This window comes from Dromiciops gliroides, chromosome 3 (genome assembly GCF_019393635.1).
Source record: "Dromiciops gliroides isolate mDroGli1 chromosome 3, mDroGli1.pri, whole genome shotgun sequence".
NCBI lineage: Eukaryota > Metazoa > Chordata > Mammalia > Microbiotheria > Microbiotheriidae > Dromiciops > Dromiciops gliroides.
The window spans coordinates 478,431,948-478,504,036 of NC_057863.1; positions in this window are offsets into that span (position 1 = coordinate 478,431,948).

A 72,089-nucleotide genomic window follows, 5' to 3' on the forward strand; every position below is an offset into this window, starting at 1 on the left:
GACAGATTTAGCTTCATTGTAAGAGAAATACAGCTCCAATGATTAGAGCTAACTCTCTCTCTCAGTGGTTGATTTGGAGAAGTGGTGGGTTTCCTTTCCCTGAAGGTCTTCAAGCAAAGAGTGAAATCTTAGTTACTGAGGACTGTGGAGAAGAAAATCAGGCTTCAGATAGGGGATAGATTAGGTAGTATCTAAACTCCTTCCAAATCAAGGACTCTAAGATTGGATGCCTAGAATTTTTCTAAGATAGTGGTTTCTGGATCTAGTTTGGTTGTATAATCTAGAGCAAATCTCATTACCTCTCTGAACCCCTTTCCTCATTTGCAAAATGAGAGAGTTGAATTTGATCATCTCTAAACTTTCTTCTAGTGCTGACATTCCAAGAATCAGAACATAATTTTACTATTTCATATTGTTATATTTTTGCTTTTTACTGCATATTATTTATTGCTTATGCCTAAGATTTATATCATCCTTGGTTGGGAATATTGCCACAATGACAAATGTTCCTTTTGGAGAATACAGTCAACTTTCCCGCTCTCTCCATTCACAAGGTCACCTCCCCTCCCCCCTCAATAAACTCCAGGGCATCCAGTCCCCTCCCTCATCTTACAGATAAGGAAACTGAAATCTAAACTGATGATGGTTTGGTCCAGTGCTATGGAGTAGTAAGTGCCAGATGCCAGGCTGAAGTCCTGACACTCTGACAACATATTCACTCTTTTTGACACTATCCCATACTTCTGGGATGGTCCTTACTCTGAAAAACTGCTTTCTCTACCCTAGTATATGCTACCATATGATATTTCCAAAGATCTTGTTGAAAAGAACCAAAGCTTTGGACTTCAACACTTACTTGCATTAAAATAAAAACCAAACTAAAAACTCACCTAATATAAAATACTGGTCCTATTTCGAATCCATAGCTCTTTTCAAGACAGAGACAGAGAGACAGAGAGATGGAGAGATGGAGACAGACAGAGACAGAGAAAGAGAGAGAGAGAGAGAGAGAGAGAGAAAGAGAAAGAGAATATGTTGAGGGAAGAAAAGGTGTTTACATGGTGCCAAATTAAAATAACAAGTTACCCCTGAAAAAAGGCATCCTAAAAAAATTCTTAACCTCTAGTAACAAACCCTGCTTTTTTCTTTCTTGGCTATCAACAGAATCTGGGAAGTGGACTTTCAGCAAAGATTCCAATGAGGTTTACCATAGGGTAGACATGAAACATCAGTGATTTCCGATGGAAGCTTTATATATATCACTAATTGTGTTGAGTTCAAATCTGGCCTCACTCACTAGCTGTGTTACTCTGGGCAAGTCACTTAACCCAAATTGCCTTAAACATCTGGGGCTATCTCCAGTTGTCCTGATGTATATATTGCCACTAGACCCAGATGACTCTGGAGGAGAGAATGAGGCTTGTGACCTTAAATCCAATTCACTGCAAGTCATGACATTACCCATTGTCATGATCCTCTTCGAGAATGAATGACAAACAACAACAATGTCCGAAAATAAGGGTTGCTTACCAAAGTCTCTTCTCACCCCAAACCAAAATATCATTGCTGTAACACCAGAGCTAATCAGTAGGCTCCGATTGTATCCTGTGTCCCCAAGAGCTCAAGCAGAAGTTGATCCAAGGCAACAGAATACTCAAACGGGGACTTTGAATGGTTTCCAATCTGGAACCTTTTTGTGAGCAGAGAGAGGGACACTGGTCTGGTAGGAGCTTGGAAATGGCACATAGAAAAGGCCTCTCCCAACAATCGTTCTTATTTTGAAAGCTGAAGCTGCAAGGTGACCTAGAACAACCCAGAAAAGTAAGCAGTAAAGGCTCCCTGTAATAAGATAAGATAACTGGCAAATACCAGTTCTCTGAAACAAGGTTAGGCAAATAGCCTCATTGGATATATAATATGGTAAATATTGATAAATCGGCCTTTAAAAGAATTTGAGTGTGAAGGGAACAGTACATTGTTGCGATTACGCAGGGGCGGTGTTTTCTGTACCTTTAAGCCCAGAAGCCAGAGAATTCTGAAAAGGGATGTGGTAAGCAGAAGCAGTTCATTGTTGCTGAATCAAGGCTTCTGGCTTCCATATTCCCATGAACCCTTTTGATTTTAATAGGGATAGGAATACGGAAGTTACTCATGCCTTAAAGAAATTTTAACAAGGAACTGGGGTCTCTTGAAGTGGAATGTCAGACCTTCTGGTTTAATGAGGACACTCACAATACCTAGTCCTTTCTGTAGTCTTCTCCCTAATCACCAACAAGGTCAGGAGAGCTGTAGCTAAGTATGTATAGGGTCCTGGCTAGCAAGGAAACTTGGGAAGGGAAGACAGCTGAGTCACTGGGAAGGGACAGTCTAAATCCTGCCTGTAAAGTAGCATGAGGGGATAGCCAGGGCTTCTTAACCTGGGGTTCATGAACTTGTTTTTTTTTTTTAATTGATAACTTTTTCAACAAAATTTATTTTCTTTGTAATCCTATATTCTTTATTTTGTGCATTTAAAAATATCATTTTGAGGGGCAGCTAGGTTGTGCAGTGGATAGAGCACTGGCCCTGGAGTCAGGAGGACCTGAGTTCAAATCTGGCCTCAGACACTTTACACACTTACTAGCTGTGTGACCCTGGGCAAGTCACTTAACCCCAATTGCCTAACATCAATTTTTTTTTAAATAAGGCTAATGGACATTTTTATTGATAATCAGGGATTTGACATGAGTGAAAAGGGATTTTCTAATCCTAAATCAGAGTGTTGGCTGAGGCCAAAAATTTCAAATAGCTATAAGGAGAAAAGAAGTCAAATGAATAGAACTAGGTTCCAATTAATACAAATTATGAATCCCATGAAGTGGTCATATGTATTTGGACTCACACTACTTGAAGTTATAGTTATGTAAAACATAGTATTTGACTCCAGCCCAGTGGAAATGCACAGAGTTAATTCGAATAATGCAACTACTCACAAATTCATTTTTTTGCATTAATTAGGACTTGGCTGCAAACTTAATCTTAGCCCGTGATTTCTCCTTTGTCAGGGAGAAAGAAGTTTACCAGTTATTATACACAGAAGCAGAGAATAAATCAACAATCATGAGATAAGAAGAGAGATGCCCAGCAGAGATGACAAGATGGAGAGTGGAGAAGTGATGACCTGTAGAGAACAGCAAGATATTATCACCTGTGTCATCAATAGAGGCCCATGGCAGCTCTGCAGGGATGAAGGCTTGAGTTACCCCGAGCCACACATATGTTCTTACCACACATGTGGTCATGAGCCTTCTATGTATATGCCCTTCATGCCTATGCCCTATGTGCTGTGTCCCTTCCCATCAGTGGTATGATAACTTGTAGGAGATTGTATCCATGGCTGTGCTGGAACCAGCTTGCTCCAGCTTGCAAAAGCCAGTTAAGTTTTCAGTGTGAGCATTTACACCTTGGAAATGAAATCATCAAATGCTACAAGTCAGGGCTTGATTTATTACTTTGTTGATTGTCTTTTAGTCTTATTTATTGATAAGAAAGCGATGGAAAAAGTTAATAATCCAGATTAAACTGAAAAATGTGTCCTGTGTATCCACCCCCCCCACCCCCCAGAGAGCTGATGGTTAAACATTTACCAGTACAAACCCTGAGTGTATCTCATACATTCATGAAGGGGACATATATTCATATCACTTAATTTGCTATGCTGTCTAATTAAATATCTTTTGCTTTGAACTGATGAGTTCTCTGTCCCTGTAAAGGTAAGCACATTGATGTGGGAGCTGATGAGTAATGGTGATTATATGAGAAATATTATAAGAGTAGATGCTGACCTATGAAATACCTTAAACCTGCAGTAGCTTTCAAAGGGTCCATGTTAAAGGAGAGCTTCAGCAGTGGCACATGCCTTCTTCTGAGGAATCGATTCTTTTCTTTTTTTTCTTCCTTCCTTCTCTTTCTTTCATCCTTTCTTTTTTTCCTTTCCACCTTTTCTTCTTTCTGTCCATCTTTCTGTTTTTCTCTCTCTCCCTTCCTTCCCTTCTTCCTTTTTTCCTTCTTTCCTTCCTTTGTCTTTCTTTCGGTGCATCTGTATCTTTCTGCCTGTCTCATTCTTCTCCTTCCTTCCTTCCTTCCTTCCTTCCTTCCTTCCTTCCTTCCTTCCTTCCTTCCTTCCTTCCTTCCTTCCTTCCTTCCTTCCTTCCTTCCTTCCTTCCTTCCTTCCTTCCTTCCTTCCTTCCTTCCCTTGGGAGCTAACCAGTCTTATGCATATATAAACCAGAATAAGGGTAAACACTATGTTTAAATAAATTCTATAGGTTACCTAGGCTTTTAACCTAAGACTCCTGCAACACCCTCCTTACCCTTAGCACCACCCAGCTTAAAAAACACACACACACACACACACACACACACACACAAACAAACAAATATAATTTCTTCTTTAAAGAAAGGAAGGAAGAGGAAGAAAAGCAGCCTAGGACCATTCCTGTTTGAAATGTAGTCCCTTTAACACTTGCACTTTTTACTCACTTGTGCATTGTCCAGTTTCTAATGAAAGACCTGGGGGCAACTAGGTAGCATAGTGGAGAGACCAGCACACCTGGAATCAGGAAGACTTGAATTCAAATCTGACCTTAGACACTTGCTAGCTGTGTAGTCCTGGGCAAGTCATTTAACCTTTGTTTGCCTCAGTTTCCTCATATGTACAATGGAGCTAATAATAGCACCTACCTCCCAGGGTTGTTGTGAAGATCAAATTGCAAACCTTAACATACTATAGAATTACCATCATCATCACCACCCATCATCATCATCAATCTGACTTGGGTTAAGCTTCTAGAGCAAAACTATTTGTTGGTGCTCTCTGAAGCAGCAAGCTCCTGATCAGCATACCTCAAATATTAATAATTTTCACTATTAAAAGTAGTCATAACAATAAGTTTTGAAACTCCAGGATGTGCAGTGCTTTATGTGCAGGGTGTTCTATAGAATACTTTATCTAGGCATAAATGAAATGAGATCTATGCATTAGTCTCCCAAGAAACACACACCTAGTTCCATCCTCTGCTCTCTTTTCTTTCTTTCTTTCTTTCTTTTTTTTTGGCTGGGCAATGAGGGTTAAGTGACTTTCCCAGGGTCACACAGCTAGTCAGTGTCAAGTGTCTGAGGCCAGATTTGAACTCAGGTCCTCCTGAATCCAGGACCAGTGCTTTATCCACTGTGCTACCTGGCTGCCCCCTCTCTGCTCTCTTTTTAAGGGAGAATAGTTTCCATCTGCTCTTGAGAGGAGTTCCTTGAGGTTAACCCAAGGATATGCAGGGAGACCAGATTACATACATTCCTTCCTATGACCCCAAACTCAGTGTACCCCCTGCATTGTTCAGCACTAACTCTCAACAAGTGAACAATTAAGCGTCCAAACTTACCTCGTTCTGATTTGGAAAATAATCATTTGGGATGCTTGGCATACTTTATTGAGCAGCTGACTCCAAAAGAGCCAATGAGCAGTTAATAACAACTATTACTTGGCTGTGGTTTGCTCAGGTCGGCTATGAGAGTAACCCTCACTTGTGTTTGATAATAAAATGAAAAAATGCATGTAAAGTGCTCTAGAAGCCTCTCTAAATTATATAAATGTAGGCTAATATTAATAATAATTCATATTAAAATGACAAGCCAAAAGCTTACAAAACAAATCAGTCTGGAAATAAGCTTATCTGTGGACCACTTTCAGGAGATCCAGAGATATAACTACTGGAGTGAAGTCTTTTGGAAATTTCAACCAGCCCTTTTGGCTTTGCAGAGCCCCCTACCTCTAGTGAAGAACCGCTAAGGTAACACGAAGATAAATGTCATTTAGTTCTCCTTTCCTTTTTGTCAATTTCTGATATCACAACTTATAAAAATAAAGAATGATCAACAGACAGAAAGAATGTCAGAGGGTACCTAGGCTCAGACAGGCCTCCACAGCAATCCCTACCATATCTCTTGAAGAGTTCAACTTCTGCTTGGTGGCAGTCAGAGGGACTTCCCTCCCCCCACCCCCCCTGCCCCTGCCACCACATGGCCCATTCTGGTTTTTGAAAGCTCTGTTAGGAACGCTTCTCTGTAACTAGCCTAAATCTGCCTCTATAGCTTCTGCCTTTGTCTCTGGAACCGGGAAATTTAATCTTCTACATGACAGCACTTCAGATAAATAAAGACAACTATCTGGTTCTCTTCTTCTTCCTCCAATCTTCTTTTCTCTAGAATAAATACTCCCCTTCCCTTGAAAACTGACCAGTTTACTAATCAATCAATAAGTATTTAATCATCACTTTTAGGCTATTTTTTTTTCTTTTTTGAGCCCTGTGATTTCAAAAATGTAGGGGAATATCTGGGTCAAAGGGTGCACACTGTTGGGTAACTTATGCATAATCTCAAATTGCTTTCCACAATGGTTGGACCCATTCACAGCTCCACCAACAGTGCATCATTGTGTCTGTTTTCCCTGCAGTCTCTCTAGCATTTGTCATTTTTCTGTTTTGTTTTTCATCACTGTAAATCTGTTGGGCATGAGATAGAACCTCAAGGTTGCTTTAATTTATATTTCTCTAATTATTAATGATTTAGAACATTTTTCATGTGGCTATAGACAGGCTGGCAGCTGGGTAGAGCAGTGAAGAAATCACTGGGCTTGGAATCAGGAAGACTCACCTTCATGGGTTTGAATCTGGCCTCAAATGCTTCCTAGTTGTGGGACCCCTTAATCCTGTTTGCCACAGTTTCCTCATCTGTAAAACAGGAAAGAAAATGGCAAACTACTCCAGTATCTTTGCCAAGACAATCCCCAAAGGGGTCATGAAGAGTTGGACACAACTGAAATGACTCAACAATGATAGCCTGGGTTTCTTCTCTGCCTGTTTATATCCTTTGACCATTTATCAGTTGGAGAATGGCTCTTACTCAGAAATTTGAATCAGTTCCTTATTTATCTTGGAAATGTAATTTTCTCTTAGCAGTGTTGTTTGGCCCCTCTTCTGCATCTACCATGAATTAGAGAGTTACTTAGAGGACTACCCAGGGCACTGAGAGGTTATGGGACTAAGGATAACACCCAGTATGTGTCAGGGATGGGACTTGAACCTAGATCTACTATCAGGCTAATTTTCTATATATTATAGAGCACTGCCTCTTCGAGACAAATTCATTCAATTGGCTAATTGCTTTGCATGTATGGCCTAGGTTCACATCCATGTTACATGTATAAAAGATCAGGAAGACCTGAATTCAAATCTTGCCTCAGATACTTACTAGCTGGGTGACCCTGGGCAAGCCACTTAACCCTTATCAGCCACTTAACCCTTATCTGCTTTAGTTCCTCATCTGTAGAATGGAGATAAGAATAGCACCTACTTCACAGGGTTGATATGAATATCAAATAAGATGATATTTGTACAGCACTTAGCACGGTGCCTGGCACATAGTAGGTGCTTAATAAATGCTTCTTCCCTTCCCTCCTTCCTACCTGTGTAATCTTCATTTCTCTGGGCCTCCGTTTCATCTTCTGTAAAATGATGCAGTAAAACCAGATGACCTCTAACATCCCTTCCAAATGACCAGTTGGGACTTTTTCATGGACTTGACTGACTGGTTCATATCAAATGGTCACAGCCTCGGTGGTAAACATTTCTATACTTGCTATCATTTCCTGTCCACCTAAATCGTTTCTCTCATTTACCTTTTGGAGTAACAAATGCTTTGGACATTCGATTTGTGTCAGACTGGTGGGGAATGTCTCTTCAAAATGAAAACAATCCTAGACTTTGGAGTTGGAAGGGGCATTATAAGCTATCTACTTAAAAAGATCACTTTAAAAGATGAGGAAACTAAACCCCAGAGAAGGGAAAGGGCTGGACAAAATTCACACAGAACATGGCTTTTTTGTTGTTTGGGGTTTTTTGTTTGTTTTGGGGGTTTGTTTTTTGCAGGGCAATGAGGGTTAAGTGACTTACCCAGGGCCACACAGCTAGTGAGTGTCAAGTGACTGAGGCCGGATTTGAACTCAGGTCCTCCTGAATCTAGGGCCAGTGCTTTATCCACTGTGCCATCTAGCAGCCCCCAGGACATGGCTTTTAACCTAGGCCTTCTGGTTGCATATCCAGTGACCTGAACCACACTGAGTCTGTGCTGTTGTGGAGATGAAGAAAGACTAGGAATATCAAAAGGATGAATGTATGAACAGACATTGGAAGGGAGTAGTGAGATCTTATAGGGTCAGAAATGTTTCTACACTGAGGAAAATACTTTTTTAAACAATTGAATGGATGATAAAATGCCTCATGAGTTTTATGCTATATGCCGGGAGTCCCTAATACTAGCATAGGGTCTATTGATCTGTCTTGACGCCTTATTGGGTTGAGTATCCATCACTGTGACTCATCTATATGTACGGCTTTAAGGTTTACAGACCATAAACATATTTCTCACCACCTGATTGGAGAACTGATAATCCAAATAGTATTATCTCAATTTTACAGATAAGAAAACTGAAGTTCCAGTATGTGAAATGTTTTGTCCCCAGTCAAATGGCAGAATTGGGGACAAAACCCAGGTTGTTTGATTTCTCATCCATTCCCAGGACACTATTATTCGTGTTACTCAGATAATTCTAGCAGCCACACCTTTCTCCAAAGCCCAGTTTGAGGAGCAAGAAGGGGACAGAGAAGTCTCCAATTCACCCCTCTAGCTAGGCTTCTGCCTACTAGAGGTAGAGGAAAGGAATTTCAAGCAGTTAGTGGCAGGCATTGGCAACCCTCAAAATAACTTTCTTATTCTCTTCCAGAGCAACCTAAGAAAAGTGGGCTGCCACCAGGGTCTGATCATCTCGACAAAACCAGGCTAGGCAAGTCCTACAAGGCCAGGGGATGCAGATCTGTGCTGCTCCTCTTTCCCTCTCCATGAAGATGAGGAGGAAGGGATCACCTCAGAGGCACAAGGATGAGCCCTCCAGTGTCATGGTCCAGGCCAGGGGTTCCTAACCTTTGTTGTATTGTAGACCCCTCTGTCATTTTGGTGACACCTATGGACTTCTCAAAATGATATTTTTTGGTGAGGCAATTGGGGTTAAGTGACTTGCCCAGGGTCACACAGCTAGTAAGTATCCAGTGTCCAGGCCAATCCAGGGCCAATGCTCTATCCACTGCACCACCTAGCTGCCCCTCCATTAGCCTTATTAAGTTTTTACTGTGTACCAGCATAGTGCTGAGCTCTATGAATAAAAAGGTAAAATGAGTCCCGCCCTGAAGAAGCTCACATTCTAATGGGAGAGTCAAATAACTATTTATGTGCTCTGTAGGTGTGTATTTGTTCTTTTCTAGGAGGACCATGACATGGGGGAGGTGATGTCGTGACTTGCAAGTGAATTGGATTTAAGTGAGGCAGGGTTCTTCAAGGTCACCCACTCCACCAGAGCCATCTGGGCAAGATATAGATCTAAAGGCCTAGAGGTGGCCCCTGATGCCCTGTGTGTGTGTGTGTGTGTGTGTGTGTGTGTATTTTGAGTAAATTGGAGGTCATCTCAGAGAGAAATCCCTAGCATTGAGGGGAACTAGGAAAGACTTCTTGCAGAAGACAAGTCTTAAAGGAAAATTGGGAAGTCTGGAGACTGAGACCAGGAGGGAGAGCATTCCATTTATAAGAGACTATCCATCTGTGTTGCCTCAAGCTATTTAGGGAACTTCACTTAATAAAACACCAAGAAACTGAAAGGCTTAAGATCTCTGATCAACTTACAAATAAGCCTGTGGCAATAACAAAAGATTTAATATAGACAGTGACACAATAAACTCATCTTTCTTCTGTATTCCTGTCTTTCTTATGCATATCTGCCAGCTAGGAATCATTGGTCTTTATTTAGCATTCTGCCTAACACAAAAATGTTGGCCTTTTAACACAGAGGAGACATGTTTATCAAATTTATGAAAGACAAAGAGCCAGAAAAAAAAAAGACAAAAAGCCAGGAAGGAGCTAATATGTTTGGTGGCATAATTGACATTAAAAAAAATCTTCTTGGCCTAGAATAGTTAGAAGCCAGTAAAATGAAAACAGCTAGGTGGCACAGTGGATAGAATGCTGAGTCTGAAGTCAGGACAACTAACTGGCTTGTTTTCTTGAGTTCAAATCTGACCTCAGACCCTTACTAGATGTGTGACCCTGAGCAAGTCACCCCAGTTTGCCTCAGTTTCCATATCTATAAAGTGAGCTGGAGAAGAAAATGGCAACTCACTCTAGTGTCTTTGCCAAGGAAACCCTGAAAAAGGTCACAAAGAGTTGGACAAGATTGAACAACAATAACAACAACAAATGAGCAAATAGAAGAGAGATAAGAATAAAGTCCTGCATTTTGGTACAAAAAAAGAGAATTTCACAAGTACAAGATAGGGGAAACCCGGCTTCATAGCAATTTGTGTGAAAAGGCCTGATAGTTTAATTAACCACAAATTCAATACGCACCAAAGTGTGATGTAGCTGCTAAAAAAAAAGAGAGAATTAATTTTTAGGCTATTGACAAAGATAATGTGATAAGCACTAGAACAAAGGAGCAAAACCAAGAAGATGTAGTTTAAAAAGAATAAATAAGAAATCCAGCATTTGATTTTTAACTAATAAAGTCTAGGATATTTTGGTGTCCGGGGTTCCCAGTTGCCATTTCTCCTGATGCAGCCATGTTAGTGTTTGATGAATAAGGAACAAGACCTCCCATGCTTGAAGAAAGCCACAGTTCTCTTGCAAGATGTCCAATAGCAGGGGGCAGCCAGGTGACGCAGTGGTTAAAGCACCGGCCCTGGATTCAGGAGAACCTGAGTTCAAATCTGGTCTCAAACACTTGACACTTACTAGCTATGTGACACTGGACATATCACTTAAACCTCACTGCCCTGCCAAAAAAAAAAAAAAAGATGTCCAATAGCAGGGGGCAGCTAGGTGATGCAGTGGATAAAGCACCGACCCTGGATTCAGGAGGACCTGAGTTCAAATCTGGCCTCAAACACTTGACACTTACTAGCTGTGTGACACTGGACAGATCACTTAATCCTCATTGCCCACAAAAAAAAAAAAAATGTTCAATAGCAGTGCCTGCCAAAACCTTGAAGCAAAGGGAGAGTGAACATAGTTGAGTAAAGAGAGGTATCTATAGTCACAAAACTAGTTTAGATTTTTCATCAGCTGATATTTCCCCTTCTCATAATGGTAGCAGTAAAACCCAGTATTAGGTAAGTTTTGGCCCTTTATTTTTGTGTTCTTTAGTAATTTTTTCAGTTTTGTCAACTCTTCATGACCCCATTTGGGGTTTTCTTGGCAAAGATACTAGACTGGTTTGCCATTTCCTTCTTCAGCTCATTTTACAGATGAGGAAACTGAGGCAAACAAGGTTAAATGACTTGCTCAGGAACACACAACTAATAAATGTCTGAGGACGAATTTGAACTCAGGTCTTCCTAATTCAGGGCAGCACTCATACACTGCACCACCTAGCTGCCCATAGTTAGAATACTTACACTTTGATACTTCAACCATGATCTCATCTATGATACTTCCTCCACCAGTGCAGATCATATAATTCATACATGCCTTCTTATCCTGTGTGTCATATCCATCTCCTTCCATAAATCCTCCTAGGTGACACAGTAGATCGAGTGCTGAACCTGGAGTCAGGAAGACTTGAGTTCAAATCCAGCCTCAAATGCTGAGCTGTGACCCCAGGCAAGTCACTCAACCTCTGCTTGCTTCAGTTCCCCATCTCCCAGGGTTGTTATAAGGATCAAATAAGATAATATTTTATTTAAAAAAATTTAAAGATAATATTTATAAATTGATAATATTTATAAAAAATTTTAAAGCTTTGTAAACCTCAAAGTACTATATGAATACTTTTATTATTATTATTTTTTGCAGGGCAATGAGGGTCAAGTAACTTGCCCAGGGTCACACAGCTAATAAGTGTTAAGTGTCTGAGGCCAGATTTGAACTCAGGTCCTCCTGAATCCAGGGCCGGTACTTTATCCACTGTGCCATCTAGCTGCCCCTGAATGCTTTTATTATTAATTGATTGAAAAGAAGCAGTTCTGGATGATAAATCCTGCAAAAATGGAACCAGACAATTCTCCAAGCATTATTTTATCTGAGGCAGAAGAATTTTACCAAGAGATTACTAATAACGGCACCCCTAATTTGAGTGTTGTTACTGTCGAGGTCCCCTGCATTTTGCAGAATAAGACATTGGAAAACATAGCCATCTGTGAGAGCTGCCATTGATTATTTTGAGTGACACTGACATGTGGGCAAAGTAGGTTCCCTGTCATTTCTAGGTGGTTCCATTCTTTTTTTTAAAGGTATAATAGCTGGGTATTGAATTATTTTCCTCAATCTTCACATCACACAATCAACTATTTCTAGCACAGTTGTAAGTAGCCAGAGCTAAGCTTCTTAAGGGGGCAGTCACTAAAGCTTTTCATTGGTGCTCCCAACCTTTCCCTTTTTGCACCCTTTCCATTCTTCATTGATGTCTTCTATTTATCCTAGTTACTCATGGTCCTTGTACTCTCTGTTCTCTTTCCTCTTCAGAAAAAAACTTCTTACATCAGTCATGTCCTTTAGAGTGAATTAAGTTTCTTGGTGTGTTGCTTCTCCCAAACACATTTGCTTTTTAAGTCAGATCTCTAATGGTGAAAAAAAGAAATTGTCCCTGTGACAGAGAGATGGGTGATTTTGAAGAGAAATGAGATCTGGAAAGACTTCCTGTTGTTCCTGAAAATACCATGCCAATTGTAAGACAAGCCCTACAGTTGAATCCGCTTTGGTTGATTTCCATTTTTCAAGTATGAACTGTGCTCAGTCTATCATCCCTTTCCTCAGGGACTCTGGGTTTACATGGACTGGGTCTAGTCAACCAAAAGCGTCATTATTTCCCTTTGGATCATTATCTCTATCTCTGGTTACTATAGGATAACCTTTTAATATACTTATGGTATAACCCATGTCTAGGTTTCCCCAAATGTGGGTAACAGGGCCCCCAGTTAATGAAGATTGGGCATAGGAGGATCTTTATTTCAACACAAAAAATGCAAATAAATTCACAGAGGGCCATAAACAGATACAGAAAATATACCTTAAACTCTCAAAAAGTCTATAAGCTCCCTGACCCTCAGAAGGGAGATGGATGTGGTGTTTATCTCAGTAACTCTTTGACATAATGGTGAGTCTCTTTTCTCCCACAGAAAAACTCTCAAGACTCATAGTAACATCCTGTAGTCTAGACTCCTTCAGAAGACAAACATAGATTGCTGAACTTGCAATCTACTTCCCATAAGCCCTGCACTATTTGAAATCACTCACTGGTTTTGCTTTCTAAGTAGAATGTTGCACATGGACTATGTATGGACCTTTTCTCAAAGAGCTTGAAATAGCAAGTAAAACATTTCTTGCTCTAAAAGGTCTGACTGCCCAATTCTCATACTTGAAAACTCTGAAATATGAAGTTATACATAAGGTAACATTCAAAGTGGGTGCTGCCTAGCACCCCCTTTCTGGTTATAAGGCCAGACTCTAGGATTACAGTAAGTAAGGAATTAAAAATAATTTAAAAAAGAATAATTCCAAAATGCATAGTATCATAGCAGATAGGGTATTGGACTTGGATTCAGGGAGACCTGGGTTCAGATCTCACCCCCTAGTAGCTACACGAGCCTGGATAAGCAATTGTTGTTATGTTTATGTCTATGCCTCAGTTTCCTAATTTGTTAAATGAGAAGGTTAAATTTGATGGGGCTTTTAAGGCCCCTTCTAGTTATAACTCCATGATTCTGTGGTCCAATTCACAATTCTATCAGCAATGTCTTAGTGACTCTGTCCCCTCCAACCTTGACCGTTTCTATCTTTTGTCATCTTTTACCAAACTGCTAGATGACAGAAGAATTTCAAAGTGTTGATGTATATTTTTCCTCTTATTAGTAATTTGTAGAGATTTTTCATATCATGGTTAGTTTCAATTTTTTTACAACTATTTATTCATATTTTCTGACCACCCGTTGTCTGTTGTTTGTTCTTCATTTTGAAGAGGACCAATGACATCACAGGTATTGACTTGTGCATGAATTGGCTTTAAGTGAGGTAGAGCTGCACAAGCTCATAAGCCTCACTCTCCCAGAGCTGTCCAAGTCCAACAACAAGACAAAAGTCAGGAGGACTGACGATTGTCTGAGAGGCAGTGGATGACGTTGGCATCTTTGCTGTCTGACCAAGCTCTAAGTGCTCCACAGACCCTGCTTCAGCCTCCTGCCTTTATTGCCATTGAAACAAATTGTTCTTATTGGCCCATTCTGCCAAGGGAAGTCTTCACATGCTTGGGGTAGACATCCCCCTAATCCACCAGTAGGTTTGAAGCCTGTCAGCTATGTCAGCATGGTTTAGCTCCTCTGTTGAGATAGCTTTTACCAGGGTGAGGTAAGTGCACATGCTACAGCTTCTTAGAACCACAGATGAGAGTTGTTGGGTGCATCAGGGGAGCACCAAAGTTGATGCAACCCTGAAAAGGGCTTGGTGAGCCCTCACACCAGAGGTGCTAGTTCTTGCTGAACACCCTATACCAAACATCCACTAAGGAATAGGTCTTGGTCTGATATATCTTGCTAATTCCCTGCATATCTTTGATATCAGATTCTTAGAAGAGAGCTCTCCTCCAATTTAATTCTGAATCCTATTCATTATTCATTTGAAGTGTCTATTCAACACACACACACACACACACACACATACATATGTACAATATGTCAAAGTGCAGATGAAAGGCATCTTTACCTTCTTGTTTTTTCCCGTGTGGCTAGTTAGGCTCAACTTTTTTTTAAAAGACTTGGAATCAGGAAGACCTGAGTTTGAGTACAACTTCTGACCCTTCCTAGGTGTTTGACCATAGGCAAAGTGCTTAACCTTTTTGATTCTCAGGGAGCAAGCAGCTGATGACACAGTGGTCAGTGTGCTGGGCCCGAAGTCAGGAAGTCCCTGATTCAAATCCAGCCTTAGGTTTTTACTAGTTTTGTGACTCTGGAAAAGTCACTTAATCTCTATTTGCCTCAGTTTCTTCAACTATAAAATGAGAATAACAGTACCTACCTCCCAGAGTTGTTATTAGGATCAAATAAGATAATATTTGTAAAATGTTTACCTATATGCCTTCCTTCCTTCTCTTCCTCCTTCCCTCTCTCCTTCAAAACAATAGTAATACTTATAGTATCTACCTCATAGGATGTTTGCAAGTATTAAGTGAGATACTGGCCATAATGTGGTTAATAACAACAACAACAACAACAATAAAAGTAACAGCTAGCAATTATATAATGCTTTAAGGTTTACAAAATGTTTCACATATGTTGATTCATTTTATTTTTACCAATTATAAATGTGTTATTATTGGGGTTTTTTTGTTTGTTTTTTGCGGGGCAATGGGGGTTAAGTGACTTGCCCTGGGTCACACAGCTAGTAAGTGTCAAGTGTCTGAGACCGGATTTGAACTCAGGTCCTCCTGAATCCAGGGCCAGTGCTTTATCCACTGCGCCACCTAGCCGCCCCCTAAATGTGTTATTATTAATCATCTATTACTGTCCATTGCAGTTATTTGTATATATGTCTTTGACCCCTCCTTTACTTTTAGTTCCACTAGAGTAGGGACCCTGCCTTCTCTGTTTTGTGGAAGAAGGAATAGACTCATTCTACTTGCCTCTAGAAGGAAGAAGTAAGATAACTGAGTATAAGATGATTCAAAGAGGTAAATTAGGCTTGAGGTAAGGAAAAAAAATCCCCAGCAATGCTAACTAAAAGTAGAATATGCTGCCTTGGGAGACAGTGCCCTGAATATAGTCAACCTTTAATAAATATACTTTGAATTAAATTGAATTGCAGTGGGTTTTCCCTCACTAGAGATTTACAGCCCCAAATTGAATGACTACTTTTCAGGTATGTTGCAGGGGAGATTCTTATTCAGGTACAGATTGGACTCGATGTCCTCTGAGGTCCTTTCCACCTCTCAGATTCTGTGCCTCTGTGACTTGGAGTGATTGTGTATCTCAGTAAGGAGTCTCTGCAATGTTCAGTCAGTACAATGCCTTGATTCAGTTAGTACAGTATCATCCACAAACAAGGGCATCAGGAGCATCTCATAATCTATATGCTGCCCGTTATTTTTACTGAGCTGGCATCATTACACTCTCATAATTCTCATTTCTCTTTTGAACCATTCAGGAACATTATGTTGTGGTTCCACATTCTCCTTACATTCAACAGGGTAGTCTTTCTCATGTTTTTCAGTATTTATTCACAGATGCCTGAACACATTTACTAGATCAAGAGACCGTATTTCCTTCTGTTGTTAATATTTTCTCTGTTGATTTGTCTTCTTATGTTCAAAGTTTTTGAGTTTTCTTTTTCCTGAGATCTTTAGTATTTTTTTCCTTTTATTTTCCCCTATTGCTCACTTTCTGACTCCTTCCTCTCTGATGGAGATTTCCTTGGGTATAGACTTATTTATTTATTTATTTATTTATTTTGGTGAGGCAATTGGGGTCAAGTGACTTGCCCAGGGTCACACAGCTAGTAAGTGTTAAGTGTCTGAGGCCAGATTGGAACTCAGGTCCTCCTGAATCCAGGGCTGGTGCTCTATCCACTGTGCCACCTAGCTTCCCTGGGGGTAGATTTACCAGTTTCAGTATTCCCAGCTGGATGATGAGCTCTTTTCCTTAGTCATGGTAGACTGATGCATAGGTTCCTCACTCACCTATACACAGAGTGACCTGTTCCAGTGTCCTGTCCCATTCCTCCCTAAGTTCTTTGGCTCTGCAGCTCAGAATTCTCTTTTCCATTTAGACTCTGACCCAAACATCCTTCATGACAATAGCAAACACTATCTCCCTGTTTTATCCAATGGTTGAAATCTATAATCAGTGGGATTATTAAGCAAAGTTATTTCTGTGGCTGTTTCTCTTCATAACAAAGAATCACCTTTTTAGCAGTGATATTTTCCAGTAATACTACATGACTGGGAATCATCAGACACTATACTTTCTGAAGAACTAAAGTTGAGGGTCACCCAAAGGGTGATGGAGAGATACCTGGTGAATGCAAGTAGCCTGCAGCATATTAACAATGAAGCTTTGCCTGGGAAAGTAGCACAAAATATAAGGAGGCTGGAAAATAAGGTGGTCCAGTCACCTATTTAGAATGTGAGATAACTGATGAATAGCCTATGTGTTCCTCTGGTACCCATGCAAAGTCAGGAGAACTACAGGAAGGGTCCCCATCATGTTGGGTGGACTCTTTATGAAGGATCCATAGGAAAACTTTGATAAGAGTTGCACAGGGTGTGGAGGCATAGCTAAGTTGTGATTTGTACCTTTGGAGGGACCTACATCAAAGAGATCACACATGCATTTGAATATTGATGAAATATGGAGCTAACCCTCAGTTCTTTGTTTTTCCCATGGAATTGCAGCTGATGACAGCTCCTGCTAACTGCCACCACCTTCTAAATGGGAGATAGTTTGCCAGAATGTAAGTGAAGGGTATGATCCATATCTTGGTCTTTTATTTTGTGTGTGTGAGTGTGTGTATCATGAGAAATAAGCAATGTGTAGTTTTAAAGAAAACCCTTGACATTGATGTTGATTTTAGATATTGGAGGAAAATCAAACACTTGATTTTACTATATTAAAACATTGTTAATTACAGTCGTTTCTGTGAGCTGCTTATCATTTGTGTACAATTATCACAGCAAAATAATGACCTAATTTACATAATTAAATATGTAATTATATTATTAATATGTAAGTATAATTAAATTATATGATTACTTACTTTGTTGTAAGTTTTATTTTATTGTAATACCAAACATTTATTAAGTGCCTATATTGTGCTAAGGGCTGGGTATACAAAGAAAAGCAAAAGACTGTCTTACTTCTCAAGGAATGCATAGTCTAATGGGGGAGCCAATATGCAAACAACCATGTACAAGTAAGCTATATACAGGATAAATTGGAGTTAGCACTTAATTCTAGTGCCTTCCTTTGGATGAGTATCAGGAAAGGCTTCCTATAAGAGCATGGAATTTTAGCTAGAACATGAAGGAAGCCAGGATATGGCAATAAGGAAGGAGAATATTGTCTGTTCATCAAACAGAATCATATATTTCCAACAACATTGGTGTTGTCTGGAAAAACCATTTACTTTAGATAACTGAGATACCTTCTAGAAAGACTGTGGACTAGTGGATGCATAGTAGCTTCATGTAGTTGTAAAGTGCTCTCAACTTGAGGTTAAAATTTGAGAAAGGCTCGATTTCTAGTTCTTCTACTTGAGATAGGATCACCCAATTTACCTGATCCCTAGTTTGCTCACTGTTAAATATGTCAAAATATCAAGGATCTGTAATTCTACCAATGTAGAGATTCCATCCATGGGTACAAATCATAACCACTCCATCACTTGGTAGATGGTTTCATGAATTGTTTTCGCTGAAAAATTCATCACCCTAAAACTGACCTGGGAATGTGCCTCTCCAAATTTAGGTTGATACTTGGACAAGAACTGTACAGTCTGTTGGATATACAAACAATCCATTATTCCAACCTGGTTTAGCCTGACATAGCTGTTGCTTCCCTGGGGTAGCGTTTGAGAAGCCAAGATCCACTCCACACCATGATGAGGTATTAGAGAAGACTTTGGTAGAGGTTGTTGTTGTTGTTCACTTGTTCAGGCATGTCTGACTCTTTGTGACCCCACAAATCATAGCATACCAGGCTCTGCTATCCTCTACTGTCTCCTGAAGTCTGTCTAAGCTCATGTTTGTTGCTTCCATGACACTCACATCTGCCTTTCCCCCTTCTTTTGCCTTTGATATTTCCCAACATCAGAGTCTTTTCCCAAGGAGCCCCTCTTCTGATTATGTGGCTAAAGTATTTAAGGTTCAGCTTCAGCATCGGACCTTCCAGTAAAACGTCTGAATTCATTTCATTGAGTATTGACTGATTTACTCTCTGCTGTCCAAGGGACTCTCAAAAGGCTTCTCCATCAACATAATTTGAAAGTATCAATTATGCCACACTCAGCTTTCCTTATAGTCTGACATTCACAGCCATACACCATTATTAGAAAAACCATAGCTTTGACTATACAAACCTTTGGTGGCAAGGTGATGTCTCTGCTTTTTAGTACACTGTCCAGATTTGCCATAGCTTTCCTTCCAAAGAGCAAGCATCTTTTAATATCATGGCTTAAGTCACCAAATGCAGTGATCTATTAACCCAAGGATATGAAATCTGACACTGCTTCTATTTCTTCTCTCTCTATTTGCCAGGAAGTGATGGGACCAGTTGCCAGGATTTTAATTTTTTTGGATGTTAAGCTTCAAGCCAACTTTTACAATCTCCTTTTTCATCCTCATCCAAAGGCTTCTTAATTCTTTACTTTCTACCAGCAGAGTGGTATTATCTGCATATCTGAAATTGTTGATATTTCTTTTGGCAACCTTAATTCCAGTTTTTGATTTGTCCAGCCTGGCATTTTGTGTGATGTACTCTACATATAATTTAAATAAATAAGGTGATAATATACAGATTTGTTGTACTCCTTTTCCTATCTTAAACCAATCAATTGTTCCATGTTTGGTTTTAACTGTTGTTTTTTGACCCTCATACAAGTTCCTCAGGAGATAAGAAATATGATCTGGTACTCCCATCTCTTTGAGGACTTGCCACATTTTGTTGTGGTGTACACAGTCAAAGGCTTTAGTGTAGTCAATAAAGCAGAAATAGATGTTTTTTTTCTGAAACTCCCTGGCTTTTCCCATAATCCAGTGAATGTTGGCAATTTGGTTTCCAGTTCCCCTGCCTCTTTGAAAAGCAGCCTGCTGTTCTGGTAATTCTTGCTTCACATATTTCTGAAGCCTAGTTTGTAGCATCTTAAGCTAACCTTGCTGGAATATGAAATGAGTGCAATTGTTTGGTAATTTGAATATTATTTGGAATTCCCTTTCTTTAGGATTGGGATGTAAAATGATCTTTTCCAATCCAGTGGCCACTATTGAGTTTTCCAAATTTCCTAGGATATTGAGTGTCCTTTAGGTCTTTAAATAGCTCAGCGGGAAGTCTATCACTTCCGCTAACCTTATTGTTAACAATGCTTCCTAAGCCTTATTTGACTTCATTCTCCAGGAAGTCTAGCTCTAGAGCAGTAAGCACACCATCATGGTTATTGGTGATGTTAAGATCTTTCTTGTATAATTCTTTTGTGTATTCTTGCCATTTCTTCTTTTTTGGGGTGGGGTGGGGCAATGAGGGTTAAGTGACTTGCCCAGGGTCACACAGGTAGTAAGTGCCAAGTGTCTGAGGTCGGATTTGAACTCATGTCCTCCTGAATCCAGGGCTGGTGCTTTATCCACTGTGCCACCTAGCTGCCCCTTTGCCATCTCTTCTTAATCTCTTTTGCTTCTGTTAAGTCCCTACCATTTTGGCGTTTATCATACTCATTTTTACATGAAATGCTCCCTTGATATCTCTAATTTTCTTGAAGAGATCACTTGGTTTTCCCCATTCTGTTGTTTTTTTCTCTTTCTTTGCATTGCTCACTTAAGAAAACTTTCTTATCCCTCTGGAATTATGTACTGAGTGTTCTGTTGGTATATCTTTCTCTTTCTCATTTCCCTTTCCTAATTTCTTCAGCTATTTGTAAAACCTCATCAGACAGCCAATTTGCTTTCTTGCTTTTCTTTTTCTTTGGAATGTTTTTGCTGCTGCCTCCTATACAACATGGAAAACCTTTGTCCATAGTTCTTCAGGCACTCTACCAGACTTAATCCCTTAAATCTATTCATTACTTCCACTTCATATTTATGATGGATGTTATTTAGGCTATACCTATATGTTATTTAGGTTATACCTATAAAGTCTGATGGTTTTCTCCTCTTTCTTCAATTTAAGTCTGAATTTTGCAATAAGAAGCTCATGATTTGAGTCACAGTCAACTCCTGGTCTTGTTTTAACTGACCATATGGAGTTTAACCTAGTACTTACCATGTGCCAGGCCCTGTGTTAAGTGCTTTACAAATATTATCTCATTTGATCCTCACAATAACCCTGGGAGATAGATGCTATTATTATTACCTTTATAGGTAAAGAAACTGAGGTAAGGAGAGGCTAAGTGACTTGCCCAGGGTCACATAGTTAGTAAGTATCTAAGGTCGGATTTGAACTCAGGTCTTTCAGAATCCAGACCCAGCACTCTATCCACTGCATCAACTAGTATATTTACTATTTTAAGATTTACAACATTTACCACAAATATACAACAGGAAAAAAGATGGGCCAAAAACATAGTGGAGTTGAGGGCCAACCAATGGACAGTTTTCATATTCTATTAGTACAGGTGATCCTCAACTTCTTTTTTTTGGTGGGGCAATGAAGGTTAAGTGACTTGCCCAGGGTCACACAGCTAGTGAGTGTCAAGTGTCTGAGGCTGGATTTGAACTCAGGTCCTCCCGAATCCAGGGCCAGTGCTTTATCCACTGCACCACCTAGCTGCCCTGATCCTCAACTTCCACAGGGGTAACATTCCTAGAAAACAGCACAAAAGTCAAAAATGCAAATGCTGATACATTGAGCCTATGGGAAATAGGGGATTAGGTTCCTGGCACCACCAAAAACTATACTCTTTTGCTAGAGATTGCTGAAAATACACTTTTATCCATGCAATTCTTTATAACAAAATATTAATTCTGATATGTACTTTTCCTAACACAATAACCATGAAATATCCCATAAAATGTAGTAAACAAAGGAAAATAGGTAACACAAAATATTTTCTTCTCACTAGTAATTCCCTAAAATTCTGTGACCTTTTATACTAACATCTCAGTAAAAATCATGCTGATTTGAGACAATAGTGATTTTTCAGAACACATGAAATCTACAATACTAACATTTTAAAAACTAAAATATTTTTGGACAGCTAGGTGGCGCAGTGGATAAAGCACTGGCACTGAATTCAGGAGTATCTGAGTTCAAATCCAGCCTCAGACACTTGACACTAGCTGTGTGACCCTGGGCAAGTCACTTAACCCTCATTGTCCTGCCCCCCCCACAAAAAAAACCTAAAACTTTTTTGGGGGGGGCAGGACAATGGGGGTTAAGTGACTTGCCCAGGGTCACACAGCTAGTAAGTATTAAGTGTCTGAGGCTGGATTTGAACTCAGGTACTCCTGACTCCAGGGCCAGTGCTCTATCCACTGCGCCATCTAGCTGCCCCCCAAACTAAAACATTTTTAACCTCAATCTTACCTTCCACTGTGTCAGATGGTGGTGCTGCTATAAAGCTCTCTACCTTTGCCACCCTCTGAAAACCAAGGAAGAGGTTGCTGGGACTTTAGTTGTTGCTATCAGAAGATGAGGAGACTGGTGAAGTCCCAGTATCACCTCTGACACTCTCTCCTTCACTGCTGGTGGATGGTGTTGGAGATCATGAAAGGCCCACCAGCTTGATATACTTTCCTACTTTTCATGACATAACAAATTGTTGATTTGTTAACACCAAACTCGCAGCCAACAGTGGCTGCAGACATCCTGGCAGGAAGTTTATCTAACACCTTTATTTTCTCTCTAAGCCACATCACTGACTTTGCATGCTTAGGTTTTGAGCCCAAAGGACTTGCACTACTCTTGGGGGGCATAATTGCAACATAAAACTTGAGCTTTAAAGACAAATAATGAAAATATAGAACAAATGCATAGGGAGCTCTTTACAATGGTGGGTGAATGGGACCAGTGAAGCATTTGGTAGGATACCAGCCGCTCCACAAACTTGCTTCGGTGGTGCCTCTCATTTTTTTTCTCTACTGTTCAGAGCTGCAAATGTGCACAATTACCAAATACGAAAGTGAAAATGAGGTTACTAATAAAATCACTCGAATGCTTGAAGTTATGAAAATTAACCTGGAGAATGTTGAAGATTGTATTACCAAAAAGTCACTAGAAGAATCTCCTTGTTTGCTTGCTAATTAGATACATCATGGGAAAATTAACTTTGAAGTTATAAGTTAATTAAAAAAATTAAAGTATATAACAGACAGAGTTGCCCAGGGTCACACAGCCTTTAGATGGCTAAGTCCACATTTGAATTCAGGTCTTCCTGATCCCAGGCCATATGTTCTATCCATTGTATCACCTAGCCACCTAGATAATACATGTGAAAACACTTTATAAGTGCTATGTAAATATAATCTAGCTTTCTTATGAGGGGGGCATTGGGCACCTCCATTGAAACAAGAAATTGTAGATAAAAATGAGAAACAGTAAAGGCAGTCTACACCAACTGAAAGAATGAAATGTAGAATTGGAGTGATTTTGATTTTCTGGGTAAATAGGGAGTGGTAGCAAATGCATCTAACTACTGAGAAAATAGCCTTTTAGGGACTGGAATTACCTATAATGGTTGTTTACATCAATACTGAAATACTTTAAGCACATATAATTTGAGGGTGAATCCTTGTTCCACCAACATAGGCCACAACCTTCTCTAACTTAGAGGCTGTTTTTGAAGAGTTTCTGAGATTGGTCAACCTAGCAATGAACCTTTGAACTTTGCTAGGCTGGTACTTGGATAACCCATGTTCTAGCTCATCACTAGCCCATACTAATAGGGGAGAACCTTCTAGAGATAGTGCTCTGCAGATGCAATTTTTAAGAAACCAAGGTCACATCTTTGCCATGATGAGCTAGCAGAGAAGGAATTTAGAAGAGGATTGCTTTTGTGTATTGAAAAAATCCAGCTTTCTTATCACTTTCCAGGCTCAGTATGGTCAGCCTAGACTCTTAGAGACAGGAACATTCTAAGCAATAATCTAGTCCAAGGCCCTCATTTTATAGATGAGGGAGCTGAGGCCTGGAGAAATTAAATGATGTTCACAGGGTCACACAGTTAGTCATTGGCAGATCATGCACCATAGCCTCAGACTGGTTCAACCTCTCATTGTATCGTGTACCCTCAGCCATACTATACAGCCTAAAGAAATAGAGATCAATCAGTCCATCAGTGTGAGCTGACTCATGGAGAAAGGGGAAGTTTAACCATGAAAATGATAAGTAGAATATAACATGACTGTTATTTATTATGTGCCTCCTGTTTGTAGAGCCCCATATGAAACTGAGATAAGACATAGCCCATCTCCACATGGAGCTTACAACCTTAAACAGGGACAAGGCACCAAAACAATAATAAAAAGCAATATCCAGTGCTAAGAGAAGGTCATAAAATGAAACGCTGTATGAGGTCTTTAAATGGGACAGGGTGTTTCCTTCTGGGCTCTAGTGTATATGGTAGAATGGATAAGAGATAAGAGTACAACCCTCTCAGTCCCCTGCTCCAAAAACAGTTCTCAATATCATCAATTCCCCACTACTTGTGGTAATCAAGGCAAAACTGGATAAAGCCTTGGATAAAACTGGACAAAGCCTTGAATGGGGACCAGTGCTTGAGACGGCCACAGAGGGAGAGAGAAGGGGATGCAATAGGAGTTGTGACTTTTGTCAAAGGGGCTGCTCTGCTAGATGGAATTGCCTGGAAGCTGATCCTTTGTCACTTGCTGAAGATTCCCCATCCCTGAGCAGGAATTCTAAGAACTAGACATAAAGGAAATAAAGAAATGTCATTCATTCATTCAATTACCAATTTTAAAAGCCTTCTAGGCATAGAACTATACTAGGTACTGGGGGGGTGGGGATATAGAGATTAAATAAAAACATAGTTCCCATAGGAGATCCTTAGCCTGAGACCTTTTACTTCCCAAGGGACAAGATCAATTCCCTGTGGAAGCTCATTATCCCAGATACTGTGTTTCTCTCTAGAATCAGTAAATGTCTTAAATACTACCTTAAGATAGCTCTGAATATATTGAAGCTCAGTATTCTACACACTCAACCCTGATCCCCCTCAATTCTTGCCAGTTTGAAGAGCTCATTTTCTGAAACCTCATCTCTCCCTTTAAAAAAATTTTTTTTTGCAGGGCAATGGGGGTTAAGTGATCTTTCCAGTGTCACACAGCTAATAAGTGTCAAGTGTCTGAGGCCACATTTGAACTCAGGTACTCCTGTATCCAGGGTTGGTGCTTTATCCACTGCATCACCTAGTTGCCCCCTCTCCCTTTTCCTATACTTTGCCAAACAGTCTACAATCCAGGTAAGATTTTTCTAGGGCATATCTATAAGGGAACATTCTAATCCTTTACAATCCATGACTCACATAATTTAGTCTATCAGGGAGATATGACACAACTGAAAATAAGTATAATGCAAATTAATATATGTTTATAAGCCATGTGCAATTTACTGTATGAGATCTTAGAGGGGAAAATCATCTTTATTCAATTCAGTAAATGTTACTTTTAAAAATAGATGTTATTGAAAGCTTCTGTTTTGACATCATGTAGCTTTCTCTCTGTATCCCTCTCTCCCTTCTCTTAGAGAGCTATTCCTGTTAACAAAGACTTTTAACAAGGAAGAAGAGAAAAAAATCAGCGAAAACAATCAGTACATTGAAAAAAATCTGACATTATATGTGATGCCCCATACCTGTGGACCTTACCACCTCTGCAAAGGAGTGGTGCGAGGTATCTTCTCATATCTCTTTAGGGCCAAGCCTTTTCTTTGTAATTGCGTAACATTCATTTTCAATTGTTTAGTACCTGTTCTTTCCATTTGCATTGTTGTAGTCATAGTGTATGTTTTCTTGGTCCTACTGACTTCACTTTGCATCAGTTCATGTAATTCTTCCCATGCTTCTTTCATTGATTATTAGAGGCAGTTAGGGGCCTTGAGTCATTAAGCTCTGAGTTCAAATCTCACCTCAGATACTTACTAGCTGTGTGACCCTGGGAAAGTCATTCAACTTCTATCTGCCTTACTCTCCTTATCTGTAAAATGGGGATAATAATAGCACTTACCTGTCAGGGTGGTTGGGATGATCAAATGCCATCATTTTTCATAGCAGAATAACATTCAATTATTCAGTATTCAATAATATTCACATCCCACAATTTGTTTAGTCATTCCCTAATTTATGGGCAATGTGCTATATATTCATTGGTGTATATGGAGTCTTTCTTTTTTACGGTGACTTCCTTGGTGAATCTGTCTAGCAGTAGAATTTCAGGGATACTTGAATTGCATAATTCCACATTGCTTTCCAGAATGTACCTTAGATTGTAAGCTCTTCAAGGCAGGAATTCTTTCTTTTTTTCATTTGTACCCCAGCACTTAGCACATATCTGTTTCATAGTGAGCACTTAATAAATGTTTATTGATTGAACATTTGTACAAATTCACAGTTCTAGCTGTCATGTATTTAGTCAACTAACATTTATTAAGCACCTGCTTTATTCAAGGCATTGTGGTAGGTACTGGAGATGTAAAGACAAAAAAATAAACAGCTCTTACAGTTAAGTAACTTATATTTTAGTTGGGAAAGGGGAAATACAGGATGTATATAAATAAGAAAGGGGCAACAAGGTGGCACAGTGGGTAGCCACCAGGCCTAGAATCAGGAAGACTCATCTTCCTCAGTTCAAATCTGCCCTCTTCTAGCTATGTGGCCTTGGGCAAGTCACTTAATCCTGTTTGCCTCCATTTCCTCACCTATAAAATGAGTTGGAGAAAGAAATGGCAAACCACTGCAGTATCTTTGCCCAGAAAACTCTAAATGGGGTCATGGAGCATCGGACATGACTGAACAACATACAGATAAGAAAATACAAGATAATTTGGAGAAGGGGGAAGTCCTAACAACTGGGGAAATGAGGAATGACTTCACATAGGAGACAGCAATTAGGTGAAACCTTAAATAAAACTAATGGTTCTAAGTGATGGAGATTGGAAGGGAATAAGTGTACTCCAGGCACCTCCAGACCCAGTGTTTTATCCACTATACCACCTTGCTGGCCCTATGTTAGGAAATTTTGTTTGGTGATTAAAGAGTTTGAGAGTATAACTCAAATAGGCCTTTGTCTCCTTGTTTTCTAGCAGCACACATACACACACACACACACACACAAATGGAGACTTGGCTGTGTATTAGTGGTAGCTCAGTGGCACAGGGAACGGAGCACTGGGCATGGAGTCGTGAAGACCTAACCTCAAATCTAACCACAAACACTTAATAGCTTTGTGATCTTGGCCAAGTCACTCAAGCTCTGTGCCTTACTTTCCTCATCTGTAAAATGGAGATGATAACTCAACAATTACTAGCTGTGTGACCCTGGTCAAGTCACTTAACCCTTATTGCCCCACCAAAAAAAAAATGGAGATGATAATAGCATCGACTTCCCAGGGTTGTTGTGATGATCAACTGAGATGATATTTGTAAAATACTTTTAGTGTTGTATAATTGTGAGCTGTTATTATTAATGATTAAATTCTAAACTCCTTAACTTGGAATTTAGAGACTCTAGATTATGGTGCCATCCTATCCTTTCAGTCTCAACTCTTACTATTTTTTTCAGTAATAGAATTCTATCCTTTCAACAATAGAATGCTTGAGCAAGAAGGGACATTGGTGATTAGCTAAGTCCAGCCCTCTCATTTTCAGAGGATAGAATTGAGACCCATTGAGTTTTAATGACTTGCCATTAAGATATTTGGGAATAGAACCCAGGTTTCCTGAGCCTCCAATTAAATGCTTTTTCTGCTTTATGTTCCAGACAAACATTATTACTTGCCAACTTTATATGCATCCCATGCTTTCCTCCCTCTGGGTCTTTGGATATACCATTTCCTAAACCAAGGATTCCCTTGCATTCCCACTTTATACCTCTTTCCACTTAAAATCTTGCCCATCCTTCAAGGCTCAAAGGCCTTTCGTAGTCCTTGCAGAAACAATTTTTCCTTCCTCAGACCTTGAATAGCATTTTGTCATTTCATACATTTTTAATGTTCTGTTTTGTTATAGGAAATGGAGTATGTGTCATATTCATTCTACCAGATTATAAACTCTTTGTGTTTATAGGAACCATGTTTTATTTAAATAGTGTATCTTTCCAAGTTCCTGGCACAATGCTATGTCGTCCAGTAAATAGAATGCTCTGCCTGGAGTCAGGAAGAACTGAGTTCAAATCTGAGGTCAGATACCTGCTAATTATATGACTCTGGGCAAGTCACTTAAACCTCTGTTTGACTCAGTTTCCTTAATTATAAAATAGTGATAATAGCAGCACCTATCTTGGAGGGCTATTATAATGATAAAATGAGATCATATTTTCAAAGTGTTTAGCATGGTGCTTGGTATATAGTAAGCACTATATAAATACATATTCTAACCCACCCTCCCCTCATGTGCACAATAGATAAATGTTTTTTTGAATATAGTGAAAATAATGCTGACCCTAAAATTATAGTAGATGACTCAGGTTCATATTCTACCTTTCATGCTACTTGTGTGACTTTGGACAAGCCACTTAACTTTCCAATGCCTCAGTTTCCTCAAAATGAGACAATTAGACAAGATAGCCTATGAAGTCTCTTCTAGCACAGATCTGTGATTCTATGATCCTAAATTAAACCAGAGACAGAGTCAGGCATGTGTGGAAGCTAGCCCCTACCAGGGCCAGTATTTAAAATTTTCTGGGTGAACATTTATACCTAGGAAATCAACAAGTTCTACAAATCAAGGTTTAATTTACTGTCTTGTTGGTTGTTTGGAAGCTACACTTAAGAAAGTGGTGGAAAAATGTTAATTATGAAGATTAAATTAAAAGTGGTCATGAGTATGTTCCCTCCCCCCCACCCCTCCCCAAGCTAATTGTTAAAAACTGACTGGGAAACCTCTGAACAGACCACGATCAGAGAGGACAAGGAAGTCATGCATTTCCTTGAATGTGTGATTATTCATACTTCAGGCATAGTTTTCAAGTAATCTTTTGCCTGTTGTGTTCAGCCCATACTTTTAGCTTTTATAACTAACAATAAATTCACAGTTGACTCCCCTGTTCAATTGATCATAAACAAGCACTTTTTACTTCCAAAGGTCTAGGCGCCCACGCATCTTCCCCATGACTAGAGCTCTGATGCCCAAGGAGAGATCAGCCCCGCCAGCAGCCTCAGCCTATATGGTGCTATTTTCCCAGCTCTGGTCAGACTTCTAGACTAGAGAAAGACAGATGGCTCCCAGGAAATAATCATATTCATCCCCTGAAGTTTCTCACACATTTTGCAATTTGTTTGAGGTGAAGTAGAACTGGCTTCAGTTTGCACTTGAAAGACCCTCTCAGAAGATAAACAAATGGCTTGAGGCAGCATCTTTTGTGGGGAAAAGGACAAACCTGATCTCTGTAAATAAGGTAATTTAAATGCTATTTTATATCTTGCCTGGGCTCCCTGGGGCCTCCTTCATGCTATGCTGATGGACTGGAGCTAGTACAATGCTTTGCACAGAGTAGGTACTTAATAAGTATTTACTGGAATCGACTAACAAGCAGTTTTAAAGTGTTTAAGAATTGTCAGGAAGAGTTCTAAGCTTCTGTGGACACCAAGAAAGGCAAAAATAGCTACTGCTCTTGAGAAGCTTACATTCTCTTGGAAGTAATTGCATGTGAGATACATATGAGGTATATATGAGAGGGCCCTAGAAGCTGAAGGGACCTTTGGAAGAAGCAGGACCTGAGCTGACAAAGCCAAGGGTCCTAAGAGAAAGGGGTGAGGAGACAGAGCAGTCCAAGCATGAGGGATGGTCAGTGCAGAGGCTCTGCTGACAGAGGAGACAAAGCATCAGACTCAAGGAATGGCAAAGAGGCCAGTGTGGCCAACACAGAGTGCAGGGAAGAAGAGTCAAGTAAAAGAAGACTAGAAAGGTAGGAAGATGCAAAATAAAGATAGAGATGAAATAATATTTGATCCTAGAATCAATAGGAAACTACTGGGGGCAGTTAGGTGGCACAGTGGATAGAGCACCGGCCCTGGATTCAGGAGGACCTGAGTTCAAATCGGGCCTCAGACACCTAACACTTACTAGCTGTGCGACCCTGGGCAAGTCACTTAACCCCAATTGCCTCACCAAAAAAAATAGGAAACTACTAGAGTTTATTGGATGGGGGATGATGTGGTTGGATTTGTGCTTTAGTAAAATTACATATGTGGTAGATGGATCAGAGAGGTAAGAGACTTGAAATGAGACCCGTTAGAAAGTGAGACCAATTAGAAAGCTATTGCAATAGTCCAGGCAAGAGGTGATGAGGGCTTGAACAAGGACAGTGCCTGTGAGGATAGAGAGAAGGGTCCAGAAGTAAAAGTAGAAATGACAAGGCTTGACAACTAATTGAATATGTGGATGTGTGATGAAGGAAGGAGAAGAGTTATAGATGACAATGAGGTTGTGGGAACCTGGGTGACTGGTAGAATGGTGGTGTTCTCTACAATAAATAATAGAGAAGCTTACGTTCATTCTAAGCCATCAAAACTGGACTCTGATGACTCTGAAAGAGAGAGTGAGGCTGACACCTTTGCCCAGCTCTGCCTCACTTGAATCCAATTCACATGCAAGTCAATATATCACCCCGAGGATGTCACTGGTCACCTTTGAGAATGAAGGACAAACAACAACAGCAACAACAATAAAGAGAAGTTTGGAAGAGGAGTAGACTTGGAGAGGAAGATAAGGTAGTGAGACCTCTCCAGATCACAATCTATCCATGCCTGCTCATCCTATGACTCACTTTCTGTTTGTTGTTCAGTCATGTCCAGCTCTTCATGACCCCATTTGGGATTTTCTTAGCAAAGATGCAGGAATGGTTTGCTATTTCCTTCTCCAGTTCATTTACAGATGAAGGAATTAAGGTAAATAAGGTTAAGGGACTTGTCCAGGGTCACCTAGCTAGTAAGTGTCTGAAGCCAGATTTGAAGTCAGGTCTTCCTGACTCTAGGCCCTGAGCCCTTACCACTGAGCCACCGTGCTGCCCCCATGACTCACTATCCCACACCAAATGAAAAGGGGGAGATGGGGCTCTTACAATGACTCTGCAGCCACAAAGTGAAATATATTGGGGAGAAGGAGTAGGAATAGAATTTTTCCAATGGTGTCTGGGTTACCCTTGACTCAGAAAGGGAGTCGGAGATCTTGAACAACAGAGAGGAGGCAGAGTTGGGGAATTTTGACAAATAATGGTAGGAGTGGTTGTATTGGAGACAAGGCGCATGACTGGTTATCACAGTAAAAGTGTGCAAGATGTGACCTTTCTTCCCTCCCTCCTATTGGTTGCTTATACACCTCCTGGGGTGAGGCTATGGCCCTTCTAGAGTGACCCATGGCCCCTAGAAGGTCCCACAGGACCACCTCCCATGCCTACTTTGTAGGTTATTGAACTAGATGATCACAAAAATACCTTCCAGTTTTAAAATCCTATGAAATAAGAAATTATAAATTCTAGTTTTGCAGATAGAGTGCTCAGCCTGGAGTCAGGAACACTCATCTTCCTGAGTTCAAATCTAGTCTCACACACTTACTAGCTGTATGACCCTGGACAAATCACCTAACCCTGTTTGCCTCAGTTTCCTCATCCTCTTCTGGAGAAGGGAATGGCAAACCACTCCAATATCTCTGCCAAGAAAATCCCATATGGGGTCATGAAAGAGTTGGACATGACTGAAAAATGGCTTAACAGCAAAAATAAACTCTTTGGGTCTTCTCTGGAATTCCCATCTATTCTACCTTGAAGGTGGAAGGAAGCTCAGAGCCCATCTATTCAAAGGTGAGATAAGAATCTCAGAGTTTGAAGTATACTAAGAGGCCATTGTGAGAAATGAGTATTTCTCTATTGTATTTAATGACTAATTATTAGTATTAGGGCCAAGGTTTTTCTCCTTTTCTGCTTCCTCATTCAGAAATGAACCAGTGTGGACAATTTCTCTTAGAGATTTACCTAGGCCAAGATCTAATCAGACAATAAAAGAAATTCTAGGGGGTGTATTCCTGCTCATTCTACTTACTCAGATAGGTCCTAGGAAACTGCAAATTCTCCCTATTATCAATATAGGTGATATGGAAATTGATGTCTCTTTGACTAAGATTTGAGTGGCCTAAGTCATGTACTCCAAGAGAAACCACCTCCTATTTGATTAATCAATCAGAGGTGATTAGGCATCCCTCAGGGATGCCTCCTTTTCGAAGGACATATTACCTATGACCCCACTGCCATCAGGGTCTTTGGTCTAAGAGAGACAGCCAAATGAACATCCTTTTATTAATAACCTGCTGACCTTATTAATAAAATGATTAAATTACCCAGAAACTATGTCTCTTGATTTTTTAGTCTTCACACCATCTAATCTAACTTATACTTCAAGAATCCCCTTTAGATAAATAGAGCATTTGAGACTTACAATGTGCCAGGTTGTGCTAAGCACTGGGGATACAAATGCCAGCAAAATAAAGTGTTCCCCTCCTCACGGAGCTTACATTTTAATGGGAGAGCCTACAGATAAAGGGGAATTAGAAAATGGAAAAGGGGAGAGGGTATAGGCTTGCTGGAAAGGCTGCTAGTGAAGAGGAAGAGAGGTTCTGAGGATGAAGAGTGAAGACAGGACTAAAATGAACATCACCTGGGTCTCTCATAAAATGGTGGTCTGGGCTAGGTAATCACCAGTCAAGATAAAGGGCATTAAGATGGTGGCATTTCCAAGGGTGAAAAGGTGCAGGTGAGTGAGTGATGAAGTGGTAACATCCAGAGACTGAGGAGTGGGGCTGGTAATATTCCACATATAAATACATATTATTTAACAAATGTGTCTCCAAATTGTCGGTATGAATTTGCCTTATGATTCACATGAAGATGTCCTTCTGCTTTGATCACTCTATAGGTTAGTGTTTCTTCCAGGTTTTAAAAATCTGGCAGGAGCTAGAGATTGAAGGTTGAGGGGATGATATTGTCTTCTTTACAATGCCATTGTAAATAGCTAGACCACGACAAAGTGCGATTGATAGTGGTAATATTTCCATATTGAAATGGATATACATGCAGGCTTCTGTCACAGCACTTAAGGGAAGGCAAGTGATTCTTCTCTCTCCTCTTGAGTTTTCCCTTTGGAAAGTTATGAAGCGAGGCAGGCTGGCCCATCACACTTCACATTAGAGATTCACCATATTTAGCTCAGCTGCTATTTAAATTAATGGCCCAGAGTTGAGCTGAATGAATGTGGCCACCAAGACCCAGGCAGTCCAGTGATAGATCCATTGCTCAAGTGCAAGTGTTGAAGAAAAATAGCTTTATAAGAAACTCTGCGCCATTAGCTTTGCAAGGAAAACTCTTCACTCTTCCTTTTCCTCCTCACCACAGTGACAGGATGATTGAAAATAAATGCTGAGTACATCAGCCACTTTCTCTCCTAATACTAACTCATGGGGAAACCTTTGATTTCCACCTATTCTAGCAGAGACAGGGATCTAAATGAATGACACAGGATTCGCCCAATAAAAGCTCATTTTATCAGCTTCACTATCTCCATCACTTCAATTTTGGAAACAGTAGTTTTCAAAAAGACTCAGGATACATGTACAACAATCTCAGTTAATCCCATAATAATAAAAAGGAGCAGCCAAGGTATTGTACTAGCAATAATGGCCAATGTACGGGTTTAATGGATGCAGTAAGGAGGATCTCCTGCTAAGGAAATGTTATTAGATATTGTCTGTGGAGTCTCTGCTTTTTGTAAAAAGGATTCTCCCTTTGTGGGCATTAGGGAATTGGGTCCTACTAGGAAATGGGGAATAATGGTAATAATAATAACTTATGTTGAATTTTATGGTTATACAAGCAGCCCCTTTTATAGAGAAGAAAAGAAAATGTCAGAGAAGTTAAATAACTTAGGGATGGGGTTAGACATGTGATTTCTTTGGAATAAGGAACTCTCAGGTAAGGAATCTCTCTCTACCAATGCAGCACCTCCTTTTCCACTTAGAGTTCTAAAGAGCTGCCTAAAGCATGGATAAGTTAAAAGTGACTTACTCAGGGCCCCAAAACAGTATGTGTCAGGTGTGGAGACTGAAATCCTACTTTTCCTGGTTGCACTGCAAGCTCTATACCCAATGTACCATCTTGCCTCTAAATAATTTACCCCAGGTCATATAGCTAGTAAGTGCCAGGACAACATTAGAACCCCAAGGTCTTTGGATGAAGAATCCAAGGTACTTCATACCATCTACTCATTCTCTACGGCAGTGATTCTCAGAGCTATAACTAGGTCTAGACAACCAGAACTTTGTCCCACTAACATGGTGGTGGTGGGGGCGGGGGGGGGGGGAAGACAGAGGGATGCTTCCTTTGCAGGAGGCGGAGATACCTTCTGCCGATCCAGAGACCACCATCTTTATATATCATAGTCCTCCACTTGCCTGCACTGTACACTGTACCCCATTCACTTACATGGCCCTTGGCCATCAAAACTAGGGTTCCACTATGCCCAAAGGGATATAAAGCTGTGTACACCCTTTGACCCAGAAAGATCACTGCTAGGTCTGTTTTATCCCAAAGAGATCAAAGAAAAAGGGAAAGGACTTGTATGTACAAAAATATTTATAACAGCTCTTTTTGTGGTGGCAAAGAATTGAAAATTGAGGAGATGCCCATTACTTGGGGAAGCTGAACAACTGTTAGAATATGATTATGATAGAATACTATTGTGCTATAAGAAGTAATGTGGGAGGGGGCAGCTAGGTGGCTCAGTGGATAAAGCACCGGCTCTGGATTCAGGAAGACCTGAGCTCAAATCCGGCCTCAGACACTTGACACTTAACTAGCTGTGTGACCTTGGGCAAGTCACTTAACCTTTATTGCCCCTGCACTGCCCCCCCCCCCAAAAAAGAAGTCATATGGGATCTGGGTTCAGAAAAAAACTTGGGAAGACATGAACTGATGCAAAGTGAAGAGAGCAGAACCAGGAGAACATTATAGATAGTAACAACAATATTATAATAATGCTTAACTATTGTCAAGATGAAAGACTTAGCTACTCTGATCAATATAAGGATCCACAACAATTTCAAAAGACTCATCATGAAAATACTATCTACCTTCAGAGAGAAAATTAATGAACTCTGAGGAGAGATTGAAATTTTTTTACATTGTTTTCATTTTTCTTGCTTTTTCTTTTTTTTTTACAACATGGTTTATATGGAAATATGTTTTTCAGGCTTTCACATGTATTGTTATTGTTCAGTTATTTCAGTCATATCTGACTCTTCATGACCCTATTTGGGATTTTCTTGGCAAAGATACTGGAGCAGTTTGCCATTTCCCTCTCCAGCTCATTTTACAGAAGAGGAAACTGAGGCAAATAGGGTTAAGTGACTTGTCCAGAGTCACACAAATAGTAGTTTTTTGAGACCAGATTTGAACTTGGGTCTTCCTGGCTCCAGACCTCGTATTCTACCAACTGCACTAAATTGTGGATATCATATTTCTTACTTTTTCACTGGGTATGGGAGAGGTTTAAGGGAAGGAGATAATTTGCAACTCAATATGAATTTTTTTTAATTTTTAATTTTTTTAATAAAAGTATTTTATTATTTTCAGTTACGTGTAAGGATAGTTTTCAACATTTGTTTTCATAGGATTTTAAGTTCCAAATTTCTCTTCCACCCTCTCTTCCTTCCCTCCTCCCCAAGACAGAAAGCAATCTGATATTGTTTATATATGTACAATCACATTAAACATATTTCTGCATTAGTTATATTGTGAAAGAAGAATCAGAGCACAAGAGAAAAACTTCAAAAAAGAAGGAAAAAATGGGCCAATAGTAGAAACAGTATGGTTCAATCTGCATTCATAATTCACAGTTCTTTTTTCTGGATGTTGAGAACATTTTCTATCATGAGTTCTTTGAAATTGTTTTGGATCATTGCACCACTGAGAAGAGCCAAGTCTATCCCCATTGTTCATCATACAATGTTGCTGTTACTGTGTACAATGTTTTCCTGGTTCTGCTCCTCTCAGTCAGCATCAGTTCATGCAAGTCCTTCCAGGTTTCTCTGAACTCCTGCTCATCATTTCTTACAGCACAATAGTATTCCATTACATTCATATACCACAACTTCTTTAGTCATTTCACAATTTAAGGGCATCCTCTCGATTTCCAATTCTTTGCCACCACAAAGAGAGCTGCTATAAATATTTTTGGACATGTGGGTCCTTTTCCCTCCTCTGTGATCTCTTTGAGATATAGATGTAGCAGTGGTACCACTGGGTCAAAGGGTACGAACAGTCCCATAGCCCTTTGGGCATAGTTCCAAATTTCTCTCCAGATGAATATTTTTTTAAATAACAACTTCAAAAAGAGATCTCAGTTCCATGACTGTGGTGAGGCCCACCTCATCTCCCTCCACTGCTTCAGAAGCACAGATTATTCCCTATGGAAGATGAGGGACAAATTTCCCTCTCTCTTGATGCAATTGCACTTGCATTGAACTGTCCTGTGAATGTGTCTACCTACCTACCTACACACACACACACACAGTTCAACTCTTTTGGACTCAGATGAAAGAGTACCCAGTAACAACTCTGTTATCTCTTAGTAGGAAATAGATGCATAATCATTCACAATCTTTTCTTGCCCTGTGAGTCTATGAATATATTCCTAAATGGCCTCTCCCATTGGGATTTACTACATTGGAAATGTTAAAATGAAAAAAAAGAGTTGCATCATGTTTTAACCATAAAGGATAATATGAAAAGAAAAAAGAAAAAAGCAATTATACTTTGCAGATCATCACCTCCTTTGCAATTTACAGTATTAGACAAGAGTTGCCTGGGATTCTGAGAGATTAAGTCACTTGACTTACAGGGGTCATTTGTTGTTCAGTTGTGTGCTACTCTTCATGACACCATTTGGGGTTTTCTTGTCAAAGATACTAGAGGGGTTTGCCATTTCCTTCTCCAGCTCATTTTATAGATGAGGAAACTGAGGCAAACAGGGTGAAGTGACTTGGCCAGGGCCACATAGCTAGTAAATGTCTGAGGCCAGATTTGAACTCAGGAAGATGAGTCTTCCTGACTTTAGGCCTGGTGATCTAGCCACTGTACCACATAGCTGCCCTAAATCTACTTAGAACCTCCCCAAATAACTTTCTTTTGATTCTACCACCCTGCTTAAATTACCATTATATTGCTAGCTTTTCTTTTACCACCAAAATTCAATTATCAATAAGCACTTATTAAATATCTACCATGTGTCCTGGATATATTATCATAAAAAAAGATATCATAAAAATTCTATGGCCAGAAAATAGTTACATTTCACTGGGGAAGCAGGGAAGAGAAATAAAGGAATAAAACATGTTTGCAGGTGATAGAACATATACAAAATAGATATAGAGTGATTAGTGGAGAAGCTTACATTGAGGAATTAGGAAGAGCCTCTTGAAGGAGGTGGCCTTTGAGCTGAGCCCTGAACAATGCCAGGGGTTCTGAGAGGCAGAAGTTTAAAAAGGGAGCATTTCAGGCATAATGGAGTTCTTGAAAAGTAGCCTCAATAGGAGCAGCTAGGTGGCTCAGTGGATAAAGTGCCGGCCCTGGATTCAGGAGGACCTGAGTTCAAATCAAGTTTCAGACACTTAACACTAGCTGTGTGACCCTGGGCAAGTCATTTAACCCCAATTGCCTCACACACAAAACAACAAAAAACAAAAATGAAAAGTAGCCTCAAGTTTGTTTCTTGTTTTATTACTCTATTCCTTTATGATTTTTGCAAATATCCATCTTAAGCCCCTCTGACACCACTGAGAAAGAAATATGATAACCACAATTTAGTGGAGTGGGTAGAAAATCAGACCCAGAGCCAGGAAGACCTGAATTCAAATCCAGCCTCAAACAACTACTACCAATGTGACTCTGGACAAGTCACTTAATTTTGTTTGCCTCAGTTTCCTCATCTGTAAAATGAGCTGAAGGAAATGGCAAACCACTCCAGTATCTTTGCCAAGGAAAGTCCAAAATGGGGTCAGGAAGAGTCAGATATGACTGAGACAACTGAACAACAACAATACGGGTGAAATCATGAAAAACATATCTCCATATTAACCATGTTATAAAAAAAGAAAAAGCAAGAAAAATAAAGACAATTTAAAAATTTTCAAACTGTCCTTAGTTTTTAGTTTTGTTAACATTGAGTTTCTAGCAAATTTCCCTCTTTGTTCTTCATCTGCTGTGTATTTCCCTTTTAATTTTTTTTCATTATGGTACATTTGTTTTCCTCTTTTTAAAAAAGTCAAACTAGCTAGTGGGTTTTCTATTGTATTAGTTTTATCAAAATTCTTATTTTTATTGACTATTACAATTTTTCAATTTTGTCTATCTCTTTGATTTTCAGAATTTATATTTTTTTGGTTTATTTGGGGTCAAATTTTTTTTTTAGAAATTTCCTAGGAGTTTTTTAGTTACTCATTCAATTCATTGATCTCTTCTTTCATTCTTTTTTTTATTGATGAAAAGTCATCTAGAGATATATGATTGTCCTTAAAGATCATTTTGGCCATATTCCAAAAGTTTGGGTATGTTTTCTCATTATTATGATTTTTCTTTGATAAAATTACCTATAGTTTATATGATTTGATCTTTGACTCACTCATTCTTCAAGATTAGATTATTTAATCTCCATTAAAGAGTGACTCCTTTCTTTTAATTCCCTGTATTATCATTTTTAAAAATTGCATCATATTTGGGGCAGCTAGGTGGCACAGTGGATAAAGCACTGGCCCTGGATTCAGGAGGACCTGAGTTCAAGTCCAGCCTCAGACACTTGACACTTACTATCTGTGTGACCCTGGGCAAGTCACTTAACCTCCATTGCCCACGCAAAAAAATTGCATCATATTAATTAAAGAACGTGTTTAATATTTCGGCATTGTAAAGAGTGATCTACACCTGCCATTACCTCTGTCTTATCACCCACTCACACTTGTCAACCCTTTGCAATCTGATCTCTACCCTCACTTGCCTGAAACTGTTTTCCTTAAAGTCTTCAATGACCTCAATAGTTTTTTTACTGTAAAATTATCTCCTTGAACACTCTCCCGCTTGACATTGTTAACAACTTTTCCGCTCTCTTCCCCCTTAATTCCTACAACCTTGTACTAGAATGACTTTCTTTCTATTCCTCCGATCAATCCTCTGTTGTTTCAAACTACTATTTTTCCCCTCATCCTCAAATAGAGGTAGTCCTCAAAGCGTCATCCTTTTCTCTCTCATCAGCTCTCTCTATGCTACTTTCTGTGGGTACATCTTTATGGCCAAACTGGACTGTTTCCCAACCATATCTCATGTTTTAGTATTTTTGCTTTCACTCGTATCATTTATTCCTCCTCCTTCCTGATATCTCTATTTGCTGAAGTCCAACACATCCTTCAAGTTCTAGTTCAAGTAGGTTCCAACTGTGTCCTTCATGAATCCTTCCTTAATTCTTCCTAAGATGTAGATAAATAGATAGATGATAGAAAGATGGACAGACATATACTTGGAGTAATTAAGAACTTATTTTGTTCTAGGCACCAAGCTAAACATTAGAATATAATGTGGAAATGTTTTGACTGACTTGACTAATTTGGGGGGCCTACTCTGACCGGAGGACTAATAAGGGGACTCTTGACTAACTGGCTATCTATTAATTTAATATGGGCCATTTATAAAGTTCCACCACACTGCTCCACTCTCAAAATTGATAAGCAAAAGATTAAGAAGCCTCTTAACTAAATAATCAAAGCAGAGTTTATTTATGAGATACAATTTTAAATTAAGGATACAGGGAAATAAAATGTACAACCTGTCTGCTTTCTGGCCTTTCCACCTGAAAGTGCTGGTACTTTTTTTTTAATACAATAAGGGCCGTTGCTGCCTCTTGCCTTAGGGTATGTTCCACTTTCACTACTCAGGTCCTTTATTCTAACTCCGTGCCCCTTTCACTTTGTCTATCCCCCTGCTTCTAACTTTCCTCTCCTTACTGCCACCGCTGAACCCCTGTGTTTCTCTCTCACTGACCTCTCCTTCCATTCTCCTAGTGCTCCAGTGTCCTTCTGTTCTCTTAATCTTCACTTTCTCCAACCTGTACCCTGCGCTGACCACTTCTGTACTCTCTGCTGCCTCCTGTTCTGTCTGTCTGCTTCATCAGTCTGCCCTCTGCCACCTTTGCTGCCCCTCTAATCTTGTCAGCCTCCTTTAATCTTGTCCGCCGCCCCCCCGTATATATTTTCAAATCTCGGGGCTTTTGCACCCCCATACACACCAAGCTAATCTGCCAGCCAGGGCTGCGGCTGGTGGGGGGTCATGCTTGAGCCTCCCGTGCGTACCACACCCAGGGCTCCAGGGGCTTGTGCCCCCTGCTGTGTGCCCAGGACCTTGGAATGGGCTATGCCAGAGCCCGGCCTGGACGAGCCCAGGATCTCTGGGGTAGATTCTCTCAGGGTGGAGGGATCTGGGGGCTTTTCGCCTCCAGCTGTCTGACCTGGCATCTCATACAGCCTACCCGGCTTTTTGGCTCAGCTGAAGCAGAGGGGGAGGGGCACCAGCCCCTCCCACACAGAAAAGCCTTGAGGGCCTAAGGCTCTCTAATCTCAGCCCAAAGGTAGGGTCCCCAAATCAAAATAAATTTCCACAATAAATAAGTAAACAAGGCAGGTCTTGCCTTCAAGGAGATCACATTCTGATAGAGAAGACAACACATATAAGGAAGGAAGCATTGGAAAAGAGTGAGGGTAGGTGCATGGTGGCCTGGTGTGGAAATAGTACTATGACATGTAGGCCTGGTTCTTTGTGAGACAGAGTGAAAGCTCTGCTATCAGAGCCCAGGATCCAAGGAGCGGGGTTCTAAGTTCCAGTGAGAAGAGGCTGAAGAGGATGGCTGGAGGGTAGGGAGCATGGTTTGGAGATGGCTTATAAAAACTCTCCCTCCTCTAAATCTTGTGCCACTTAGTACCTCTTTGATAGCCATTGTCACTTCTTCCTTTGTCTTTTGTGTATCCATCTTACTAATAATTTCTGAAGGCAGTAATTGCACCTTGTTACTCTGCATTGTCCTCCATATCTAATAGAATACCTGTTGGGGAAGCTAGGTGGCACAGTGGATAAAGTACCAGCCCTGGATTCAGGAGGACCTGAGTTCAAATCCAGCCTCAGACACTTACTAGCTGTGTGACCGTGGGCAAGTCACTTAACCTTCATTGCCCTGCCAAAAACCAAGCAAACAAACAAATAAATAAATAAATACCTGTTGAGTTGAATTGATGCACATGGGATATGAAAGACCTTATGGCTCATGACTAAGGTCAAACATTTGAATATTCTTATTCTCCACCTCTGATTTCCAGAATTAAGCTCACAATTTTTAAACTGGACAATTTTCAATGGCTCCCACTCTCTTATCTGGTCATTCCCCTTCACTTTTCCTTTTCCCAAATCTCCAATAACCATGATTTATGGAACAAGGAATATTTCTACTTGAAATTCAGAGTTAGTTTCAAATGTAGAAGAAGAACCAAAGGCAATCTATATAAAGAAATAAAATTGACCCATATCTATACTTCTGAAAATTCAAAATGTACTTTTCCTTATAATTGATTTGTTAAGTAGTTGGAAAAATTTGGAGGTGATGGCAGAGAGGCACAATTAATACTTAGGTAGAGCTGGAGTCTCATAGTTAGTGAAGAAAATAGCTAAGATTTTGAAGGAAATGATGGAAGAGCCTGATTTGGGCAAAAGCACAATTGAGCGGTCTGAAAAAGGGAGAAAATCTCATGTATATTGGCACTGGAGAAAAGCAAATTCATAGAAACACAAATCTCAGAGTTGGAAGAGACTTTGTAGGTCATCTAGTTCAACCCATTTCTGAATAAAAATCCCTCCTACATCATAGCCAATAAGTAGCCAATCCAGCCTTTGCTGGAACCCCTGTGGTAAAGGTTTCCTCCTATTTCCCAAGGTAGCCCATTCTGCTTTTGGACAGCTCCACCAATAAGTTTTTACTTCCATTGCCTCTCTATTACTACCCACTGCTCCTAGGTTTGTTTTCTGGGAATATGCAAAACAAATTCAATCGATCTTCTTCATGTTAGCTATTCAAACACACAAAGCTCACTCTCAAGAATTTCAAGAGTTCCCCGACCCAAGACTTTGGGGTATTTTCTATTGCTACTGCAGACTCCTGGATAAGACCTAATCTCATTCATTCAACATTCCATACCCATCAAATTAGCAACGACTATGTGAAAATGAGAGGAAGGATAGACTAGCTTTAGAAGCTGGAGAACTTGGATTCAAGTCTTGTCTCTGACACATTCAAATCATGTGACCAAGAGCAATTAACCTTTCAGTGTCCTAGACAATTCTCAAGATTTACTAGTTACAACCAAATTGCTTCTCCAAAGGCAGTTTCCAAACTGAGAATTCTTCACAAGGAAAATTACAGAACCTGAACAACAAAGAAAGTACAAAACATTGTGCTTTATCTTAGGTAGCTAGAAAAAGAAATAAAACATCACCTTCCATGGAATTTGAAAAGTAAATATTTATTGAGTACCAATAGTTTTGCTTAATTGTTTCTAACTTACACAAGGGAGGATTCAGTGGGTGGGGGGGGTGCTAAAATGACTCATGGTATAGAGACAAAAAAAATTAAAATAATTTTGTTTTTGTTTTTGTGGGGCAATGGGGGTTAAGTGACTTGCCCAGGGTCACACAGCTAGTAAGTGTCAAGTGTCTGAGGCCGGATTTGAACTCAGGTCCTCCTGAATCCAGGGCTGGTGCTTTATCCACTGCACCACCTAGCTGCCCCCCCAAAATTTTTAAAGTCTTAACTGAGCAAGATATTCTACCAGCTGCTAGAAAGAATAGAAAAATGAAGGAAATACATTCCTTATCCTTAAGGAGTTTTGTTGTTGTGTGATAATTTTAAAGTCATCTTTGACTCTTCATAACCCCATTGGTGGTTTTCTTGGCAAAGCTACTGGAGTGGCTTGCCATTACCTTCTCCAGATCATTTTACAGATGAGGAAATGAAGGCAGAGTTAAGTGACTTGCCAAGGGACACAGCTAGTAAGTGTCTGAGGCCAGATTTGAACTCAGGAAGATGAATCTTCCTGACTTCAGGTCCAACATTCTATCCACTATGCTAACTAGGAGTTTAGGACTTTCAAAAGGAAAATAAAAGCAAATGTGTAAACAAATATAATTCTAAGCACAGTATTACAATTGCTATAAATAAAACTTGACATGGGGTCAATCCTCCCTCAATCCAAGTGGATGAAGAGCCAAAGAGAAATTTGAAGTTATTTTGAACAAAAGGCATATTTTGATGTTACCTTTGATTGTTAATATATATCTTCTCTCCTCAGTCTCCCTATATTATCTTCTCCCTCCCTCCTCCCCTTAGCTGTGGACCAAAGTTCATATTTATTAAAAAAAACAGAGATCATTCACTATAAATGCCTTCTTTTTCCATTTTCTACATATCAAAGCCCTTTGGCATCATCTCCCATTCTCTCTTTTACTCCAGTCTCTAAAGATGAGATGCCTGGTGTTGCCAAAGTCAATGCCTGTACATGTACTCTTTTAAAAAAATTTAATTAGATTTTATTTTCAGTTCTGTATCATCTCCCTACAACCACCCCTCCCACTTCCATTGAGAAAGCAAGAAAAACAAAATCTGTGTTACAGACCTGTGTAGTCAAGCAAAACAAATTCCCATCTTAGTCATGTCAAGAACAAAAAAAAAAGGTCTATCTTTTACTTTGAGCCCATCATATCCCTATCAGAAAGTGGGAAACGGGTTCATCTTTAGTCCTCCGGAATTATGTTTGGTCATTGTGATGATCAGTGTTCTTAAGTCTTCCAAAATTGTTTATCTTTACAATATTGTTGATATTGTAAAAGTTATTCTCCTCATTCTGTTCATGCCCCTCTGCGTTGGTCCATATAAGTCTCCTCAGGTTTTTCTAAAACTATTCCTTTCATCATTTCTTACAACACAATAATATTCTATCACATACACACTCCATAATTTGCTTAGCCATTTGGTAATTGATGGCTACTCTCTGTTTTCAATTCTTTGCCACCACAGAAAGAACTGTTTTAAATCTCTTTGTACATATGGGTCCTATTCTTTCTTTGATCTCTTTGGGGTATAGATCTAGTGGTAGTATTGCTAGTTCAAAGGGAATGCTCTATTTAGTGGGTTTTTTGTCTCTATGTACTTTTGATCACATTTCCTCCATCAAATTGCCCCCACCATCATCTTATAATTTCCAATTTCTCTTAATAACTGGCTCCCTTCCTGTTACTTACAAACATGCCTGTCTTCCTCATCCTGAAAAACTCTCACTGGATTCTGTCTCAGACTGTTTTCCTGTATCTCTGCTCCCTTTCACAGTCAAAGGACTAGAAGAATCTGTCTATAATCATTGCCCCTTTCACATTCTCTCTCTCTCTCTCTCTCTCTCTCTCTCTCTCTCTCTTTCTCTTCCTGTCTGTGTCCTGTCTCTGTATCTCTCTTTTTGTCTCTGTCTCTCTGTTTCTGTCTCTCCACTTGCTTCTCAGCTCTTTGCAATCTGACTTCTAATCTCATTATTCAATTGAAACTGCTCTCTCCAGTTACCAAATTATCTTTTAATTCTCAAATCTGATAGCCTTTGCTCAATTCTCATTTATCTTGACCTCTCTGCAACCTTGAATGGAGTTGACTTCTTTTTTGTCCTGTATACTCTCTCGTGCCTGGGTTTTTGTGAGACGGATCTCTCTTAGATCTCTACTGCTTATCATCTTTTTTTACTGGTTCATCATCCATATCATTTCCCCTATGAGCATTCCATGAGATTCTAACCTGAAATCCTTTCTCTTTTCCCCCTACACCCTCTCAACCAGGTGATCTAATTGGCTCCTATGGTTTTAATTATCATCTCCATGTGGATGATTCTCAGGTCTATAGACCCTGCCCCAGTCTCCCCCTGAGTTTCCGTTTAGTATTTCCATCTGCTTTACTGGACATTTCAAGTCTGGAAAGAGCCCTGGTTCTGGAGTCCTCTCTGGCACTTACCTATGTGACCCTTGGGCAAGTCATATAATTTCCCTGGGCCTCAGTTTCCTCCTCTAAAAAATGGAGAAGTTGTTCTAGATGGCCTCCATGGTCCCTATGGGCTCTAGAGTTATGATCCCATCACTTTTCAAGAAGATTACAGTTCAGTAAGGAAGATAAGACCCATATTTCAACTGCCTAAAGTGTAGATCTGATTACGTTACCCTCACTTCTCAGTGAGCTCCAGTAGCTCCCTATCACTCTTAGGATCAACTAGGAACAAATTTCTTTGGCATTTGAACCCTTCATACCTTCATAACCTGCCCCTTACTACCTTTCCAGTATTTCTACACTTTACTCCCTTTCGTGCACGTTATGACCCAACAGGACTTGCCTTCTTGCTGGCCCTTGCACATGACACTCCATCTCTGAATTCTGTGCCTTTTCAATGACCATCCTCCACACCTAGAATCCTCTCCATCCTCCACTCTGCATCTTGCATTCCCTGACTTCTGTTAAGACTAAACTTCAGGGGCAGCTAGGTGTCTCAGTGGATAAAGCACTAGCTCTGGAGTCAGGAGAATCTGGGTTCAAATCCAGCACTTATGAACCATGTGACCCTGGACAAGTCATTTAACCTCTAATGCCTCCAAGAAGAGGAAGCAGATTTACTTTCCTGGTCATTCCCTACCTCCTTCACTCTTAGTCCCTTCCCTCAGAAATTACTTTCCATCTACCCTGTATATATATATATATATATATATATATATATATATATATATATACACACACGGGGTAGATGGAAAGTAATTAGTAGGTAGGTACATAATCGTTTGCATATTGCCTCCTTCATTAGACTATGAGCTCCTTGAGGATAATTTTTTTCGCCAAAAGTATTCTTTACTAGGAAACTCTGGGGCAGAAGGAAAGAAACACGATAGCAGAGAAGCAGATGAACTTGTAGAGCATGCATTCCTGAGCAGAGCAAATATTGGGCACTGGAGTCATTTCTATGGAATAAATTACTGACCACCTTTTCCTGGGGGACAGTAAGGGGTAGTGGAAGGAGGTTAGATTTCAAATATGATGATTAGGGTTCAAGTTCCTTGGGCAAGTCTTATCACCTCCAAGTCTGTCTTCATCTGTTAAATGGGGATAATACTTGCATTGCCTACCTCACAAGGTTGTGTTCATGATAAAATGCTATAGAGATATGAACTGTCCTCAATAGTAGCTATTGTCCTTATTCTTGCCCCTGATGCTGTCTGGGCTGGACCAAGATAAAAAAGACTTACCACACATAGCTCAGGGGAGAGAAGAGATCAGTTGGTCCCTGGGTTCAAGTTGTACCCAATTTTTGTCTTTATTTGTATCTGCAGCACTTAGCACAATGCCTGGGACATAGTAAGTGCTTACTAAATGTTTGTTAACTGACTGACTGGGAGCCAGTGGATTGATGCCATGGGAAGAGGAATAGAGAGGCTGCGGGAGGGCAGGAATGAGTTGGGTGTCTGTGACAGACAGGAAGGATACTTTCTGGAGTTATGCTTAGGGTGTCTGTAGTGGTACAGGTCAGGTGTGAATACGCCTCATTGATTTCCAGGAACAAAATGGTTTTTGCCTCATTGGTTTTCATTACAGATTAAGTTATGTTTGCTGGGTCATTGGCATTCCCTTCATTTGCTCTGACATCCTTGTCTCACCTGCTCAGTGATCTACATCAGTATGCTGTTTGCACTAATGCCCATTGCTACCAAATCACAGAATTTCAGAGTTGGAAGAATCCTTAGTACAATGCCCCTGATAAGTGGTTTTGAATACCTGCAAGGAGGGAGAACTCACTGCCTCCCCCAGTCAGCTGATTCTATCTTTGGATAGCTCTTATTTTTGGGAAGTTTTTCCTGATGTCAAGTCTAAGGTTGCATTTTTGCAACTCCCACCTATCACTACCAGTTCTTCCTTCTCAGGCCAAACAGAATAAATCTACCCCCTCTTTCAAATGACTCCCTTTCAAGAACTAGAAAACAGCTATTATATCATCCCTATAACCTCCTCTTCTCCAATCTAAACTTCCCAAGTCCTTTCAGCCAAGCCACATAGGGAATAGGATCAAGGTTGATTGTCAAATGGATTGGAGGAAGCTAGGTGGTTCGTTGGATAGAGTTCTAGATCTGGAGTCAGGAAGACCTGAATTCAAATCTAACCTCAAATGCTTAATTATCTCTATGACCTTGGGAAAGTCACTTAACTTCTATTTGCCTCAGTTTCCTCAGCTGTAAAAATAAGGTTAAGATTAGTGCCTATCTCCCAGGGTTATTATGAGGATTTAATGAAATAATATTTGTAAAGTGCTTAGTACAGTACCAAGGCAGCTAGGTGGTCCAGTGGATAGAGTTCTAGATCTGGAGTCAGGAAGACCTGAGTTCAAATCTAGCCTCAGACACGTACTAGCTGTGTGACCCTGGGCAAGTCATTTCACCCTGTTTGCCTCAGTTTCCTCATCTGTAAAATGACCTAGAGAAGGAAATGGCAAAACACTCCAGTATCTTTGCCAAGAAAACCCCAAGTGGCATCATGAAGGGTGGGACACAACTGAAATGACTAAACAACAATAACACAGTATCTGGCACATAGTAGGTACTATATAAATGTTAACGATGATGATGAGATAGGACTGAGCCAATTCTGGGTGCTATACTTGGTCAGAGAATTCTATGTTCCTCCCTTGTCATCTCACCGATTTCTGCATTCCACAGAACTCCAGAGTCTTAGAGTAATGAGCACACTTAAGGAAAAAGATGGTAACTGGCATGAGCTAGGTGGTGGAGGGTGTCTTTTTTCTCTAAGATTCATGGAGCACAATGTCAAAGTAATTGCAATTGTAGCTCCTTTCATTCCAATCTCACGGCTGATCCCAAGAAGTACAAGCTGTTCAGTCACCCTGGGTTACATAAAAAGCAGTCTTGTCTTTACAATGGGAATGCCTCAAAGTGCAGTTGTACTTGGAACATTTAGACACCAATGACCCAAATTGTAAGGAAACACATGGCAGGCCCCTGAAGGAGCACCCGAACTCTTGGAGACTGGGACTTCAAGCTTTTGTGTTGTCAAAGGAATCACAGGGCCAACAAGAGATGCCATGAGTGAATAACAAGCCTATAATTCAATTTATTTGATTTCATTGTATTCTAAACTCAATTTTATGAATAAAACTCCACAGGAGGCAAGAATATTATTTGCTAATCTTATGGCTTATGTAGGATTTCTGGCCCTTTGGATAGCAAGAGAGAAAAAAAGAAACTGTGAATTTGGAACATTGATAAATACTAGGAATAAGTTACTTGACATCAGAAAGGTCAAGAACCTTATGAATAGTATAAAAATAAAATCATTAACAAATGGATGATTTTGATCTTCCTTGTGTGTTTAAGCCACATGAAAATAATGTATATAATTAGGAAATGTATGGAAAACTTGGAGAAAGTTCATGAAAAATATTTACATGTAGTAAAGTCTCAATTGTTAGGAATATACACTATATGGGGCTTCATGGTTCATTGAATGTTAACTAAAACATTTATTTATTTATTCCCAACCTTATTGAGAATTCTTCTAATAATGTTAGACCATTTTCTTGTATTAATACATTATAATGAACATACTTTAATATTTGATGATGGAAAGTCTTAGAATGCCTCATTCATTCATTCATTCATTCACAGACATCTATCAAGTGCCTATGCTAGGCATTGAAATAGATGTTGTGGGGCAGGCACATACACATAACTAAGACACCATCCCTGTCTTCAGATACAGGAAGATGCTAAGTATCAATGATCATTGGATGAGAGAGTATACATAGATGGAAGAGGTGATACAGGAAAAGATGTGTTCAACCAAAGGCATAGCCTGGTTTTTCAGTGACTGATTTCATAGCCACTTGTTTCTTTGTGATCTGACTCTTCTTCCTCAAAGTAGAGTATACAATAATTACAGTTAATCAAAGGTTCAGGCTCAGATCAATTCTATTGATGTCAATAGGAATTCCATTGTATCATAAAATGTTAATGCTGGTCATGTTTTCAAAGTTTTTCAATGTGTCTATCAGTTGTGATAATTTTTTTTCCTCTCCAAAAAAATACTATTTGTCATTTGGGATAGCTCTCTAGGAGGGAAAGAGGGAGGAATACATGGGAAAACATAGTGATATAAGAAACAGGAAATGCTAATAAAAAACTTATCAAAATAAAATTGTTAGTGCTAAATCATTTTGATCAAATCTCTTTTTTTTTTTTGGTAAATTAGGAAATAGAGGCCCAAAGGGCCTAGGGTCATGAATAAAACTGAGGGTTATTTTTGTCCCCAAATCTAGGCTTTTTTTGTACCCAACATGTGAGTATACCATTTTTCATTCAGAAAAATAAATTTATAAAGATTGACATGGTAAACCCCAAGAGGGAAAACACTAATTAATTCAACAATAATTGCAGAAATAATGACAAAGCACAGAAAAGCACTCAGACATCATAATGGTTGCATCTCAAACGGGCATGTAAGGTAAAAATAGATCTAATAATTTTTTAAGGCTAATCAATGCCGTTTCATCATTGAAAGATTCAACTTAGGACTATGGTATTTCAAAACTCAATGGACGGCTACTACTTGAGAAATTCGTGGGAACTTCAGTATGATGAAAGAAAAAAAAAAAGGAAAGCAAACGCAAAGGCAGACTCCTGAGGCCATTAAGTACAAAAGTTCAGCAACATGAGTAAAAGCTCATGGGGCTTCAAAAAACCTTAAAATTTCATTATATGGGGCAGCTAGGTGGCTCAGTGGATAAAGCACTGACCCTGGATTCAGGAGAACCTACGTTCAAATCTGGCCTCAAACACTTGACACTTACTAGCTGTGTGACCCTGGGCAAGTCACTTAACCCTCATTGCCCTGCAAAATAAAAAATGTCATTATATGCTTTGGAAACAAATAAGGCAGTACTGCTATGGGCAGGACACCAGTAAGATTCTTGATGGTCAGAGTAGAAACAGGAAGGCAAATGGCTATAACTAGGGTAGGGCAGCTGGCATTTTGCTCCAGAGTACTGACATTTGGAAAGACAGAAGCAATACTTACTAGGATCCTTGCCATGTAGGATAGGCTAGTTTCCCCCCAAAAGGTAGGAAAAATGCCCTGAGACTTGATTGGTTTGAATAGTGAGGGGAGAATTAGGGAGAGATGGGATTTATGGTTCAAACCACTGACCAAGTTTCATGGTTGCCTACGTATAAAAAGCCTGGTCCATGTGCAGTTATTGTCCCCTCACATGTGTCAACTTGCCAGATGTCTAGCTGTCATGTCATTCACTTCCATTTGGAGATCTGGGAGGAGCTTTACCAACCTGAACTAGTTCTATATCTTTATTTTTTGTTTTTTGGGGGGTTTTTGCGGGGCAATGAGGGTTAAATGACTTGCCCAGAGTCACACAGCAAGTGTGTCAAGTGTCTGAGGCCGGATTTGAACTCAGGTCCTCCTGAATCCAGGGCCAGTGCTTTATCCACTGCTCTACCTAGCTGCCCCCTAGTTCTGTATCTTTAATGAATTTCTTTTCCATCCTAATATTAAGTAAACTTTTTTCCTAAATGTAAGAAAGGTAAAAAATATATAATATGATATGATATTAATATAGTACAGTATAATACCATATAATATAATACAGTATAGTATAATGCAGTATAATACAATACCACACAATATAATATAGTATAGAATAACATAGTATAATATAGTATAATATGATACATGACATAACATAACAATATATAATATAACGTATAATATATATATATATATATATATATATATATATATATATATATAGTACTATCTCATTTTGTTCCAATTCTGAGCCTGAGCCATCAGACCTACTTAAGTCAAATCTGAGAATATTTGGCAGAGTTGGCAGTATTGGATTGGAATGACCTTGTGGCTGACCTTGTTGTTGCACTGTGAAAAAGGCAATATAGAGACTCAGATGGTTGGATGGTCAGACTCAGCAGCATGGCAGTCTGTAGCTGCTGTATTTGGGGCTGCATTAGAGGTAAGTCTTCTCAATGGGACAATGATTCCCACTGACCTGATTGGTGCTAAAGGGGGTTGAAATAGAGGATTAGAATAGTGGGAGGAGCAAACATAAATTAATGATCCTAGAAAAGCTAGGTCACCAATATAAGGGAAATGAAAACAAACCGTGTGCATTCAGCAACTAATAATGATAACAATAGCTAACATTGATATAGTACTTACTATGTGCTAAACATTTTATAATTATTATCTCATTTGATCCTTACAACAACCCTGGGAGGAAAGTATTAATTATCCCCACTTTGCAGGTGAGGAAACTCAGGCAAACAGAGATTAAGTGCCTTGCCCAGGATTACACAGCCTAGGCACGGTAAGTGGATAGGCTGGATTTGAACTCAGGTCTTCCTGACTCCACTGTGTTACCTAAGAGAATTCATGGTTCTTAAAACCATGCCCTGATAAAATGAAAGTAGGGATTATTTCATTTATTTCCTCCCCAGCACTTAGCACAGTATATGGAACATAACAACACCTTAATAAATGCACATTGATTGATCAATTGATAGTGTAGGGGTGACTCATTTTGTTCCAGTCCTAAGTCAGAACCACCAAACAGGACTGAATCAAACCTGGCCCTGAACAGGGAAGTGTGGCTTCTCCTCATAGCAGACTGGCCTGCCATCTTTTCATGCTCCTCCAACAGCCCCAACTGACTTCCTTCCACCACTCTCTCATCATCATGTCCTCTTTCCCCAGCTTCCACCTTCTACCAGTGGCATAAACTTCAGAGTTGGGCCTCAGGGACGGTCACCTGTGACATGAAAGCACAGACTGTGTAGATTTGGTTGTGCCCAGAACTGACTATGCATTTCTATGCCACTCCTCCAACTAAATTTGCCTCAGGTTTTAGAATTCCTGGTTATGCTTCTGAGGGAAAATCTCGGCTGTCTTTGCATTTGTGATAACTGGTGAACTTCTCAGCACTTGCAGAGAAACTAGAAGTCTATCTGCCTGTTTTGTGGCAGACTCCTAAATTCCCTCAAGAACCCTTGAGACTAGAAGAAAAATGGGTCCTGGACTGTGGTCCTTGGAGTTGAGACTGAGATAAGGCACACTGCCTTGGGCTCCCTCTGAGAAAGAGCTTTGGGGTTTTAATCCTGAAAGTAAAAAGAGTTTCATGCCCAAGCACTGTCCACTTTCAGACAACTGTGTTTACATAGTTTGCTTTTATGTTTACATAGACCCAGAAGGGAAACACACCATAGGCAATTATGTAAACTTCTCAGGGACAAAAGTTATAAAATCTCTGAGGATCACCCACTATTAATCTATTTACCATATAATTACTTAGATTTAGGATTGACTCAAAGTCTCTATTCACAGGGACCCCAGACTAAGTGTCTGTAAAGAACTTTTGTACTTTAACCCAGGGCTCTAAATATAATGGAGATTCCCATTTGTCACAAAGCACCAACCCACTCTGAGCAGGCTTATCTCTTCAGTTGTCCAGTTCCTAACTTCCCATCCCTCCTTAATAGGTCAGTTCACCTTTCAAGTTAAGTACCATTCCAAAGTAGTCACCTGTAACATTGGAAGACAAAGGCAGACATTCTCTTTGTGACCAGCATTAGAGGCAGAATCAGAAATTTATCCCCCAAATGGAAGATCTGAATTCATAGAATCCAACAGCTAAACTATCTTTTAAAATATCTAGTTCAGCTCCTGAAGCCCAGAGAGGGGAAGTGACTTGCTCAAGGAAGCAACACCAATTATGGCAGAGCCAATTTGAAAATTCAATTTTCCTGGGCTCTTTCTTGGCAGCACTAGTTATATCATCTTTAGAAACTGGAATAAAAGAAAGAATGGGGGATGATGCCCAGGGGTTTTGATGTGTAGAGAAGGGTAGAAGTAGACACTTTTAGTGATCCTTTATTGCTCTTTCCACTACATTGGAATGAAAGTATCTCCCTCCAAAAGGAAACAAGACAGATATTAGAATAAGGCCAATCTTATATCCATTAGTTGATAAATATTTATTAAGTACTTTCTACATGCTAGGTACTTTGCTAAGTGCTAGGGCTACAAAGAAAGGCAAAAGACAAAAAGGAGCTTACAGTCTAATGCAGGAGCTGACATGCAAACAACGAGGTACAAACTAGCTAGATCCACAATAAATTGGAGATAATCAGTAGAGAGAAGGGACTAGAATTAAGGAGGATTGGGAAAGTCTTCCTGTGGAAGGTGGAATTTTAGCTTGTATTTGGAGGAAGCCAGAAGGAAAAGATGAGGAGGGAGAGAACTTTAGGCACTAGAGACATCTAAATGAATAAGGAGAGAATAGCATCAAGAAAACCTGGAGATGGGGGCAGCTAGGTAGTACAGTGGATTAAAGCACCAGCCCTGGATTCAGGAGGCCCTGAGTTAAAATACGGCTTCAGACACTTGACACTTACTAGCTGTGTGACCCTGGGCAAGTCACTTAACCTTCATTGCCTGCAAAAAAAAAAAAAAAGAAAGAAAGAAAACCTAAAGAGAAGGGAGTATCTGGGAGAAGAGGGTGATTGCCAGTGTCAAAAGCTGCAGAGGTCAAAAAAGATGAAGACAGAGAAAAAGTCTTTAAATTTGGAAATTAAGAGATTGTCAGTAGCTTCAGAGAGAGAAGTTTTGGTTGAATGATGAGGTTGGGAGCCAGACTATAAAGAGTTAATATAAGAATGAGAGAACAGGAGGTGGAAGCACCTAGGATAGATGGCCTTTTCAAGGATTTTAGCCACGAAAGGGAGAAAAGAAACTGCGAGCAGGTAGTCAGAAAGAGCTGTGATTTTGTTACCATGGAGAGCTCCGTGTTTGTGCATTCCTTCCTTGGCTATAAGCTCCTTTAAGACAGGGTTTGTTAGCATTCTTGTCTTTGTATTCTGAGGGCCCACCTCAATGCCTGACACATAATAGGTACTTTAATAAATGCTTATTGATTTGGTTGATCTATGTACAAATTGTCTCTGATTTAGTAACAAGTCCTAGAGAGTTAGCTGAGGCACACAGAGGTTAAATCAAGACTCAACAGTCAAACACTAGTATCTGAAGCCAGGTCTTCCTGACTTCAAACTCAACACTCCATCCACTCCAAGTACTACTTCTATACCTCACACATAGTAGGCGCTTAAGAAAAAAACATTGAATTGTAACATAATATCATAGATTAATAGCTAGGGGCCCCTCATTTGACAAATGAGGAAACTGAGGTCCACAGAACTATAGTGATTTGCCCAAGATCATATAAGCAGAAAGTGGCAGAGATGAAATTCGAACTCGGCTCCTCTGATTCCATCACATCTCCCTGCTTCCTGTGAAACTTTAGCAGAACCATGTCACATTCTTGGCTCTATAGAATACAGAGGGTAATATCTGATATTTATATAAGGCCTTACAGTTTCCCTTTATATATTGTTATCCTTTATATAGTGTGACATTTGTGCCTCACAATGACCTGTGAGGCGATTACTGTACCACAACTATTATTGTCACCAATGATGAGGAAACCAAGGACCAGAAATGCTGAATTACTTGTCCATGGTGACATAGGAAGGAAGGGTCAGAATGGTGATGCAAACCTACATAGCTCTTGATTCCAAGTTTAGCATTCTTTCTACTCTACTGGGCTGAAATAGTTCCTCTTCAAGAATGAAGGATGAACAACATCTAGTAATGAGAATTATATGGGAAGGACTGTGGCCTGTGAAGATTAGTGACCTGCTAGTCTCTGTTTCTACTATGGAGAGAAGAAGAGAAAATGTTAAAAACTACAAAAGGAAGACTGAAGTCAGATATAACTGAACTCTTAAATATACAGTTTCCTCAATTGTGAAGAACATTCAATGTAGGTGTCCAATTAATCGGGGAAACTAGAATTTCCTTCCCTGAAGCTCCTTTAAAATGGGATAGATTCTCATCTGTCTGTTACAATTTAACTGTGATTTTGCTTGAGGGCAAGAGATGAGTGAGAAATGATATATATCAAGACCCACAGAATCTCCGTAAATGAGTTCCTGAAAAGTTCCCATATTTCAGGGCTGTTGTTAGCACAACTACCCATGATGATTGATTGGTGAATGAGAGGGATAGCTGGTGACCAAGAAAGAACCTCTAAACTATACAAATAAAACAGTCCATCTTGACAGAGTCAAATCTACTGCGATAAACATTTATTGTTTATGGAGCTATATTAACATGAAGTATGGCAGGATCTGATAATGTAAAACACAGGAGTCCCAGGGTTGGAATTTTGGTAAAGTGGACCAAAGAATGGGTGTGTGTGTGTGTGTGTGTGTGTAAGAAGAAGAGAAGTCTAAGGGTTGAAGTTAACTGAATATCTGTAGAGGACTGGAAAGTAAGGGACCTATAGGAGGGAGAGGCCTCACAGATAGGCAGAGTACTGTGCCTGAAGTTCAGTAACCTATACTTATTATATTATTATACATAAACATTCTTATGTAATAATAATTATATTTATTATAAAAGCATTATTATACTTATTATTATTGTGCTTATTGTATAGAATATGATCATTCGAGGCACTAAAGCAGAGATCATCTAAACATTTTTATTGCATATCCTTTGAGCTTTAGGAAAATCACAGTGGCAGTCCTGGGAAGGATGGACTGGGGTAGAGAAAGACCTGAGGAGGGAGAACAAATAGGAGGCTATTGGAATACTTCAGGCTAGAGGTGATAGAGGGTTTAGATGAGAGTAGTCTTGTTAAAGTGGTGGCATTGAGGGCAGAGACAAACAAGTGTTGGAAGATGTAGATAACTGATTGCTATGATTCTCAGCTCCCAATTTTGTCTCTCTGAAGGAAAGGAGGGGAAGCTGAGCTTGGGTAAATGAGCTTGAGAGCATGAGTGAGTAGAACTAGATCTCTTCATTAATTATGAAGGGGGAAGTAATGCTCTGTCCAGTTGTTTCTCAGTTAATACACATTTAGAATATGTACCATTTTAAGGTTTTCAAACTGTAACGATTGGAATGACGCCACCTGCTGTACACTTACTGTAGAAGAGTTCCGCCAATGAAGCGAAGGTCTTTGAGGGCAAGACCAGGAGTCTTTTCTTTGGCATCAGGAAGTGACACTGGCTAGTGGGAGGAAGAAGGAAGAGACTGGCGCTCGGTCTTGCTCTCTTTCCTGGGGATGCTGGTGGAAAAGGAAGCTAGAAATGTGCTCTCCCTTTAATAGATAGAGGAATCTAGGCCTTTCTTCTCTTTTTACCAAATTTTTATTCTCCTTAATAAATGCTTAAAAGCCTAACTCTTGCTGAAGCTTATAATTTATTGGCAACCACTCATTAGATATTTTAGGCAGAATAGCTAGAATTTTAGCCCTTAACAAAACCATCATATTTAATATTTCATTTGATCCTTACAACAACCTGGGAGGGTTAAGTAACACATAGTTAGTAAGTATCTGAGGTCAGATTTGAACTCATGAAGATGAGTGTTCCTGACCCCAGACTCGGTTCTCTATCTACTGTGCCACCTAGAAGTCTGGTAGGTGCTACTGTTATCTCTATTTTACAAGTGAGAAAACTGAAGCTGAGTTAGAGTGACTTTGCTTAGTATCACAAAGCCAGTAAATGTGGCTGAAGTCAGATTTGAACTCAAGTCTTCCTGACAACAGGCTCATTGTTCAATCTACTGTATGGTTTACCCACCAAAAGATAGTAAAAGAAAGTCCAGTTTTTCCACAGATAGCTGTCATTAGCCAGCAAGTCTCAGGATTTCTTTTGGACAACTGTTCTTTCAGGATTGTATTATTTAATGGAGAACTGTGGGTACTAACTGGTTTCATTGTTGCTTGTGAACATCACTGATGATATCCATCTTGGTCGACTTATTTTTTTTTTTATAATTTTTTTTTTTTTTGCAGGCAACGGGGGTAAAGTGACTTGCCCACGGTCACACAGCTAGTAAGTGTCAAGTGTCTGAGGCCGGATTTGAACTCAGGTACTCCTGAATCCAGGGCTGGTGCTTAACCACTGTGCCATCTAGCTGCCACCTTGGTTGACTTATTTTAAATGATTATTTGAAGGATGTTTCCTGTCCTCTTTCCCAGTAGCTTTTCGAAAAATTATTTTTGAACAGTAGCACAGAGAATTCCATCTCCTACCACATATGAAATGTCACAACATCAGACTAGCTCTGTGTCAGGGTGAAGCTATCACTATTGGTTAATAGCTACTGGCCTGTTAATATCACTTTTAATACCAAGAAAACACAGGTGCTCCATCAGCCAGTACCACATCATGCATACATGGAACCATCAGTTACAGTTAGTAGGGAAGTTTTGAATACTGTGGATAAGCTCACTTACCTTGGCAGTAAATTTTCCAGGAATGCATACATTGATAATTAGGTTGATGCACACACTGCCAGAGCTAGCTCAGCATTTGGGAGGCTCCAAAGGAAAGTGTGGGAGAGAAGAAGTATTAGACCGACTACCAAACTGAAGGTCTACAGAGCTGTTGTGCTGACCTCACTGCTATATGCCTGCCAAACCTGGACAGTATACCAGCATCATGCAGGAAACAGTATCGCTTCCATTTGAATTGCCTTAGGAAGATTCTGAAGATCACCTGACAGCATGAGAAAGTGGACACTGAGGTCCTCTCTCAAGCTAAACTGCTAAGCATTCAAACTCTATTGCAGAGCCCAATTCTGACGGGCTGGCCACGTTGTTCAAGTGCCAAATGTACACTTCCTAAAAGACTACTTAATGGAGAACTCACAGAAGGCAAGTGCTCATATGGTGGTCAGAAAAAGCAATATAAGGACACTCTCAAAGTTCCTCTTAAGGACTTTGGAATGGATTGTATGACATGGGAGACCCTGGCATAGGACCACCCAGCATGGCATGCCCTCATCAGAGAAGGTTCTGTGCTCTATGAGCAAAGCAGAATTGAAATCGCTCAAAAGAAATGTGAGATGCACAAATTTACAGAATCCAACCCAAATGTTCACATGGATTGTTTGTGCCTGACTTATGGTAGAACTTTCCTAATTCATTTTGGTCTGATCAGCCACAGCCAGACATACTGTGACTTGACTCTAACATAGTGATGTCATTTTGGTCCTTTTTGAGAATGAAGGACAACAACCAATCTCACTTTGGGAAAAATCTATTGTCTGGTCACAGAGAATGCCTTGCCTAGGTGAGTCATCTCACAAACATGTACCATTGATCTCAAGAGAAAAGAGTGTGAATGAGTCAGTGAGCCCCTTCACCACTGTCAGGAAAACAATTCAGCTCCTACTGATTGTGGATTGATGAGAGGATTGTCATTTGTGAAGGAGAATGCAGACAAAGAATGCCAAAAGGAAATGGAAAGTGGTAACTAGCTCATAAATTTGAGATGAGCTAAACCAGGGTCGGAAGAAGCTGCTATAGAAATTCTCCATCATAAGCATCCAAAAACTACTATATAGAGGCCACTGGGGCAGGGGCTGGAGCTATGAAGAGGTGTGAGTTAAAATTTATATAGCTCTTTAAGGTTTACAAAATACTTTACTTATATTGGTTCACTTAGTTTCTCCTAATATCCATGTGGGATAGGTATTCTGTCCTCTTCTTTTTGATGATGAGGGAAATGAGGCTTTGAGAAATTAAATAATTTCTTCATGGTTACTCAGCTAGTTATGTCAAAAGTTGAATTTGACCCCATGTTTTGCCTGAGTATAAATCAATATATGTTACTGCCTCCTATTAAGGATTCAGAATAAGATACCCTGCCCTAGAAAAATTAACAATCTAGAGAGGAGGACAGCTTAGACATGCAGAGATTACAGTTTAAGTCAGTATATGGTAAATGCCAAATAAATGTATAGACAAGGGGCAGCTAGGTGGTGCAGTGGATAAAGCACCAGCCTTGGATTCAGGAGGACCTGAGTTCAAATCCAGCCTCAGATACTTGATACTTACTAGCTGTGTGACCCTGGGCAAGTCACTTAACTCTCATTGCCCTGCCAAAAAAAAAGTGTAGACAATAAACTCTATTGTGAGATAAGTGGGTGTCAATTACAGCCGGTATTTAGCAACCTGTACCTCATCCCTTTGCCTCTGAATCCCTGGTACCCTGCTGTTCTACATGTCTGAATATGCACGCCTACACCCACCCTACTGGATCTAGTGAGTGTGAAGGGGATAGGTGGTGGCCAGTGACAGATGTGCTGAGAACTGCAGTTATCTGCCTCCCTGCCTCCCTTTTCTACCACCAGTGCCAATCTAAAAAGCAAAAGGAAATGGGCATAAACCAAATACAAAAAGTTGATAGCATCTTCTTGGGAAGGGTCCAAAGGAAAGATTTAGGTGAGCTGTAACATAAAGGAAGCCACACCCTCACAGGACCTCATGGGCCAGTTTACACCACAATGGCCAGATCCTTGTCTTAGCCCTTCTAGAAAAGTCCAAAGCCCTGTGGTCCTGAATTATTTGAATTGCCTTTACTAGGAGTCCCATAGTTATACATGAAGGTCTAGCCTTGGAACATATCATATAATCCCTACCTTCCCCTCCCGCTGTTCTTCCATCTTCCATCTAGCTTCTTTGGAGGTATGGGGTGCTATTGTGAAAAAAAAATAGTACCCAACCAATGAGTTCCTTTACTGGACCTTATTTCAACTCCAAATATAATTTGTCCCAGGCCTTCTGTGTACATGGTTCTGTCCTATAGGTTATCAGTTCTAGTCTTAAATAGAAAATTCCTGATATAAAAGCAAGAAAGAATATGGAAGCCTTCTTCCAGCTGTAGAAATCCCTTTAAAATATTCATTGTGACCTTTAAAAAGTGGGTACTTCTTCCCATGTTTGCTCACTCTTTTTTTTTACCCCTTTCTATTTTTACCATAAGAATCAATAAAATATCTAAAGAAAAAGTCTTCCCATATAATAAAAAAAATAGTTGAGTTACTCGTGGCTTTAATGATACTCACACCAATATAGTACTTTTCATCTTTAACTCCCACTATAAATATTAAATAATTAAGCTTCTTAACAGCTAAGAACTTGCTTTGTTTGTTTCTCGACATCATGTCAATCAACTATGGTCTAAATCATAAGCCTATTTAGGCATTTGTCCGGTTGTCTTCCCCCACCCCCACCCCTCTCCAGCCTCTGCCAGCATTTCAAATACACATGAATTTTAAAGGTGCCTTTTCTGAGGTTTGAGGGTCAAATAAAAACTACTGTTGAAGAAAGAGAAAGAAGGGAAACTCTAACCACTGCCAATCTATTCAGGTCAATGGTACTGAAGGCAGAAAACTTCATTATCAGTACCAAATCTTATTTATCTCAGCTCCTCTGTATACATGGCCCTGTCCTTTGGGTTATCAGCTCTGGAGTCTTAAATAGAAAATTCCTGATATCAAAACTTTCTGATTCCATTAAAATGTATTTGAAAATAGAATGAGGGTGGGAGGTGTTACAGATGTGCCGTATAGAATATTGCTATGGGCTGTTATCTGCCTAGTTGTAATTCTTCTCTCCCTTCTTGTCTGAGCTCTGAGTCAACAAAGTAGCTGAGTCACTGGGGCAAACACCAGCTCATCTCCCAACCTGCTCTCTTCTCCTTATCTCCCCAAACTTTCCAAAGGAGTTCAATGTAGACCTATTTCTCAGGGTCTTCGTCTTGGTCTAGAAGAGTCTAATCGCTTCCAGAATATCCACTTTGATCCAAGATGAAGTGGTTTTTAGTAGAATGAAAGGTTTTTGCAGGCAAGGCCTTTCATTTTTGTCTTTGTATTCCCAGTTGCCTGACACGTAGCAAGAAATCCTTGTTGAACTCAATTGAATGGCCAATCTGTTGGACTCCTAAAAGGAGGAAGAAGTTCTAACCTAAGTATTTGGGTCCCTTGTAGGTGGAGCTATCTCTAGGTGTGGCAAATGTGTCCTAATGTGATAAAGGAAGAACTCAGCCTACAAGGAGACCTAAAAATGCTCAATTCTTATACACACACACACACACACACAAATATATATATATATATACACACACACATACATACACATATAAATATATACAAATATATACATACACACACACACACACATACACACATATATATACATATAAGTTCTGAGCTGAGTTCTTCCTAGGAACATACTCCACTATTCAAGGCTTATTTTTGAGGTAGAGGGAGGATTAGAGGGACAGATGTCTGGAGAAAATGTTGTTTAAACAGAGAGGGGGCAGGTTGAGACACAGGGAGGCAGGGAAGCAGATAACTGCAGTTCTCAGCACATCTGTCACTGGCCACTACCCATTCCCTTCACACTCACTAGATCCAGTGTAGCAGGAGTGATGTAGGGTGGGTGTAGGCGTGCATATTCAGACATGTAGAATAGCAGGGTACCAGGGATTCAGAGGCAAAGGGATGAGGTGCAGGTTGCTAAATACCAGTTGTAATTGACACCCACTTATATCAGTTTATTGTCTATACTTTCATTTGGCATTTACCATACACTGACTTAAAATGTTGATAGATAGATAGATAGATAGATATAATGTGTATATTGTTATATATGTATATAGTTTATATATACATATAAAACTATACTATATTTAATTACTATATATACACACTAAACTATATACATGTATTTATACACATGTGCATCTATATACACAGATGCACATATATATGCATGATATATATATACATACATGTATACATACACCAGTCCACAAAATTCCTTACCAATGTAAAGGGTGAAACAGCCCCTTCTTACTTACATACATAACCTTTAAGCTAAGCATTATCCTCTCATGAACTGTCCTCTTCTTTTTCCTTTCACAGCTGCCCTGATGTTTATTTTACCCAGATTTTACTCTTTTAAAGTGTTGGGGCAGGGGCAGCTAGGTGGTGCAGTGGATAGAGCAATGGCCCTGGATTCAGGAGGACCTGAGTTCAAATCCAACCTCAGACACTTTACACATAGCTATGTGACCCTAGGCAAGTCACTTAACCCCAATTGCCTCACCAAAAAAAAAATAATAAAGTGTTGGGGCATCAGAAGAGAGCAGTGGAATTTACCCCAGGCCTGTACTCTCCTAAGGAAGATCCTGTTTATATGACTAGCCTTGTGTAGTGTTGGGGCCCTGATTAATCTGGACCCCCAGACCTACCCTGTAATATATATCTTGACTTTCATTGGCCTCCACAGGGCTTCCCTTCCAAGCATGACCCCACCAGGTGTGGCGAGGAGAGAATTTCCTCTGAATTTGGTTTTAGGCTTCAGAGTCTCAGAGTTGGACAAGACCTCAGGGACCCCCCTTGGCCAACTCATACCTGAATAAGAATCCATTTTACACCATATCTGACATGTGGTCACCTGGTCTTTCCATGGAGACCTCTACTGAGGAGGGCCCCTCCTTCCCAGAGCAGCTTCCCTGAGGGGCTGGTGGTCTAATCCAATGCAAAGTTGTTCCAGAATAGATATAATGCCTGAGGAAGAATGCATGTGACTCACTCCACATCTCCTGCCCCATCCTCCATGGTAGTGTTCTTGATCTCTGCATTGCTTCCTCATTGTCTAATGTCCATTAGACATAATCTTCCTGCTCTTGCTAATCAGCTAACCTGAAGTGGAGTTTTTCCTAGGAACTCGCTCCTCTATACAAAGCTCATTTTTGAGGTGGAGGGAGGGGTGGGGGGGAACAGATGTCTGGAGCACAATGAATCTTGGCTCTCCATGGCTGTAAAGGTTAGCAGGGCATCTATTCTGGGCTCTTTTCACAGGAGACCATGCCAAGTTTCACTTCAGATATTCATGCCCAACTGGATTGGGGAATTGAATGAAAACTGCACAAGAGGACTGAGGCCAATGCTTACTTGAAGTCTATATGGACAACTAGAGATTACTGGGGTGCGGGTTGTTTCTCCACCACCTTCCCCTCCCCACTCTTCAGAATTATGCAATATCATTTCTGCTCACAAGAGAACGAATTTTCTTCTATTCATGTATTCTTCAGAACATCTCTACCATTTCCTCTCACAAAGGAGCATACTTTATAATGAGGAGAGATTTTTTAAAAAGGGTTCAGATGGCACTGGTAGAAACTAAGTGTGAAATCTGAACTGCTGCTCCTAGGAGGAGAAAGCCCATTTAAACAAGCAATATTCCATATTCCCCATTAACCACAAGGGGGTTTACTTAAGCTCTTCTCTGAGTTGGCCTTTTAGCATTTGAGGTCACTATCCTTTGTTAACTATTACTGAGAAAAGGAGGCCAGCCCAGAAAGCCAGTTGTGCCCTGATTGCTAGGTACTTAAATGATCCAGTTAGTGCTATTTTGATGCAATCTATATATTTGAAATCTATTCTAATGGGCCTCTGGCGTATAGAATCTTTCTGATCATAATAAGAAACTATGCCTTCACTGAGAAGCTATAGCCAATTGCCTGCATTCCTTTGAAAGAAAATAATTATCATGCTTTGTATTTACATGACCTGTTCTACAGGATTCTCAAAGGCTGTGGTTGACATATAGGCTCATATTATCATCACTGGAAGTGCTGGGAAGCAATACTATGACAGTGCCTCAAATATACTAGGACCTTGGTAAAGGCTTATTAAATTGAATTGAATTGAATTCTATGGAGTTGGCTGGCAAAGAAGTTACTTTGCTATTTCACTATGTAGAATATTATATTGAAATGGTACATTTATCAAAACATGAAAGGAACCGGGATGTATTGTTGTTCAGTCATGTCAAAGTCTTCACCACCCTGTGGACCATACTGTCCATGAGATTTTCTTGGCCAAGATACTGAAGGGGTTTGCTATTTCCTTCTTCAGTGGATTAAGGTAACCAGAGGTTCAGTGATTTGCCTAGGGTCACACAGCTAGTAAGTATCTGAGGCTGGATTTGAACTCAGGTCTTCCTGACTCCAAGCCCCATGCTCTAGCCACTGCACCACCTAGCTACCTCTGAACAGGCTATAAGCAGAGGTATAACTAGGATGGTCTGATTGAGGCTTGTTTTACTATTATACTATTATATTATTTATTTAACACCTATCATGCACCAGGCACTGTGCTGAATGCTGAGGATACAAAAAATGACAAAAGACCATCCCTGCCCTCAAGTAGCTCACAATCTATTGACGGATAATAAATTACAATAAAATACATCACAATGTACATATAAACCTAGATCATGCTCTCCATCAATACCCTCAATGTCTTCACTATGGTGAAGGGTGGGCAGACACTTATAAGAAGATCATAGGATGCAGGTGGAAGAGAAAAAACTCATGTGGTTATGGTAAATTACACCTCTGGACTTCTTGAGGCTTTCTTACTGAGGACTAAAATATAGAGGGTATAAACATTGAAAATAATTATTTTTAAGACTATGCAAATTAAAGTTTTGCTGTATTTACATTTCAATAACACTTTTCTTTAGCTATATAGTAACCAGTTGGCATCAATTAAACTAGGAAGCTACCATATTACATTCTTTCTTTTCTTTCCCAGGAGTCTCATATCAAATGAGTTATTCAATAGCCTGGTCCTGCCCTGTACCTCCCCAGATGATGACTTCCTTGTCAGCAGACTTATGGTGCTCAAGGATCTTTATGGTCCTGGGGTCTCCCTCAAATATGATTCACCAGAGGGCAAGTTTAATGATGCTTAACCTTGTTGCCATTTTGTGTTCTGTGGCCCAAGCACTGAAACTATGTTATGATTAATTTTCAATGAATACGTAGACAGGTAGAAAATCCTTGGGAAGGAAGGAAGGAAGGAAAGATTTATTAAGTGTGTTTATTATGTGACAGGTACTATGCTAAGCACTGGAGATACAAATAAAAGCAAAAAGAAAGACAGTTCCTGCCCTCAAGGAGATCCTATTCTAATGGGAGATGGAAAGCAGGGTATTATGTACAGGGAGATGAAGGTACTTGGCATGTAAGTATGGTTTTGAAGTCTGGAAGTCAAGAAGAGACAAGGAGGGAAAAGGAGGGGAAAGATGGTTAGCCTTGGCCTCTCTACAAAATGGAAACCCTAGGAGAAATTCACAAAAGAGAGAAGGGTGGGAGGGGAGTTGGGCATGGCAGAGAGAGAGACTCCAAAATGAGAAAGCCACAGGGATAGTTCCAGGTCAAGGAAGCTACAGAAGTTGGGAGATGTTCTAGGATGAGACAGCAGCAGAGGCATGGTTTCAAAGTCCAGAAGTCAGATACAGGGTTGGAAGGGGGGAAAAGGCTGGCAAAATAGAAGTCCCAGAAGGAATCCACCAATGGAGAAGGTAGGTCTTGTGGAAGGATATTCCAAGGTGAAAAGTTGGCCAAGGTGGTTGACTCTTCCAGGGTGAGAAGGCCTCAGATGCTCAGTGAAGTTCCAAGATAAGACAGCAGGTAAGGAAGGGATAGTAATAGTATTATATACTCACTTCCTGTGGGAGAACACTGACATCCTGGGGTAGAGGGGCATGAATTCCATGAAATTTGGACCAGTAGCACATCAGTCATCTCTGATAAGTTTCTTTTAGTGTATGTGATCTTGGGAAAGTCCATATGCCCTCACCAAGGCTCAATTTCCCCATAAGTTTAAAAAAACAACAGTGGGACTAAATGATCTCTGGAGTCCCTAATTCCTAGTATGCTCTGAATGAAATAAAGAATAACTACAAAGAGGCTACCCTCCCAATCCAGTCAATTCCAGATACTTCCTATAATTGTGCAGAGTATGCAGTTGATGGAGAAATTGAGGCACTTTAATTCCCTCCCACCTTACAAAAAGAAATTCCAGGGTCAGGAAGAGTGAGTCCGTAACCTATGGCTCTGGATTGAAAAGGTGAATAAAATGTCTCTGAATCTCTGTTGATAAGTTCCTGCTTTCAGTTTTCATTCATTCATTCTTTATTCATCTTCTATTCATGAATATTTATTGAGCATTTATCATAAAATTCTTTCAGTCTCAGCAACTCTCAAAGAGCTTCTAAGTTTACAGTAGAAAGGGGTTGCAATCTGCCCTGGTGAAAGGAGCGCCAACACAGATGAAAGTATGGATCCTTGAAATACTAAAATGAATACCTTGTGTAAGGTGCTGGTGGTGGGTCTTGGCAATGGGCAATATGTCTTTTATTTGAGACTAGCTAAGTTAAGTTCAAAGGGTATCATCTGTTGATGCTATTTATGCCTACAAGGTGATGATCCTGGAGGGGAGCACAATAGCTTGAGATGAAGATATAGTGGGGTTTGGGATCTGCATTGATAGAGGAAATGCACATGAATCCTTGAAGTATTACAATGTGTGTCAGGTGCTATGGATACAAAGAAAAATAAAATATGGTCTCTCCTCAAGACATTTATAATATAGTAATGGAGAAGACAATGGGGCAGTGGTGAAACAAAAGTCAGTCCCTCTGTCCACTTGCAGCAAAGGCTTCAGCCCAGGATTTGACATGGAGACAATTCTAGACAGACTGTGAAGTCAATTGATAATTTTGTGCTCGGAGAGAGTCCTTTCATTAATAGGTCTGTAGCCCTGAGTAAAGCATGAGGCTTAGACTCAGCCATAGAAAAGACAGAGATGAGTCCTCAGGGGAACTGACCCAGATCCTTTGTGGAGCTCCCTGTCCTTGGTTCTGAATGAGGAAGGACTAGTCTTTCTACCTGGGAGGAAATGTAAGATTTGGAAAGTTACAGATGTTAGAAACCTTGTGAAATGTATATGGTTTTATACATTCCTAGCCAGAGATTTAGGTAGAATCTCTTATTGAAACAATTACAAAGTGTTTCACATATGTACATTATCTTCTTTGATCTTTACAACAACCATTCTCTGAGGTAGGTAGGACAGTGATTTGTATTCCCGTTTTAGAGATAAGGACTTGAATAGCAGAAACTAGAACTCAGGTTTTCTGACTCCAGATTCAGTTTTTCTGGCCTTATGTTGTCTATATTTTCCTATTGTATTATTTGATGTTCTGTCATAATTCTGACATATGCAATGTAAATACAGGCTTACTTCGGTTTATGAAGTATTTGACTGCAAACAAATTGTTATAAAGCAAATCAATTTTTCAGTATATTTCTATTATAAAATTGGAAAACTAGGGGGCAGCTAGGTGGTGCAGTAGATAGAGCACTGGCCCTGAATTCAGGAGAACCTGAGTTCAAATCCAGCCTCAGACACTTGACACTAGCTGTGTGACCCTGGGAAAGTCACTTAACCCCAATTGCCTTACCAAAAAAAAAAAAAGAAACAAAGAAACAAAGAAAGAAAAAAGAAAGAAAATTTGAAAATTACTTTCAGTGTTGAAATTATCCCAGTGATAGCAAAATATGATCCATCTTCCCATTCTTGGATCATCTATAGGTCCTTCCATAGTCTGCAATTTGGACATAATTGTTCTATTCTATCTTTCTCCCAAGGTAAATATTCCCTTTTGTAATAACAATAAAGCTATTAGTGGCATACCTTTCATATGTAAGGGGGTTAGGGGAAGTTAAGCTTGCCCCTGTTCTCTGGTATATAAGTTTTGTACAGATTGTTCTCCCTTGGAGAGATTAATAATAAAAATCTGTGGGAGGTAGCCTTTACCTGTTGTATAAAATGAAGGAAAAGGAAGAAGGGAGAGAGGAAGGAAGGAAGGAAGGAAGGAAGGAAGGAAGGAAGGAAGGAAGGAAGGAAGGAAGGAAGGAAGCAAGGAAGGAAGGAAGGAAGGAAGGGAGGAAGGAAGGAAGTAGGCAAGATAGCTTCACCCATTAATTAGCTTCACCCCATGTGTGGGTGAGCTGCTCCTGAATGGGAAGTTGTATTTATAGAAAAGGAACCCAGGTTTATGGCACTAAAGGATTTCAGGCAGGCCCTTGTCTTCTTTGCAGGCTTGCAAAATATCTCTAGCTCAGGGGATTTTGATTCTATTCTGCTTACTACTTCTGCTTATCACTTTGAGCTGGATAAGAAATACTATAGCAGAATAACTATAAAGGTTTGTGATCTGGGGAAGAAATCATTACTCTGACTCCATCCTGTACCTCACACTAGGTGCTGAAAGAACCCTCTGCTGCTCCTCAGATGCCCCCTTCCTCTCATTAGCTGTTGCTTTGGACAATGCTGAACACACAAGAGCTAGTGGCTACTAATTTCTTTCTTTCTTTTTCTCCTAATCTCTTTATATAACAATAGGAATATACAGATCTAATCATAGAACAGAGAAGCAGGGGAGAAGGGAATAAAACTATTAGTCTTTATTAATAGCAATTAGCTACTAGGGTCTGAAGGCCTATACAGGGCTGTTTCCAATTGTAGCAAAGAACTGGTTGTTCTAATTCCTTCCTTTTCTGAAAAGAGGTTAAGACAATGGCTTCCTTCTTTAACTGTGGAGTCCTTAGAGGAATATTTTCTCTAAGGGGCGACTGGGAGCATCTTACCAAACCTGGTCCGATCAGCACTGCACCCGATTCTTACAGACTCCTTCTGCAAGGCATAAACAATGCTAATAGCAGCAGCAGCAACAGCAGTCACCTCTCAGTCTTTGCCAAGAAGCCCAGAAGATTATAAATCAATGGTTCCCTAGATGTTAAACTATATAAAAAGTCCTCAGGGTGCTAATATGCGGGATACAATTCTGACTCTACCTTTTGACCCAACTTTTTCCATCTTTCCTCCTAAGTTCCTCTAAAAACAATCATGGATACCCAAGTTTCAAGATTCAGTCACTGGTAGATTTGGGGAAAGTGAATGTGTCCCCATTTACCAGGTGATTTTGCTGAAAGCATATATCATCACTGAAAGTAAACAGAGACTGCGTTTATCTTCTATGTTTTCAGCTAATTGTTGGTTATTTAGCATCCCTATTTTGCCAGTAGCCAAAGAGTTTCCTTAGTAGCCTCCTGATTTCTTTTTGGCGTGGTTATCTTATTTTTTATTCTTAATTTCAATTTTATTTTATTTTCAAATCTGCATTGTCTGCCTCTCGCCTCCCCCAAGATCATCTTTTCTTTTCTTTTTTTTTTTTTAGTGAGGCAATTGGGGTTAAGTGACTTGCCCAGGGTCACACAGCTAGTAAGTGTTAAGTGTCTGAGGCCGGATTTGAACTCAGGTACTTCTGATTCCAGGGCCGGTGCTCTATCCACTGCGCCACCTAGCTGCCCCAAGATCATCTTTTCTTAATAGCTAGATATCAGATGTCTGTTCAAAGGGTAATTCCCTTGAATTGTTGTTCCCTAGTCTGATTGTCCTTTACAGTTATCCCTTCTACATTGCCACTTTCCCCATTGTGGTTTCAATATATCACAGGCTGGCATAAGAAATTAAATGGGAATTTCAGGGGAGTTTTGTGGAAGTCACAGACAGCATGTTTGCCAACAGATAACACAGAAGAAGTTTAGAAACTCAGAAATGCATAAAATATATGTATAGTATCAACATTTTTTATCTTTTAATACCCTAATAATTCAGACTTCTTCTCTGCTACGAAGGGAGGGCCAAAAAAATTTACACAGATTTTCCTGATCACAGGGGAGCCATGCCCCTAACCCCTGAGATGTGGAAGGGATAACTGTAGTGAGTTTGTTTTCAGCAATGCCTCTACTTATTCCTATTTTGCTATTTATTATCCTCCTGGGCAAATGGGGGCTCTGAAATTCCAAACCCTTTGAAGACTAGGACCAAATCTGTTTGTATTGCTCAGAAGATAGTAATACATTTGTGTGTGTGTGTGTGTGTGTGTGTGTGTGTGTGTGTGTGTGAGAGAGAGAGAGAGAGAGAGAGAGAGAGAGAGAGAGAGAGAGAGAGAGAGAGACCCTTTTGACAGTCTGATGAAGCCTAGAAGGCTCTTTTCAAAATAATATTTTTAAATGCATAAAACAAAACACATAATATTACGAAGGAAAGCAATTATGTTGCAATGCAATTTTATACACACATACATATACATATATTAAGTTCACAAATTCCAAGTTAAAACCCCCTGGAATCAGAATTTACACAAGCATTTGCTGGATGAACATTTGATGTCGATGGGGATGAAAATGAAGATGAGGATGAAGAGTGACTATGAGGGCTGTGAGAAAAGATCATTTTCATGGCGATGCTGCTATTTGTCACAGCTTGATACACCAGGGGTAAGGTGCCAAAATGCACTACAATAATGATGGTGGTGACCTTTCACCAAATGAGGTTGGTATCTTTTATCATTTTGGGCTCCTAGACTCCCGTTGACCTTTTCATAAGCTCACCCTAAGGGCTGGGATACTGCTGGGTTGGAACATTGTGTAAGGTCCATGTTCTACTGGTCTTGTAAAGGGTAAATATTGTCCAATCACAAAACACTTAGGTTGGGGAGGGGTGGCCAATCCAGGGCTGATGAGAGGGTGCGGTAGGTACTGTTTAGGCTCAGAACAATTTGGAGGTATGGAGGAAACAGCAGAAAGTATAATAGGGGTAGTTAGGGAAAGAAGAATTCCAGGGCTTGAAACAAGAGCTGTACCATGCCTCAGCCATCAGCACACCATGTGCCAAAAGCTGCAGACGCATAGACACTAGTGAAATAGTGTCTGCCTTCAAGCTGATTACAGTCAAGAAGAGGCATTTCCCTCCAAGCATGTGCATCAAATTTCATCCCCCTCCCAATCCCCTTGGGCCCCTGAGCTATTCCAGGTTTTCATCATTCTGGCAAATTCTCTATCGGAAACAAGCAAATTTCTTCCAAAGCTCTCTCTGGGAGAAGGAATGATTCTGGCAGTGGACTTGAAGAGATGAATCACAACCCTCTCCTCTTCCACTTTCCTTCCATCTTTAAAAATAAACATATGAGTAAGGAAGACACTTAATATTTTCCATTTGAAAAGAAGCCCTGAAAGCTAAAAAACAGTTTTGCAGCTTTCATTAGATCCGACCTAAACAGAACCAAACACCAACAGATAATTACTGTCTCTGTTCAGCCGTAACCTAGTCAGTCAAGTTGGGGGATGGAGGGGGGACACAAACATAAGCATCGCCTAGGTATTTGTGATCGAGGCCTCCAAGCTCGTGCTGTTGGGGAGAAAGAAGAAAAGGAAGACCAAAGCATGATGGTAGTGATGGGTAGGGGGTGGGAGTGGGGAGGATATGAAAGAGTGGGAAGTTTTGCTCTTTCTTGTACCCACTAACAACTCCATCATACTTAATTAGCAACCTAGGAATTTTTAAAAATGTATTTACCAAATACATGAAAAGCACCCAGTTTCCAAGGGCATTGGATAAGTGGCATGATTAGCTGAGCAGAATTTCCCTCTGGTGGAATAAGTCACTCCATGGCTTGTGTGCCATAGAGGAAGGAGGACCTACCCTTTTATCCTTCTTTCTGACTAACCCAGTGAATTGTTAATGACCTATAACCACTAATTACATCCCCATTAGCTTTGAAGCCTAGCCTGTCATTCATCCATTGGCACTTGTATTCGGCAGCGGTAGAGTTATTACCCAGTGGGTAGCGACAGGGTCTGTTTGGTTTGGCTTTTTGTCGGGATGGGGTGGGGGTGGTAGTGGAGCATTCAAACCTCTAGCCCTTGTATATGAAAATCCCAGCCAGGCCTTTTCTCCTGGCTGCCAGTCAGAGAAACATGTGGGTTGTGATCCTTTTGTTCTCTTGGGGGGGAAAATTGCCAGAGGTAAAAATAGTATTTTAAAGTCTTTTAAAAAATAATAAGACCACATCAGAGCTGGATGACAAAGGGGGTTATTTCTCCTTGCTTGGTATTTGAAGAGGATTTACTGAGATATGAAGTGCCCCTACCCTCCCTCCCCTCCCCTCCCCACCTCCCCACCTTCCATCCATAGCTCTACAAATCACAACAGCTTCCCTTCACGGTACTTGGACCCAAATTTCTTTCTTTCTACTTTGACTTCTCCTGGGTTTATAAAGCTGAAACTCGGAGA